The sequence below is a fragment of the Haliotis rufescens genome, unplaced genomic scaffold, assembly GCF_023055435.1.
Source record: "Haliotis rufescens isolate VD_foot unplaced genomic scaffold, xgHalRufe1.0.p SCAF_13, whole genome shotgun sequence".
Classification (NCBI taxonomy): domain Eukaryota; kingdom Metazoa; phylum Mollusca; class Gastropoda; order Lepetellida; family Haliotidae; genus Haliotis; species Haliotis rufescens.
This window is the reverse complement of record NW_025963813.1, coordinates 20,765,970-20,838,058: the sequence shown is the minus strand read 5'-3', so window position 1 is coordinate 20,838,058 and position 72,089 is coordinate 20,765,970. Positions and strand designations below refer to the sequence as shown.

At 43.6% G+C, this 72,089-nt stretch overlaps 7 protein-coding genes across 7 annotated transcripts; all 7 read right to left on the bottom strand.

Moving 5' to 3' along the window:
- Positions 1–19,367: 19,367 nt before the first annotated feature.
- Positions 19,368–19,805, bottom strand: LOC125378876 (uncharacterized PPE family protein PPE21-like). Its single transcript, XM_048394860.1, has one exon. The coding sequence runs from the start codon at positions 19,803–19,805 to the stop codon at positions 19,368–19,370; it is 438 nt and encodes a 145-aa protein (XP_048250817.1).
- Positions 19,802–21,040, bottom strand: LOC125378875 (uncharacterized PPE family protein PPE62-like). Its single transcript, XM_048394859.1, has one exon. It carries the CDS (start codon positions 21,038–21,040, stop codon positions 19,802–19,804), a length of 1,239 nt encoding a protein of 412 aa, XP_048250816.1.
- A 36-nt stretch (positions 21,041–21,076) lies between these two features.
- LOC125378874 (uncharacterized PPE family protein PPE62-like) lies at positions 21,077–21,880 on the bottom strand. Its single transcript, XM_048394858.1, has one exon. The coding sequence runs from the start codon at positions 21,878–21,880 to the stop codon at positions 21,077–21,079; it is 804 nt and encodes a 267-aa protein (XP_048250815.1).
- Positions 21,881–21,906: 26 nt separating this feature from the next.
- Positions 21,907–22,401, bottom strand: LOC125378873 (uncharacterized PPE family protein PPE21-like). Its single transcript, XM_048394857.1, has one exon. It carries the CDS (start codon positions 22,399–22,401, stop codon positions 21,907–21,909), a length of 495 nt encoding a protein of 164 aa, XP_048250814.1.
- A 1,200-nt stretch (positions 22,402–23,601) lies between these two features.
- On the bottom strand, positions 23,602–24,000 carry LOC125378872 (uncharacterized PPE family protein PPE62-like). The gene has a single exon (XM_048394856.1). The coding sequence runs from the start codon at positions 23,998–24,000 to the stop codon at positions 23,602–23,604; it is 399 nt and encodes a 132-aa protein (XP_048250813.1).
- A 157-nt stretch (positions 24,001–24,157) lies between these two features.
- Positions 24,158–25,096, bottom strand: LOC125378871 (uncharacterized PPE family protein PPE16-like). The gene has a single exon (XM_048394855.1). The coding sequence runs from the start codon at positions 25,094–25,096 to the stop codon at positions 24,158–24,160; it is 939 nt and encodes a 312-aa protein (XP_048250812.1).
- Positions 25,097–55,065: 29,969 nt separating this feature from the next.
- LOC124132283 (transcription factor HES-1-like) lies at positions 55,066–58,297 on the bottom strand. Its single transcript, XM_046496135.2, has 4 exons — positions 58,079–58,297; positions 57,750–57,845; positions 56,486–56,573; positions 55,066–56,261 (listed from the first exon to the last, which is right to left on the bottom strand). Exons 1-4 carry the CDS (start codon positions 58,223–58,225, stop codon positions 55,651–55,653), a joined length of 942 nt encoding a protein of 313 aa, XP_046352091.1. The 5' UTR covers positions 58,226–58,297; the 3' UTR covers positions 55,066–55,650.
- Positions 58,298–72,089: the final 13,792 nt, after the last annotated feature.

Here is a 72,089-nt window from a genome sequence, read left to right as displayed (position 1 = left end):
AAAAATTATAAATGTGACTGATTTATTCCGTTTGGGTCAACGCCGTTTTGAACAATATTTCCAATTTATCACGGCGTGTCAGCATAGTTTGGAAAAGAGAGCCGAGAAGGACCAAGCTCGTGCGCGTGTACCACTGTGGTAAAACCCATTAGGTCCGTCTTATAAGGACAAATAAGGAATCGTTTTTATACTGAAGATGGGATTCAAACCCGCTGGCAGCTGTATCTGGCGTGGAAGAAGGAAGAGGAAGAGAGATGCCAGGGTCGAGTTGCGTCAGAAATAGAAAGTACAACCATATTTGTTGTCGGCACACTACAGATAATTTCAAAGCAACAATTATTAATGTTTACACGTTTGTTTACAACTTTACTGAAAATAAATCCAAATGTATTTTGGATCAATTACTAAGAACTACCTGTGTCAATTATTGTTTGTTTGAATGTGGTTCTTGGTGGACAAAGAAAAGATACGACTGGTTAAAATTTCATCGATTTGCATACTGCAATCTAATTTCGTCAAACATTTGCTGAAAATAGTGAGAGTATATATATTTTCTTTTCCTTTGTAAACGAATATAATTTAATATATTTATTCCGATCGAGCTTTATTTTATAGGAGTGATGATAACCACTTGCAGATCTTTCTGTGGTGCTCACAGCAGTATATCTTCCTCCGTTCCGTGGAGAGGAGCAGAGAAATGTGACACGATTCTATGCAGCATGCGCCGGGCATGTGTGACAGGACGGGATAGCTTCCAGGAACCATGACAGAGTCATACGCCTCACAGTACAGTGACATCACAGGGTGGATACGGACAATCAATGTCCAACTTTATTGTTATCGTACAGCCAGTTCTACAACCAAGCCGATGGACAGCCTGATAGGGCACTGAAACGTGTTGTTCCCTGAACAGTATCACACAAATCAGGAACCCCCTACAAGAATGGTCAAGTTTTGATGCCAGGATGTTTTGATGTTTCAGCTAATACCAGCGCAAGAGATATTGGATAATTATGTGTCTGCCATTACCGGCGGTGCAAAATCCCAATCAGATCCCTTTATCTTCCATATGTACCCTGTTGAACGTTGCCAATAACTTTACAACTTGTAGACATCATACATATGGATAGGGTTCTGTCGCCTGTATTTCCAGTTCCGTCATGGTTGCATGCATGTAAGCAATGTATATATACCATGTTCTCGTCTCTGCACCAAAGAAATGTATTATTGTCGTACCAGGGCCCACGTGGGCGTGTTTGTATAATAAAAATTCGTGATTCGTGATTCTAGTCGTGTTCTCTACTCCGGGCTGCAACCTGTGGTCGTGTGTTCGAATCCTAGACTCGCCCTGGTGGTGTGTGTATACCCAGACCCGTACGTGTGGGTTTCAACTATAGTTTGTCGGGTAATGAAGTGCAACACTCGTTTTGAATCCTAATTTTCAAATTAGTCGCTCATATTGTCCACATCTTGACAGGAACATTTTAGCAGCTCACCCAAGTCAGACCTGATTATTTACAGCCCACCGTCATACAGCTGGAATATTGTTGAGTGCGGCGTTAAATAACAAACAAACTGCAAAACATGTCCTTTTTTTGTTCGCTCCGAGAAGATCTCTTGGGTTCTGTTCTCTTAGCTTAATGTTAAGTTTGTAATACAGTTGATTTACGTATTTCATTATCACTCACTCACCCACTCTATCGTTTTTATCGAGAAAAGATGGTTGTATGTTATAATAGCAAATCAGAAGCAGAAGGTTATATATATATATATATATATATATATATATATATATATATATATAACGTCCATCTATGTGTAAACCCATCTGTCATTGTTGTCACAAATGAGTGACTGGAGGTTACGTTCATGTAACTTTGTGTTCGGGGACATGAGACAAGTTTGTGTTCGGGGACATGAGACAAGTTTGTGTTCAAGTACATCAGACAACTTTGTGTTCAAGTACATCAGACAACTCTGTGTTCAAGTACATCAGACAACTTTGTGTTCGGGGACATGAGACAAGTTTGTGTTCGGGGACATGAGACAAGTTTGTGTTCGGGGACATGAGACAAGTTTGTGTTCAAGTACACCAGACAAGTTTGTGTTCGGGGACATGAGACAAGTTTGTGTTCGGGGACATGAGACAAGTTTGTGTTCGGGGACATGAGACAAGTTTGTGTTCAAGTACATCAGACAAGTTTGTGTTCGGGGACATGAGACAAGTTTGTGTTCGGGGACATGAGACAACTTTGTGTTCAAGTACATCAGACAAGTTTGTGTTCAAGTACACCAGACAAGTTTGTGTTCGGGGACATGAGACAAGTTTGTGTTCGGGGACATGAGACAAGTTTGTGTTCGGGGACATGAGACAAGTTTGTGTTCAAGTACATGAGACAAGTTTGTGTTCGGGGACATGAGACAACTTTGTGTTCGGGGACATGAGACAAGTTTGTGTTCGGGGACATGAGACAAGTTTGTGTTCGGGGACATGAGACAAGTTTGTGTTCGGGGACATGAGACAAGTTTGTGTTCAAGTACATGAGACAAGTTTGTGTTCAAGTACATGAGACAAGTTTGTGTTCAAGTACATCAGACAACTTTGTGTTCAAGTACATCAGACAACTCTGTGTTCAAGTACATGAGACAAGTTTGTGTTCGGGGACATGAGACAAGTTTGTGTTCGGGGACATGAGACAAGTTTGTGTTCGGGGACATGAGACATGTTTGTGTTCAAGTACATCAGACAACTTTGTGTTCAAGTACATCAGACAACTTTGTGTTCGGGGACATGAGACAAGTTTGTGTTCGGGGACATGAGACAAGTTTGTGTTCAAGTACATCAGACAACTTTGTGTTCAAGTACATCAGACAACTCTGTGTTCAAGTACATCAGACAACTTTGTGTTCGGGGACATGAGACAAGTTTGTGTTCGGGGACATGAGACAAGTTTGTGTTCGGGGACATGAGACAACTTTGTGTTCAAGTACACCAGACAAGTTTGTGTTCGGGGACATGAGACAAGTTTGTGTTCGGGGACATGAGACAAGTTTGTGTTCGGGGACATGAGACAAGTTTGTGTTCAAGTACATCAGACAAGTTTGTGTTCGGGGACATGAGACAAGTTTGTGTTCGGGGACATGAGACAACTTTGTGTTCAAGTACATCAGACAAGTTTGTGTTCAAGTACACCAGACAAGTTTGTGTTCGGGGACATGAGACAAGTTTGTGTTCGGGGACATGAGACAAGTTTGTGTTCGGGGACATGAGACAAGTTTGTGTTCAAGTACATGAGACAAGTTTGTGTTTGGGGACATGAGACAACTTTGTGTTCGGGGACATGAGACAAGTTTGTGTTCGGGGACATGAGACAAGTTTGTGTTCGGGGACATGAGACAAGTTTGTGTTCGGGGACATGAGACAAGTTTGTGTTCGGGGACATGAGACAAGTTTGTGTTCAAGTACATGAGACAAGTTTGTGTTCAAGTACATGAGACAAGTTTGTGTTCAAGTACATCAGACAACTTTGTGTTCAAGTACATCAGACAACTCTGTGTTCAAGTACATGAGACAAGTTTGTGTTCGGGGACATGAGACAAGTTTGTGTTCGGGGACATGAGACAAGTTTGTGTTCGGGGACATGAGACATGTTTGTGTTCAAGTACATCAGACAACTTTGTGTTCAAGTACATCAGACAACTTTGTGTTCGGGGACATGAGACAAGTTTGTGTTCGGGGACATGAGACAAGTTTGTGTTCAAGTACATCAGACAACTCTGTGTTCAAGTACATGAGACAAGTTTGTGTTCAGGGACATGAGACAAGTTTGTGTTCGGGGACATGAGACAACTTTGTGTTCAAGTACATCAGACAACTTTGTGTACAAGTACAACAGACAACTTTGTGTTCGGGGACATGAGACAACTTTGTGTTCAAGTACATCAGACAACTTTGTGTACAAGTACATCAGACAACTTTGTGTTCAAGTACATTAGACAACTTTGTGTTCGGGGACATGAGACAAGTTTGTGTTCGGGGACATGAGACAACTTTGTGTTCAAGTACATCAGACAACTTTGTGTTCGGGCACATGAGACAAGTTTGTGTTCAAGTACATCAGACAACTTTGTGTTCGGGGACATGAGACAAGTTTGTGTTCGGGGACATGAGACAAGTTTGTGTTCAAGTACATGAGACAACTTTGTGTTCGGGCACATGAGACAACTTTGTGTTCGGGCACATGAGACAACTTTGCGTTCGGGCACATGAGACAACTTTGCGTTCGGGCACATGAGACAACTTTGTGTTCGGGCACATGAGACAACTTTGCGTTCGGGCACACATCTGCCTTCTCCTACAGCATACAGCAGGTTCCTGCAGACAGTGGCGATCAGCTGAAGGCTTTATCGCATGATAGCGACCACTTAGCCACCAATATAAACAACCACCCTCTTATCAGAAATCTCAATGTTTGCCGCAGTGGGGCGCTTTGATACCTGTCAAATAAAATCAAATTGCTGTCGGTGATGACTGCTTTCTGCGTAATCCTGGGCAAATCAGCACTCGTCGATTGCATTTCAAACGCGTCTATTGTCAATATTTATGCACTGTGTTATTCGCATCACTGACTGTTGAAATATAACAAACGATTAAAGGATTAGGGACGGAAATGTCGGCGGCCATGCTTTCATCTCTGCCGGAGGTCCCAGCTGGGATGACGTCACAATGTTTATCTATTACGTCACTCAGCCTGGAGCAATGAAGGGAAAGAGAACAGTAAATATAGAACTAGCCGTGCACTCATTCTGGAGTCGTAAACATAACGGCAATATGCTTGTCTGAGTAGAAAAGAAAATTTAATTTATTGTACAAACGAAAAGGTGATTCAAAACATTGCCAGGCACTCTTTGGTGATGGGTGTTCTAATGGCAGGGCATGTTCATGTTTATCTGGAACACATCTATAACTGTATATAAATACAGCAACCTCTGCATCAGCCAGTGAGACAGTTCCATGTGTGTGTTGTGGTGGCATCTATATACAAATGTACATCCACAGAGCCGACACTGGTTGTGTAATGGCCGCTCTGCAAGCACGTCGGTGTGTTTGATATGCGGCGGCAAGTGTTCCTGTTTTATAACACATACATACTGGAGGACAAACACAAAGAGAACTGCTTTGTACGTGCCTCGTAACTACGTCGGGAACTTTGATGTACAGCGCAGATTCCATGTCTTGTTTTAAGTGTTTTATGTACCCACTGCACATTTACTGCAATATTAAAAGCGACATAAACCATTTATGATATAAATCGTAACTGGCGAATACTTTGATGTTTGATGGGAACACCTGTGTCTGTATATGGACCATGAGTCCCCTAACCTACTCTACAGCCTGCACACTATCTAGTTCCACAGCAGTTGCACGGTGTGCTCAGCACTACACAAGTATAATGTCTTTATCAATATCTCTTGATATGATATTAACAATGTTTAAGAAGACGTGAACCTAAGACTGATAACAGCTTCTGTATTGTCTCTCAGATACAGGGACAAGAAACATCGGCACAAACAATAAAGAAGTTGTTATCCATACAACCTTCATGTCTTCATGTTCTTCCAACTTCTTATTGCTTATCATGAACTTTGTATGTGTACTTAGGTACCTAGGGTTGCTAGCTGCAGTATGCTTAGATCTATGATCTGATTCTAAAAGACGTGTATTTAGACCTTTGAATTGATGCTAATATAAGTGACTTCAGACCTATGAATTGGTGCTATAGATGTGTATTTAGATATACGAATGGATGCTGATACGTGTATATTTAGATCTATGAATTGAAGCTATTAGACTCAGGTATTATCGCTAATAGACATGCATTTACACCTAGGTAATATTGCTAATAGACTGTATTTACACCAAGGTAATATTGCTAATAGACATGCATTTACACCTAGGTAATATTGCTAATAGATGTGTATTTAGACCCAGGTATTATCGCTAATAGACTGTATTTACACCAAGGTAATATTGCTAATAGACATGTATTTAGACCCAGGTATTATCGCTAATGGACTGTATTTACACCTAGGTAATAATGCTAATAGACTGTATTTACACCAAGGTAATATTGCTAATAGACTGTATTTACACCAAGGTAATATTGCTAATAGACTGTATTTACACCAAGGTAATATTGCTAATAGATTGCTAGTAGATATTGCTGCTTAGACTGACAATTCTTAATTTCAGACAGACTATTTGCTGCCCTCTGTGTATACTGACAAATGTTATCAGCTGTGTGGATAAACCAGGTGATCGCCCTGTGAAGGGTTCACTTGTTTTAGGAATCGTCAGGTACATGCTCTCTGGGTTAGTCAGTATTTTGAAAGTTTTCGGGGCACGTGTTGTTTTCGGTAATTGCGGTTGGAATTTAACCAAGGTGAACATAAGGTTTTGAGTCGAGTGATTGCTCTGATTGTCAGACATCATAAACTGTTGACCGTTCTTTTCATGACTGCGCGAAGACTGCCAAGGATACTGGTCTAGTGTGTGATGTACCTGACTTCAGGCATCAGATGAAGGACGGATAAACTTTCCCTCTGGGTATGCTTGTGATCCTTGACCCATGAACAAAAGAGGGCCAAAATACTAAACAACTGAGAAATCAAATCCTTAATTGGCTGAGTGAAGTTATTGAGATATAGCAGATAAACTAAGGCGCGAGACAAGAAGATAAACTTTGCCCTCAGCTATTTGAGCAAACGTCGGAGATGTTTCAAACTTTGGGCCTGGGTATGCGGATTACCAGAAGAGTCAGTTGATAAACTCATGGTTCAGAAATAGCGTGATTACGATACGGTCTTCTTTGTGGGAATGCTACGGAAAAGACGTCAACAAACGACATGAAGACGAGGAGGAGGACTCTCTAATCCTCTCATTACTTTACGCCGCACATCCCTTTGCGAGTTTAATTTTTCCCGGGATGGACTCCACCCGAATAATCCTTTTACGAAAACCTTAAACCCCGTTTTAAATAATCTGCAATTTATGTTGACACCCGTGAATATACAGACAAACACAGAGGCAGCATTATTTCCACAATAATAGCAATATAGGAGGCGTTCCCAATGATTATTGTTTCCGCTACGGGCGAGTTAGGTATTGTATGTTAAAACCCTGACACTGATAAACGAGGTGCTAGTGTCACCAGGAAACTCCCACTACTGTATAGTGTCACCAGGAAACTCCCAGTACTGTATAGTGTCACCGGGAGACTCCCAGTGCTGTATAGTGTCACCGGGAGACTCCCAGTGCTGTATAGTGTCACCGGGAGACTTCCAGTACTGTATAGTATCACCGGGAGACTCCCAGTGCTGTATAGTATCACCGGGAGACTTCCAGTACTGTATAGTATCACCGGGAGACTCCCAGTGCTGTATAGTATCACCGGGAGACTCCCAGTGCTGTATAGTATCACCGGGAGACTTCCAGTACTGTATAGTATCACCGGGAGACTCCCAGTGCTGTATAGTGTCACCGGGAGACTCCCAGTGCTGTATAGTGTCACCGGGAGACTCCCAGTGCTGTATAGTATCACCGGGAGACTTCCAGTACTGTATAGTATCACCGGGAGACTCCCAGTGCTGTATAGTGTCACCGGGAGACTTCCAGTACTGTATAGTATCACCGGGAGACTCCCAGTGCTGTATAGTGTCACCGGGAGACTCCCACAACTGTATAGTGTCACCGGGAGGCTTCCAGTACTGAATAGTGACACCGGGAGACTCCCAGTACTGTATAGTGTCACCGGGAGACTCCCACTACTATATAGTATCACCAGGAGACTCCCAGTACTGTATAGTGTCACCGGGAGACTCCCACTACTATATAGTGTCACCGGGAGACTCCCACTACTATATAGTGTCACCGGGAGACCCCCAGTACTGTATAGTATTATCGGGAGACTCCCACTACTATATAGTGTCACCGGGAGACTCCCACTACTATATAGTGTCACCGGGAGACTCCCACTACTATATAGTGTCACCGGGAGACCCCCAGTACTGTATAGTATTATCGGGAGACTCCCACTACTATATAGTGTCACCGGGAGACTCCCACTACTATATAGTGTCACCGGGAGACCCCCAGTACTGTATAGTATTATCGGGAGACTCCCACTATTGTGTAGTGTCACCGGGAGACTCCCACTACTATATAGTGTCACCGGGAGACCCCCAGTACTGTATAGTATTATCGGGAGACTCCCACTACTGTGTAGTGTCACCGGGAGACTCCCACTACTATATAGTGTCACCGGGAGACCCCCAGTACTGTATAGTGTCACCGGGAGACCCCCAGTACTGTATAGTGTCACCGGGAGACCCCCAGTACTGTATAGTATTATCGGGAGACTCCCACTACTGTGTAGTGTCACCGGGAGACTCCCACTACTATATAGTGTCACCGGGAGACCCCCAGTACTGTATAGTGTCACCGGGAGACCCCCAGTACTGTATAGTGTCACCGGGAGACCCCCAGTACTGTATAGTATTATCGGGAGACTCCCACTACTGTGTAGTGTCACCGGGAGACTCCCACTACTATATAAAGTCACCGGGAGACCCCCAGTACTGTATAGTATTATCGGGAGACTCCCACTACTGTGTAGTGTCACCGGGAGACTCCCACTACTATATAGTGTCACCGGGAGACCCCCAGTACTGTATAGTATTATCGGGAGACTCCCACTACTGTGTAGTGTCACGGGGAGTTCATGGACGACACTTGTGGGGCCTTCTCGCACTACTATTTATCTACAAACCACATACAGCGGGAATATGTTTTGATTGCGTCGTAAAACTACAAACTTGACATGGTAATGATGAGACCAGGTGAGTAATTTAGAAGCACACGCGAACCGTGTACATTGCTCATTGACCCAAGGTTCCGTGCCACTGCATGAATCTATTTTACAAATTTTGCATTCACCACAAAATTCCATTATCATCTTAATGTTGATAAGCATCCTTGCTACCAATTACGGGGTTACAGTCCTGAACAGGTGCTTATCGGGCATTGTCTTTAATCTAGGCGTAGGCCCACGTGGTCGTGGGTGGGAGTGGGGGAATAGGGGGAGAGGCCGACACAGTATGGACCAGAGAAGAACCGCCAATATTCCTCAAGGCCCAGGCTTGTCAACACAGCGTGAACAGTGGGACGGATTCCCAGGAAGTTTATGGAATCACGTAACACGGCACTGCAGAGGACGAGGTCCTCAGCCTATCTTTGCGCACGATTCTCTTTGATCTCAGCACGTCTTGCTGTAATGATGTGTGACAACTGACCGGTGGTCATCCCCCAAGGTGTCACGTGACGAATATCACGCTGTGGACGCTGAGAGCACGTGCAATGATTGCGTAATGTGATTACACCGAGGGCGTCCGTGACTAGCGGTCTTGAGTGATAAAGGGGGACGGTCGTGCTGGTCCGAATGTTGTTGCTTATATTCAAAATAAGTTCAAAAGTTTAACTGCGCTTTTGATGATGAAAAGCTAAGCACTTTAATGGCGCCGTCAGCGGCTGTTCCATAAATATGCTTCCATCCATAGTTCAGTATAATATACACATCGCAACATGTTTCAATTGTCGACATGGAAGCAGTGACATTCGATCAACAAAATCGGTCAGCAACACATAACAAACTTTCCTACATGCTCTGACTAGAATAATTAATTTACTAGTTTCTTTGAAGGTTGTGTTTTTTATCAAGCAGGTTCTTGTGGACATTAGCCTCTGTGACAAATACATACCTCCAGATAACATCGTTCAGAGTTAGGACACGCATCTGTACCCCCGGCTTGCAAATTAACCTAATTACATGTTCTGGTTAATTAATTATCTCTCTCTCATATGTTGAAAAAAACAGCCCGTCTTTATGAGGGGAACACGTGGTGTTAATCAAAGGCATTTCTCTGAGATTCGGGGCACCACCGAGCCTTGTCGACCCGACTCCCTGCCGTCTCCACTAACTTGCACAAGTCTCTAACGCAATAATTATTAGTTTAAATCATAAGTTCTAGATAATGTATATAATAAGAACAATTTGTCCCTATAAGAGACTGGAGTCGCCATACCTAGACTTGCCTATTAGGAGGATAGAATTAATACACACCCATGGACGTTTCTTTCAGTATAACCTTGGAGCAAGGCTAGGTCTCCAGACACGAATGACGGGGAGAGATACGTCGAACGTGTTAATAAATTTCTTGGAAAAATTTCCGCCCTTCATCCCTGCTTTTTAACAAAATTAGCCTGGGCTAGCGCAACCTAACCCAAACCTTACATAAATGATTGTTTGTACTTCTATCCAATGTTTATAATGCTATGATACTTTCTAAACGCAGTGCATTTCTATTGTAGGAAGCGGCAATGGCGCTGACGACAGTCTCGGGTGGTTACGGACAGGTTTGCTGAAGAAGCTGACAGCAACATCATGACAAGTATGCGCTACTCCGTGGTTGGTGACAGCGTTCGTCGCATTAGTTCATGGGTACCCGTGAAGTGCCGGGGTAGAATAGGTCTTCAGCAACCCATGCTTACCGTAAAAAGGCGACTATGCTTGTCGTTAGCGGGGACTAACGGGATCGGGTGGTCTGGCTCGATGACTTGATTGATGCATGTCATCGTGTCCGAATTGCGTGGATCGATGCTCAGGATATCAATCACTAGATTGTCTGGTCCAGACTCGATTATTTACAAACCGCCGTCATATGGCTGGAATCGTGAGCATGATGAGTATCGATGTCCGCTGTTAGATTGGTTGGTTTGTTGTTTAACGCCGCACTCAGCAATAGTCCATCTACGGCGGTCTGTAAATAATCGACATGCATCAACAAGTCACCGAGCCTGACCACCCGATCCCGTTAGTCGCCTCTTACGGCAAGCATAGTCGCCTCTTATAACACGCACGGCTTGCTGAAGACCTATTCTAACACGAATCTTCACGGGTCTAGGAGAGCCCTTGAATGGCGACCGTGTTCGGCAGCTTGGCGCCTGAGAGTTTCCAGGGTTTTCTGGTGTCTCCTACGGGCGATGGTCTTAGGCCGGGTATATTGGAAGTGGTTCACATGGTGCTGGGCGTCCATATAACTTTTACGCCTACTTCTGTTATAGCTCTTGTTGTCTAGATAAGCACCACGCGGAGAATCAGGCACCCTCACCACCCCGTCCCGATGCAGTTCGTGTTCAGTGGTTCCGCCGACCAGATGAAGTAAGTAGAGCTGACAGAGTTACCCCCCTTTATACATTCTCAGTCTCACAGCACCACCGTTTTATGAATTACTGTAGACATGCTGCTGTGAGGAGGTCCCACCAAAATACCTCAAACTAAATCGTATGTGTTGACTATGACAAAATATTCTTTGCATTTCTGATTGATTTATTTGAATAGGATAGAAGTTGCGGTGCAAAATAATACTCAGTGACCGTTAGCTGTGTTTTCCTGTACAAGATACAACACAAGTTTTAAATATGAATGTAATATATCCACTATTATTATACGTATCCAACACAAAGGAAATGAGTAAGTTAATGAACAGCAAAAATAGCCACATTCTTCTCTGACTTGCAGTTTTTATTAGCAAGAGTTCTTTTAAAGAAATATGATACATTAAATATTAATACAACTCAAATGTGCACATCTATACAGTTACAATATACACGACTAATTGTCCTACACCAAAATGTCGTTGTACTATTGGCCTTATGGCCATATATACGAAATAAAACGAAATAAATGGGGAGGGGGGGGGGGGGGGGGGGTGGGGGGGGTGGTGGTGTTGACAACTATACACATCCGTTATGCAGTACGGAGATGAAGATGACACGCTATGTCCTTACTGGCAAACATACGAGTCACCGCGATACAGCTGATATACTTAAACGACGATGGCGGTTCAAATGCACATGCACACAACAATATATATATCAATATCCATTACATAAATTAGTTCCGCCCCACTACTCCAGCAATGGTAGATTGCCTGCCTATGGAAGAAAAGAATTTATCTTACTTCCCACAGTTCCCTGAACGCACACTTCGAGATCCCAGTAACGTGTGTGTTTAATTTCATAGAAAATGTTAAATCGCAGTTGTATCGATCATTTAATTTTGTCAACTGTCACGTTACTACGAATGAAATGTTTCATAAATATTACAGTTATTCGGCAAAATGTTCACGTTTTTTCAGGGTCGGTAGGGCAGCCAGGCTGGGCTGGACCCAACACATGGGTACAATATGTGAAGCCGTTATATCGCTAAAAGCGGCGTAAAACCAATCTCACTCATGGTTTTCATGTTTCCTCCTGCAATACTCATAGTTCAAGCAGTGGTTGAAGTCACATGTTTCCTCCTGCAATACTCATAGTTCAAGCAGTGGTTGAAGTCACATGTTTCCTCCTGCAATACTCATAGTTCAAGCAGTGGTTGAAGTCACATGTTTCCTCCTGCAATACTCATAGTTCAAGCAGTGGTTGAAGTCACATGTTTCATCCTGCAATACTCATAGTTCAAGCAGTGGTTGAAGTCACATTCGTTCACCACGCCATCACTCTCAATAAGGGAGTCCTCGGTGAGCTCGTAGATGCTACAATATGTAAACGTTGGCATCCTTGTCATGCGCCATTACGTTGTACAAATTATGTGGCAACTAAGAAAAACTTAATCGAAACCAAGAACACAAACTTGTATTCGTGAAAACTCCTTGAATGTGAGAACGAGAAATAATTGACCCTGGTTACCTCGACCACATGACAGAACTTTGTGAAATTAAATATTTAACAATTTCAAATATTCGCATGGTCCCTAAAAGCTTGGAAATAATCTATATGTTGTGTTTTATTATGTTACGTATGACGATGTTCATATTGAAGTAATGAGATAACCTTTTGGTGAGAAAAACTGAAATCTGGAGAGGCATGTGTGTCCTTGTTCGGGGCTCTATGCGTCTTGTTATTCCCATGTTATAAGCATGTACTAAAAACGCACACGCGACTGCTGTACTCGTTTAAGACCTACGTCACTGCTGTACCACAACACAGATAGATGTTCAGTTTTACGCTCAGGGATTTATTTTACTCAATTTACTAGTAAGCGATTCATGTGAAAATCTGATGTAAAACTTCGTAGACAGCAGGTTGATAAAACTGAAGGAAGAAAGACACCCATGCAGTTCCCACATGCCACTGGTCACCTTATCAAATCTGGACAATAACTTGTGGTTAATTAATTCAATGTGAAAGTATTGCCAAAACTATTGTTTTATATGTTTCTTCTATGTTATATTATAAATATAATATATCCGTGACTTTCATTACGTGTTAAGGTTTTATTTATCTCACAAGTGTTTCCCATTGCGCCTGCACTGTTTCGTTGTCACAGTATGGACCAGTTTATCGCCTATCACAGGTGAAACAGGTAACAGTCATGTTCACTCATCCATCACTTTCTGAGCATCAGACCGTATCATTTCATTATTATACTGTAGGCAGAATGCAGGCAGGTGCTGTATACATGACATATTGCAGTGTATCTGTGAGGTGCTGTATACATCACATATTGCAGCGTGTCTGTGAGGTGCTATATACATCACATATTGCAGTGTGTATCTGTGAGGTGCTGTATACATGACATATTGCAGTGTATCTGTGAGGTGCTGTATACATGACATATTGCAGTGTATCTGTGAGGTGCTATATACATCACATATTGCAGCGTGTCTGTGAGGTGCTGTATACATGACATATTGCAGTGTGTATCTGTGAGGTGCTGTATACATGACATATTGCAGTGTGTATCTGGAGGTGCTGTATACATGACATATTGCAGTGTATCTGTGAGGTGCTGTATACATGACATATTGCAGTGTATCTGTGAGGTGCTATATACATCACATATTGCAGCGTGTCTGTGAGGTGCTGTATACATGACATATTGCAGTGTATCTGTGAGGTGCTGTATACATGACATATTGCAGTGTATCTGTGAGGTGCTATATACATGACATATTGCAGTGTGTCTATGAGGTGCTGTATACATGACATATTGCAGTGTGTATCTGTGAGGTGCTGTATACATGACATATTGCAGTGCGTATCTGTGAGGTGCTGTATACATGACATATTGCAGTGTGTATCTGTGAGGTGCTGTATACATGACATATTGCAGTGTATCTGTGAGGTGCTATATACATCACATATTGCAGCGTGTCTGTGAGGTGCTGTATACATGACATATTGCAGTGTGTCTGTGAGGTGTTATATACATCACATATTGCAGCGTGTCTGTGAGGTGCTGTATACATGACTAATTGCAGTGTATCTGTGAGGTGCTGTATACATGACATATTGCAGTGTATCTGTGAGGTGCTATATACATCACATATTACAGCGTGTCTGTGAGGTGCTGTATACATGACATATTGCAGTGTGTCTCTGAGGTGCTATATACATCACATATTGCAGCGTGTCTGTGAGGTGCTGTATACATGACATATTGCAGTGTATCTGTGAGGTGCTATATACATCACATATTGCAGCGTGTCTGTGAGGTGCTGTATACATGAATAATTGCAGTGTATCTGTGAGGTGCTGTATACATCACATATTGCAGTGTATCTCTGAGGTGCTATATAGATCACACATTGCAGTGTGTCTGTGAGGTTCTATATACATGACATATTGCACTCTGTATCTGTGAGGTGCTATATACATGACATATTGCAGTGTGTATCTGTGAGGTGCTATATACATGACATATTGCAGTGTGTATCTGTGAGGTGCTATATATATTTTACATATTGCAGTGTGTGTATGTGAGGTGCTATATATATCACATATTGAAGTGTGTATCTGTGAGGTGCAATATACATGACATATTGCAGTGTGTATCTGTGAGGTGCTATATACATGACATATTGCAGTGTGTATCTGTGAGGTGCTATATACATGAAATACTGCAGTGTGTATCTGTGAGGTGCTATATACATGGCATATTGCAGTGTGTATCTGTGAGGTGCTATATACATGACATATTGCAGTGTGTATCTGTGAGGTGCTATATACATGACATATTGCAGTGTGTATCTGTGAGGTGCTATATATATTTTACATATTGCAGTGTGTGTATGTGAGGTGCTATATATATCACATATTGCAGTGTGTATCTGTGAGGTGCTATATATATCACATATTGCAGTGTGTATCTGTGAGGTGCTTTATATATCACATTTTGCAGTGTGTATCTGTGAGATGCTATATACATGACATATTGCAGTGTGTATCTGTGAGGTGCTATATATATTTTACATATTGCAGTGTGTGTATGTGAGGTGCTATATATATCACATATTGCAGTGTGTATCTGTGAGGTGCTGTATACATGACATATTGCAGTGTGTATCTGTGAGGTGCTGTATACATGACATATTGCAGTGTGTATCTGTGAGGTGCTGTATACATGACATATTGCAGTGTATCTGTGAGGTGCTATATACATCACATATTGCAGCGTGTCTGTGAGGTGCTGTATACATGACATATTGCAGTGTGTCTGTGAGGTGTTATATACATCACATATTGCAGCGTGTCTGTGAGGTGCTGTATACATGACTAATTGCAGTGTATCTGTGAGGTGCTGTATACATGACATATTGCAGTGTATCTGTGAGGTGCTATATACATCACATATTACAGCGTGTCTGTGAGGTGCTGTATACATGACATATTGCAGTGTGTCTCTGAGGTGCTATATACATGACATATTGCAGCGTGTCTGTGAGGTGCTGTATACATGACATATTGCAGTGTATCTGTGAGGTGCTATATACATCACATATTGCAGCGTGTCTGTGAGGTGCTGTATACATGAATAATTGCAGTGTATCTGTGAGGTGCTGTATACATCACATATTGCAGTGTATCTCTGAGGTGCTATATAGATCACACATTGCAGTGTGTCTGTGAGGTTCTATATACATGACATATTGCACTCTGTATCTGTGAGGTGCTATATACATGACATATTGCAGTGTGTATCTGTGAGGTGCTATATACATGACATATTGCAGTGTGTATCTGTGAGGTGCTATATATATTTTACATATTGCAGTGTGTGTATGTGAGGTGCTATATATATCACATATTGAAGTGTGTATCTGTGAGGTGCAATATACATGACATATTGCAGTGTGTATCTGTGAGGTGCTATATACATGACATATTGCAGTGTGTATCTGTGAGGTGCTATATACATGAAATACTGCAGTGTGTATCTGTGAGGTGCTATATACATGGCATATTGCAGTGTGTATCTGTGAGGTGCTATATACATGACATATTGCAGTGTGTATCTGTGAGGTGCTATATACATGACATATTGCAGTGTGTATCTGTGAGGTGCTATATATATTTTACATATTGCAGTGTGTGTATGTGAGGTGCTATATATATCACATATTGCAGTGTGTATCTGTGAGGTGCTATATATATCACATATTGCAGTGTGTATCTGTGAGGTGCTTTATATATCACATTTTGCAGTGTGTATCTGTGAGATGCTATATACATGACATATTGCAGTGTGTATCTGTGAGGTGCTATATATATTTTACATATTGCAGTGTGTGTATGTGAGGTGCTATATATATCACATATTGCAGTGTGTATCTGTGAGGTGCTTTATATATCACATTTTGCAGTGTGTCTATGTGAGGTGCTATATACATTACATATTGCAGTGTGTATCTGTGAGGTGCTATAAATATCACATATTGCAGTGTGTATCTGTGAGGTGCTACTTATATCACACATTGCAGTGTGTCTGTGAGGTGCTATATACATGGCATATTGCAGTGTATCTGTGAGGTGCTATGTAGATCACACATTGCAGTGTGTCTGTGAGGTGCTATATACATGACATATTGCAGTGTGTATCTGTGAGGTGCTATATATATTTTACATATTGCAGTGTGTGTATGTGAGGTGCTATATATATCACATATTGCAGTGTGTATCTGTGAGGTGCAATATACATGACATATTGCAGTGTGTATCTGTGAGGTGCTATATACATGAGATATTGCAGTGTGTATCTGTGAGGTGCTATATATATTTTACATATTGCAGTGTGTGTATGTGAGGTGCAATATACATTACATATTGCAGTGTGTATCTGTGAGGTGCAATATACATTACATATTGCAGTGTGTATCTGTGAGGTGCAATATACATGACATATTGCAGTGTGTATCTGTGAGGTGCTATATACATGACATATTGCAGTGTGTCTGTGAGGTTCTATATACATGACATATTGCACTCTGTATCTGTGAGGTGCTATATACATGACATATTGCAGTGTGTATCTGTGAGGTGCTATATACATGACATATTGCAGTGTGTATCTGTGAGGTGCTATATATATTTTACATATTGCAGTGTGTGTATGTGAGGTGCTATATATATCACATATTGCAGTGTGTATCTGTGAGGTGCAATATACATGACATATTGCAGTGTGTATCTGTGAGGTGCTATATACATGACATATTGCAGTGTGTATCTGTGAGGTGCTATATACATGAAATACTGCAGTGTGTATCTGTGAGGTGCTATATACATGGCATATTGCAGTGTGTATCTGTGAGGTGCTATATACATGACATATTGCAGTGTGTATCTGTGAGGTGCTATATACATGACATATTGCAGTGTGTATCTGTGAGGTGCTATATATATTTTACATATTGCAGTGTGTGTATGTGAGGTGCTATATATATCACATATTGCAGTGTGTATCTGTGAGGTGCTATATATATCACATATTGCAGTGTGTATCTGTGAGGTGCTTTATATATCACATTTTGCAGTGTGTATCTGTGAGATGCTATATACATGACATATTGCAGTGTGTATCTGTGAGGTGCTATATATATTTTACATATTGCAGTGTGTGTATGTGAGGTGCTATATATATCACATATTGCAGTGTGTATCTGTGAGGTGCTTTATATATCACATTTTGCAGTGTGTCTATGTGAGGTGCTATATACATTACATATTGCAGTGTGTATCTGTGAGGTGCTATAAATATCACATATTGCAGTGTGTATCTGTGAGGTGCTACTTATATCACACATTGCAGTGTGTCTGTGAGGTGCTATATACATGGCATATTGCAGTGTATCTGTGAGGTGCTATGTAGATCACACATTGCAGTGTGTCTGTGAGGTGCTATATACATGACATATTGCAGTGTGTATCTGTGAGGTGCTATATATATTTTACATATTGCAGTGTGTGTATGTGAGGTGCTATATATATCACATATTGCAGTGTGTATCTGTGAGGTGCAATATACATGACATATTGCAGTGTGTATCTGTGAGGTGCTATATACATGAGATATTGCAGTGTGTATCTGTGAGGTGCTATATATATTTTACATATTGCAGTGTGTGTATGTGAGGTGCTATATACATGACATATTGCAGTGTGTATCTGTGAGGTGCAATATACATTACATATTGCAGTGTGTATCTGTGAGGTGCAATATACATGACATATTGCAGTGTGTATCTGTGAGGTGCTATATACATGACATATTGCAGTGTGTATCTGTGAGGTGCTATATACATGACATACTGCAGTGTATCTGTGAGGTGCTATATACATGACATATTGCAGTGTGTATCTGTGAGGTGCTATATACATGACATATTGCAGTGTGTATCTGTGAGGTGCTATATACATGACATATTGCAGTGTGTATCTGTGAGGTGCTATATATATTTTACATATTGCAGTGTGTGTATGTGAGGTGCTATATATATCACATATTGCAGTGTGTATCTGTGAGGTGCTTTATATATCACATTTTGCAGTGTGTATCTGTGAGGTGCTATATACATCACATATTGCTGTGTGTATCTGTGAGGTGCTATAAATATCACATATTGCAGTGTGTATCTGTGAGGTGCTATTTATATCACATATTGCAGTGTGTATCTGTGAGGTGCTATATATATCACATATTGCAGTGTGTATCTGTGAGGTGCTTTATATATCACATTTTGCAGTGTGTATCTGTGAGGTGCTATATACATGACATATTGCAGTGTGTATCTGTGAGGTGCTATATACATGACATATTGCAGTGTGTATCTGTGAGGTGCTATATATATCACCTATTGCAGTGTGTATCTGTGAGGTGCTATATACATCACATACCGCAGTGTGTATCTGTGAGGTGCTATATATATATCACATATTGCAGTGTGTATCTGTGAGGTGCTATATGTATACATCACATACTGCAGTGTGTATCTGTGTCGTGCCATATATATATCCCCATTTCGGTGTTCCCCAAGTCTGTACTCCCAATGCCGATGTTCCCCATGTCGGTGTTCCCCATGTCTGTACTCCCAATGTTGATGTTCCCCATGTCTGTACTCCCCATGTCTGTGTTTCCCATGTCTGTACACAACATGTCGATGTTCCCCATGTCTGTACTCCCCATGTCGGTGTTCCTCATGTCTGTACTCCCCATGTCGGTGTTCCTCATGTCTGTACTCCCCATGTCGGTGTTCCTCATGTCAGTGTTCCCCATGTCTGTACTCCCCATGTCGGTGTTCCCCATTTCTGTACTCCCCATGTCGGTGTTCCTCATGTCAGTGTTCCCCATGTCTGTACTCCCCATGTCGGTGTTACCCATGTCTGTACTCCCCATGTCGGTGTTCCTCATGTCATAGTTCCCCATGTTTTTTCTTCCCATGTCGATGTTCCCAATGTCTGTACTCCCCATGTCAGTGTTCCCATATCTGTACTCCCCATGCCGATGTTCCCCATGTCGGTGTTCCCCATACCTGTCCTCCCCATGTCTGTGTTCCCCATGTCTGTACTCCCAATGTCGATGTTCCCCATGTCTGTACACCCCATGTCGATGTTCCCTATGTATGTACTCCCGATTACGGTGTTCCTCATGTCGGTGTTCCCCATGTCTGTGCTCCCAATGTCGATGTTCCCCATGTCTGTACACCCCATGTCGTTGTTCCCCATTTCTGTACACCCCATGACGGCGGTGTTCCCCATGTCTGTGCTCCCAATGTCGATGTTCCCCATGTCTGTACACCCCATGTCGTTGTTCCCCATTTCTGTACACCCCATGACGGCGGTGTTCCCCATGTCTGTACTCCCAATGTTGATGTTCCCCATGTCTGTACTCCCAATGTCGATGTTCCCCATGTCTGTACACCACATGTCGGTGTTACCCATGTCTGTATTCCCCATGTCGGTGTTTCCCATGTCTGTACTCCCAATGTTGATGTTCCCCATGTCCGTGTTCCCCATATCTGTACTCCCAATATCCGTGTTTTCGATGTCTGTACCAACAATGTCGATGTTCCCCATGTCTGTACTCCCAATGTTGATGTTCCCCATGTCTGTACACCCCATGTCGGTGTTCCCCATGTCTGTACACCCCATGTCGGTGTTCCCGATTTCTGTACTCCCCATGTCAGTATTCTCCATGTCTGCACTCCCAATGGCGATGTTCCCCATGTCTGCACTCCCAATGCCGATGTTCCCTATGTCGGTATTCCCAATATCTGTACTCCCCATGTCTGTGCTGCCCATGTCGATGTTCCCCATGTCTGTACACCCCATGTCGCTGTTCCCCATGTCTGTACACCACATGTCGGTGTTCCCCATGTGTGTACTGCCCATGTCGGTGTTGCCCATTTCTGTATTCCCGATGTTGATGTTCCCCATGTCGGTGTTCCCCATGTCTGTACACCCCATGTCGGTGTTCCCCATGTCTCTACACCCCATGTCGGTGTTCCCCATGTCTGTATTCCCCATGTCGGTGTTCCCCATTTCTGTACTCCCCATGTCGGTATTCCCCATGTCTGCACTCCCAATGCCGATGTTCCCTATGTCGGTGTTCCCCATGTCTGTACTCCCCATGTCTGTGCTCCCCATGTCTGTACTCCCAATGTCGATCTTCCCTATGTCTGTTCACTCCATCTCGGTGTTCCCCATGTCTGTACTCCCCATGTCGGTATTCCCCATGTCTGTACTCCCAATGTCGATGTTCCCCATGTCGGTGTTCCCCATGTCTGTACTCCAAATGTTGATGTTCCCCATGTCGGTGTTCCCCGTATCTGTACTCCCAATGCCGATGTTCCCCATGTCTGTATTCCCCATATCTGTACTCCCAATGCCGATGTTCCCCATGTCTGTACTCCCAATGTCGCTGTTCCCCATGTCGGTGTTCCCCATGTCTGTACTCCAAATGTTGATGTTCCCCCTGTCGGTGTTCCCCATATCTGTACTCCCAATGTCGATGTTCCCCATGTCGGTGTTCCCCATGTCTGTACTCCCAATGTCGATGTTCCCCATGTCGATGTTCCTCATGTCTGTACTCACCATGTCGGTGTTCCTCATGCCGATGTTCCCAATAGCGGTGTTCCCCATGTCTGTACTCCCCATGTCGGTGTTCCTCATGTCTGTACTCCCCATGTCGGTGTTCCTCATGTCTGTACGCCCAATATCGGTGTTCCCCATGTCTGTTCTCCCCATGTCGGTGTTCCTCATGCAGATGTTCCCAATGTCGATGTTCCTCATGCAGATGTTCCCAATGTCAGTGTTCCCCATGTCTGTAATCCAAATGTTGATGTTCCCTATGTCTGTACTCCAAATGTTGATGTTCCCCATGTCGGTGTTACCCATGTCTGTATTCCCCATGTCGGTGTTTCCCATATCTGTACTCCCAATGTCGGTGTTCCCCATGTCTGTACTCCCCATGTCGATGTTCCCCATGTCTGTAATCCCAATGTCGATGTTCCCTATGTCAGTGTTCCCATGTCTGTTCTCCCAATGTCGGTGTTCCGCATATATGTACTCCCCATGTCGGTGTTCCTCATGTCATAGTTCCCCATGTCTGTACTCCCCATGTCTGTGTTCCCCATGTCTGTACTCCGAATGTCAGTGTTCCCCATGTCTGTACTCCCCATGTCGATGTTCCCCATGTCTGTACACCCCATGTCTGTGTTCCCCATGTCTGTATTCCCCATGTCGGAGTTCCTCATGTCATAGTTCCCCATGTCTGTACTCCCAATGTCAGTGTTCCCATATCTGTACTCCCCATGCCGATGTTCCCCATGTCGGTGTCCCCATATCTGTACTCCCCATGTCTGTGTTTCCATGTATGTACTCCCAATGTCGATGTTACCCATGTCTGTACACCCCATGTCGGTGTTCCCTATGTTTGTACTCCCCATGTCGGTGTTCCTCATGTCTGTACTCCCAATGTCTGTACTCCCCATGTCTGTGTTCCCCATGTCTGTACTCCCAATGTCGATGTTCCCTATGTCAGTGTTCCCATGTATGTTCTCCCAATGTCGGTGTTCCCCATGTCTCTACTCCCCATGTCGGTGTTCCTCATGTCTGTACTCCCCATGTCTGTACTTCCCATGTCTGTACTCCCTATGTACGTGTTCCCCATATCTGTACTCCCCATGTCGATGTTCCCCATGTCTGTACTCCGAATGTCGATGTTCCCCATGTCGGTGTTCCCCATGTCTGTTCACTCAATGTCGGTGTTATCAATGCCTGCACTCCCTACGTCGGTGTTACCCATGTCTGTACTCCTCATGTCTGTGTTCCCCATGTCTGTACTCCCAATGTCTGTGTTCCCCATGTCTGTACTCCCAATGTCGATGTTCCCCATGTCGGTGTTCCCCATGTCTGTACTCCCCATGTCTGTGTTCCCCATGTCTGTACTCCAAATGTCAGTGTTCCCCATGTCTGTACTCCCCATGTCGATGTTCCCCATGTCTGTACACCCCATGTCTGTGTTCCCCATGTCTGTATTCCCCATGTCGGAGTTCCTCATGTCATAGTTCCCCATGTCTGTACTCCCAATGTCAGTGTTCCCATATCTGTACTCCCCATGCCGATGTTCCCCATGTCGGTGTCCCCATATCTGTACTCCCCATGTCTGTGTTTCCATGTATGTACTCCCAATGTCGATGTTACCCATGTCTGTTCACCCCATGTCGGTGTTCCCTATGTTTGTACTCCCCATGTCGGTGTTCCTCATGTCTGTACTCCAAATGTCTGTACTCCCCATGTCTGTGTTCCCCATGTCTGTACTCCCAATGTCGATGTTCCCTATGTCAGTGTTCCCATGTATGTTCTCCCAATGTCGGTGTTCCCCATATATGTACTCCCCATGTCGGTGTTCCTCATGTCTGTACTCCCCATGTCTGTACTCCCCATGTCTGTACTCCCCATGTCTGTGTTCCCCATGTCTGTACTCCCAATGTCGATGTTCCCTATGTCAGTGTTCCCATGTATGTTCTCCCAATGTCGGTGTTCCCCATGTCTCTACTCCCCATGTCGGTGTTCCTCATGTCTGTACTCCCCATGTCTGTACTTCCCATGTCTGTGTTCCCCATATCTGTACTCCCCATGTCGATGTTCCCCATGTCTGTACTCCGAATGTCGATGTTCCCCATGTCGGTGTTCCCCATGTCTGTTCACTCAATGTCGGTGTTATCAATGCCTGCACTCCCTACGTCGGTGTTACCCATGTCTGTACTCCTCATGTCGGTGTTCCCCATGTCTGTACTCCCAATGTCTGTGTTCCCCATGTCTGTACTCCCAATGTCGATGTTCCCCATGTCGGTGTTCCCCATGTCTGTACTCCCCATGTTTGTGTTCCCCATGTCTGTACTCCCAATGTCGATTTTCCCCATGTCTGCACTCCCAATGCCGATGTTCCCAATGTCGGTGTTCCTCATGTCGGTGTTCGCAATGTCTGTACTCCCAACGTTGATATTCCCCATGTCTGTACACCCCATGTCGGTGTTCCCCATGTCTGTACTCCCAATGCCGATGTTCCCCATGTCTGCACTGCCAATGCCGATGTTCCCCATGTCGGTGTTCCCCTATATCTGTACTCCCCATGTCGGTGTTCCCAATGTCTGCACTCCCAATCCCGATGTTCCCTGTCTCGGTGTTCCCCATATCTGTACTCCCCATGTCTGTGCTGCCCATGTCTGTACTCCCAATGTCGATGTTCCCTATGTCTGTTCACTCCATCTCGGTGTTCCCCATGTCTGTACTCCCCATGTTGATGTTCCCCATGTCGGTGTTCCCCATATCTGTACTCCCTATGTCGGTGTTCCACATGTCTGTACTCCCCATGTCGTTGTTCCCCATGTCTGTACTCCCAATGTCGATGTTCCCCATGTCTGTACTCCCAATGCCGATGTTCCCCATGTCGGTGTTCCCCATATCTGTACTCCCCATGTCGGTGTTCCCCATGTCGGTGTTCCCCATGTCTGTACTCCAAATGTCGATGTTCCCCAAGTCGGTGTTCCCCATGTCTGTACTGCCAATGCCGATGTTCCCGATGTCGGTGTTCCCCATATCTGTACTCCCCATGTCGGTGTTCCCCATATCTGTACTCCGCATGTCGGTGTTCCCCATGTCTGTACTCCCAATGTCGATGTTCCCCATGTCTGCACACCCCATGTCGGTGTTCCCCATATCTGTACTCCCCATGTCTGTGTTCCCCATGTCTGTACTCCCAATGTCGATGTTCCCCATGTCTGCACACCCCATGTCGGTGTTCCCTATGTCTGTACACCCCATGTCGGTGTTCCCCATGTCGGTGTTCCTCATGTCGGTGTTCCCCATGTCGGTGTTACCCATATCTGTACTCCAAATGTCGGTGTTCCCCATGTCTGTACTCCAAATGTTGATGTTCCCCATGTCGGTGTTCCCCATGTCTGTACTCCCAATGTCGGTGTTCCCCATGTCTGTACTCCAAATGTTGATGTTCCCCATGTCGATGTTCCCCATGTCTGTACTCCCCATGTCGGTGTTCTCCATGTCTGTACACTCCATGTCTGTGTTCCCCATGTCGGTGTTCCTCATGTCGGTGTTCCCCATGTCGGTGTTCCCGATGTCTGTACTCCCAATGTCGGTGTTACTGATGTCTGTACTCCAAATGTTGATGTTCCCCATGTCGGTGTTACCCATGTCTGTACTTCCAATGTCGGTGTTCCCTATGTCTGTACTCCCCATGTCGGTGTCCCCATGTCTGTACTCCCCATGTCGATGTTCCCCATGTCTGTACTCCAAATGTTGATGTTCCCCATGTCGGTGTTCCCCATATCTGTACTCCCCATGTCCGTGTTTTCCAAGTCTGTACTCCCAATGTCGATGTTGCCCATGTCTGTGTTCCCCATGTCTGTACTCCCCATGTCGGTGTTCCCCATATCTGTACTCCCCATGTCGATGTTCCTTATGTCGCTGTCCCCATGTCTGCACTCCCAATGTTGATGTCCCCCATGTTTGTCTTCCCCATGTCTGTACTCCCAATGTCGATGTTCCCGATGTCTGTTCACGCCATCTCGGTGTTCCCCATGTCTGTACTCCCCATGTCGGTGTTCCCCATGTCTGTACTCCCCATGTCGGTGTTCCCCATATCTGTACTCCCCATGTCGGTGTTCCTTATGTCGCTGTTCCCCATGTCTGCACTCCCAATGTTGATGTTCCCCATGTTGGTGTTCCCCATGTCTGTACTACCAATGTCGATGTTCCCGATGTCTGTTCACGCCATCTCGGTGTTCCCCATGTCTGTACTCCCCATGTCGGTGTTCCCCATGTCTGTACTCCCCATGTCGGTGTTGCCCATGGTATTGCTGCCCTATGTATGTCCACACTTGACCTACTGAGATGTAACACTCAGTATGAGTTATTAAAGATCCCAACGTGACCCTGGTGTGTGTTGTGGCGTGAGAACCACGGGGGCCATGTGACCTCCCCAGGAGCTTTGAAGTGGAGGGTAAACCGCACGCTTTGCTCAAGTGCTCGACGGGCCTAACGCAGTGCACGCGCATGTAGGCGACGGACTGTGGTGTAGGAGGTCACGGGGTACGGCCTCACGTAATACACGTTTGTCACTTGCAGCAGGAGATCTATGTCCAACGTAGTACGGTTCTATGTGGTTGGTCAGTGTGACACGTTATCAGTGTGCTGTAGGGCTGGACTGTGTAACATGTTATCAGTATTCTATAGGGCTGGTCAGTGTAACACGTTATCAGTGTTCTATAGGACTGGTCTGTGTAACACGTTATCAGTTATCTATAGGGCTGGTCTGTGTAACACGTTATCAGTGTTCTATAGGACTGGTCAGTGTAACACGTTATCAGTGTTCTATAGGGCTGGTCTGTGTAACACGTTATCGGTGTTCTATAGGACTGGTCAGTGTAACACGTTATCAGTGTTCTATAGGACTGGTCAGTGTAACACGTTATCAGTGTTCTATAGGACTGGTCAGTGTAACACGTTATCGGTGTTCTATAGGACTGGTCAGTGTAACACATTATCAATGTTCTATAGGACTGGTCAGTGTAACACGTTATCGGTGTACTATAGGGCTGGTCAGTGTAACACATTATCAATGTTCTATAGGACTGGTCAGTGTAACACGTTATCGGTGTTCTATAGGACTGGTCAGTGTAACACATTATCAATGTTCTATAGGACTGGTCAGTGTAACACATTATCAATGTTCTATAGGACTGGTCAGTGTAACACATTATCGGTGTACTATAGGGCTGCTCTGTGTAACACATTATCAGTGTTCTATAGGGCTGGTCTGTGTAACACATTATCAATGTTCTATAGGACTGGTCAGTGTAACACATTATCAATGTTCTATAGGACTGGTCAGTGTAACACATTATCGGTGTACTATAGGGCTGGTCTGTGTAACACATTATCAGTGTTCTATAGGGCTGGTCTGTGTAACACATTATCAGTGTTCTATAGGGCTGGTCTGTGTAACACATTATCAGTGTTCTATAAGGCTGGTCTGTGTAACACATTATCAGTGTTCTATAGGGCGGGTCAGTGTAACACGTTACCAGTATGCTATAGGGCTGGTCAGTGTAACACGTTATCGGTGTTCTATAGGGCTGGTCAGTGTAACACGTTATCGGTGTTCTATAGGGCTGGTCAGTGTAACACATTATCAGTGTTCTATAAGGCTGGTCTGTGTAACACATTATCAGTATTCTATGGGGCTGGTCAGTGTAACACGTTACCAGTATGCTATAGGGCTGGTCAGTGTAACACGTTATCGGTGTTCTATAGGGCTGGTCAGTGTAACACGTTATCGGTGTTCTATAGGGCTGGTCAGTGTAACGCGTTATCAGTGTTCTAGAGGGCTGGTCAATGTGACACGTTATCAGTGTTCTATAGGGCTGGTCAGTGTAACACGTTACCAGTATGCTATAGGGCTGGTCAGTGTAACACGTTATCAGTGTGCTATAGGGCTGGTCAGTGTAACACGTTATCAGTGTGCTATAGAGCTGGTCAGTGTAACACGTTATCGGTGTGCTATAGGGCTGGTCAATGTAACGTTATCGGTGTTCTATAGGGCTGGTCAATGTAACGTTATCAGTGTTCTATAGGGCTGGTCAGTGTAACACGTTATCAGTGTTCTATAGGGCTGGTCAGTGTAACACGTTATCGGTGTGCTATAGGGCTGGTCAGTGTAACGTTATCGGTGTTCTATAGGGCTGGTCAGTGTCACACGTTACGAGTATGCTATAGGGCTGTATCCTATATTTGGAGGATGTTTCAGGAGTAATTTAATTATTATTAATATTTCGCGATCACACACTGCATTCATCCTTTTCCAAACGGTTTTATCATGCTCGGTTTGAGCTCTGGCGTCTACATTCACACCCGCGTTCTGTCACGCAGATACTGTGGACACCAGAAGGATTCCTTGTTTTATGAATTTCATCGACAGTGTACATACATACATACATAACTAGGTGTTAATGGGACGTTTTCTAAAAGATTCAGCATTACAGCTGGGGGAACGTGAACATCGCTACGTGTTGTGGAGCACACACCTCCTTCACATCAATAGCTCCGTCATGGCGAGTATGTCGTTCACATTCGCCACAACGGCCATTGTGTCACGGAGGCTAAATGAAGAGACTTGGTGAAAGTTGGCAGCATTAACAACGCCTCGCCTTATGAATCGCTCTATAAAAAAGTCTCTTAGTTTCGCGAATTTAAAAAAAGTTGCTTTCCTTCTGCTTACAAATCGGTGATGGCTATCAACGCATCCTTCCTTCACTACAGTGATCTGTTGCATATTCTGTGATTCATGCTGAGAAAAGGCGAAATTACTGTGCCTATGAAACTTATTTGGTAGAAAATTACTTTTGAATGGTACACAATTTAAAAATCTTCATCACTTTTGTAGTTCGCTGTCACGGCCTTAGGTCAGTAGGTTGACCCTGCACGTGTTGCCATAGATGAGAAAAGCAAACATCCAACACTCTCACAACACTCACTCAATATCCGTCCTCCAGACCAGATTCACAGTCAACAGTCGCACCATAATTCACATCTCATACAATGTTTCTGCTCGTAGGCTGACCACAGTGAATCAAACAATGGCCATACGATAATGACAGTCGCCGATCTCTCTCTCAGACAACACTGCCCAAGGTCACGTGAATATCCGCCATCACGGATGCGATGTCACGTTCTTGGAGACTTTGATGAACAAAATAAAATAAAATCACCGGCTTGACCACGGCTTAAATAAACAGATCCTTTATTCCCGTGCTGTAAACCCAGGTCGGGGGAGTGTGGTTTGTGACCATACTTACATCCCAACATTGACGTTACTGGAACAAGATGGCGCGTGGCCCTTGTCTCTTTGATGGTGTCTCGGATATCATTGTTGCCTTCTGGTGAGCCCGGGTTGCGTGAAAAGCGACTGCCATTTGTGAATTAAGACACTCTACACCGCATTTCGAGCCTGACGTCAATTATCCCCGTCATGATCAACTGTCATTTGCCATTTAGACTCGGTCGCCGTACCACTGAAACACAATCTAACACACACACCATCATAAGACTCTCACAAATTGAATATATCCCCTCAACAACGAATTTTACTTTGATCACAATATTTGTAAGTTTTGTCGCCTCCATTTTGTGCCGGCTGGGTTTGGAGTCACTATGGACAGCTAGTATATCAATATCCCACCCAAACCTATGGCAGCGCTGTAGTGCTGATAGTCCCATATCTAAGTTAACTGGGATTCAAACCAACGAGTGAGTGAGTATTCTTTGAACAGCATTCCAGTTAAGTCACGAGTGTCAGCTTAATGAGTGATGCAGGTCTCAGACGCTTACGATTTTGGTGAAACCCACGAGCACGGACATGGTGCTGATCTTCACGGGTTTGGACATAGTTGTATGAATATAGTTGTAAGCATAGTTGTTTGAATAGTTGTATGAATATAGTTGTAAGCATAGTTGTTTGAATAGTTGTATGAAACTGTTATCAACGACAAGTACGAGTTAGGTAAATAGAAATAATTACCAATGTAAAATACAAAACCAGGTCTTTTTTAACTTTAGAGTGGCGCTGGGTTTGTCCTTCGTTTGGATGGGGCGACGCGACGCGGTGCGTTTATCGCGGCCATGCCTCACTGTCTGGCATGCATACCAAACAAACACACGACTGATTACTTGTGAAACTCTGTTATCTATCTTCTCAACGACTGTGCCATCTTTCCGTCTACGCCATCGCCTCTAGCGCTCCTTCTACACCGTCACAACCAACACTCCGTCTACATCGTCACCTCTAGCGTTCCTTCTACACCATCACAACCAGCACTCCGTCTAAATCGTCACCTCTAGCGTTCCTTCTACACCATCACAACCAGCACTCCGTCTACATCGTCACCTCTAGCGTTCCTTCTACACCGTCACAACCAGCACTCCGTCTACATCGTCACCTCTAGCGTTCCGTCTACACCATCACAACCAGCACTCCGTCTACATCGTCACCTCTAGCGTTCCTTCTACGCCGTCACCTCTTGCGTTCCTTCTACACCGTCACAACCAACACTCCGTCTACATCGTCACCCCTAGCGTTCCGTCTACACCGTCATAACCAACACTCCGTCTACACCGTCAGAACCAACACTCCGTCTACGCCGTCACCTCCAGCGTTCCTTCTACGCCGTCACCTCCAGCGTTCCGTCTACATCGTCACAACCAACACTCCATCTACGCCGTCACCTTTAGCGTTCCTTCTACACCGTCACCTCTAGCGTCCCGTCTACATCGTCACAACCAACACTCCATCTACGCCGTCACCTTTAGCGTTCCTTCTACACCGTCACCTCTAGCGTCCCGTCTACATCGTCACAACCAACACTCCTTCAACGCCGTCACCTCCAGCGTTCCTTCTACACCGTCACCTCCAGCGTTCCGTCTACATCGTCAAAACCAACACTCCTTCTACGCCGTCACCTCCAGCGTTCCTTCTACACCGTCACCTCTAGCGTCCCATCTACATCGTCACAACCAACACTCCGTCTACGCCGTCACCTCCAGCGTTCCTTCTACACCGTCACCTCTAGCGTCCCGTCTACATCGTCACAACCAACGCTCCTTCTACGCCGTCACCTCCAGCGTTCCTTCTACACCGTCACCTCCAGCGTTCCGTCTACATCGTCACAACCAACACTCCTTCTACGCCGTCACCTCCAGCGTTCCTTCTACACCGTCACCTCTAGCGTCCCGTCTGCATCGTCACAACCAACACTCCTTCTACGCCGTCACCTCCAGCGTTCCGTCTACATCGTTACAACCAACACTCCATCTACGCCGTCACCTCCAGCGTTCCTTCTACGCCATCACCTTCAGCGTTCCGTCTACATCGTCACAACCAACACTCCGTCTACGCCGTCACCTCCAGCGTTCCTTCTACGCCATCACCTTCAGCGTTCCGTCTACATCGTCACAACCAACACTCCATCTACGCCGTCACCTTTAGCGTTCCTTCTACACCGTCACCTCTAGCGTTCCGTCTACATCGTCACAACCAACACTCCATCTACGCCGTCACCTTTAGCGTTCCTTCTACAACGTCACCTCCAGCGTTTCGTCTACATCGTCACCTCTATCGTTCCGTCCACATCGTCCCCTCTAGCGTTCCGTCTACACCGTCACAACCAACACTCCATCTACGCCGTTACCTTTAGCGTTCCTTCTACGCCGTCACCTCCAGCGTTCCGTCTACATCGTCACAACCAACACTCCCTCTACGCCGTCACGTTTAGCGTTCGTTCTACACCGTCACCTCTAGCGTCCCGTCTACATCGTCACAACCAACACTCCTTCTACGCCGTCACCTCCAGCGTTCCTTCTACACCGTCACCTCCAGCGTTCCGTCTACATCGTCACAACCAACACTCCGTCTACGCCCGCACCTCCAGCGTTCCGTCTACATCGTCACAACCAACACTCCATCTACGCCGTCACCTTTAGCGTTCCTTCTACACCGTCACCTCTAGCGTCTCGTCTACATCGTCACAACCAACACTCCTTCTACGCCGTCACCTCCAGCGTTCCTTCTACACCGTCACCTCCAGCGTTCCGTCTATATCGTCACAACCTACACTCCATCTTCACCGTCACCTCCAGCGTTCCATCTACATCGTCACAACCAACACTCCGTCTACGCCGTCACCTCCAGCGTTCCTTCTACGCCGTCACCTCCAGCGTTCCTTCTACACCGTCACCTCTAGCGTCCCGTCTACATCGTCACAACCAACACTCCGTCTACGCCGTCACCTCCAGCGTTCCTTCTACGCCATCACCTTCAGCGTTCCGTCTACATCGTCACAACCAACACTCCATCTACGCCGTCACCTTTAGCGTTCCTTCTACACCGTCACCTCTAGCGTTCCGTCTACATCGTTACAACCAACACTCCATCTACGCCGTCACCTTTAGCGTTCCTTCTACACCGTCACCTCCAGCGTTCCGTCTACATCGTCACCTCTAGCGTTCCGTCTACATCGTCCCCTCTTGCGTTCCGTCTACACCGTCACAACCAACACTCCGTCTACGCCGTCACCTCCAGCGTTCCTTCTACGCCATCACCTTCAGCGTTCCGTCTACATCGTCACAACCAACACTCCATCTACGCCGTCACCTTTAGCGTTCCTTCTACACCGTCACCTCTAGCGTTCCGTCTACATCGTTACAACCAACACTCCATCTACGCCGTCACCTTTAGCGTTCCTTCTACACCGTCACCTCCAGCGTTCCGTCTACATCGTCACCTCTAGCGTTCCGTCTACATCGTCACAACCAACACTCCATCTACGCCGTTACCTTTAGCGTTCCTTCTACGCCGTCACCTCTAGCGTCCCGTCTACATCGTCACAACCAACACTCCGTCTACGCCGTCACCTCCAGCGTTCCTTCTACACCGTCACCTCTAGCGTTCCGTCTACACCGTCACAACCAGCACTCTGTCTACATCGTCACCTCTAGCGTTCCTTCTCCACCGTTAGAACCAGCGTCTACTATGTGTCCGCATTTCGCTTCATGACTTTTGAGGTGTTTGTTTGTTGTTTAACTCCATACTCTGCAATATTACAATTTTCACGGCGGACTGTAAATAAGAGAATCTGGTCCAGACGATCCAGTGATTCACTTCATGAACATTGATCTACGCAATTGGGATAGGATGATAGGATGATATGCTTCAACCAAATAAGCGAGCCAGTCCATCCGATCCCGTTAGTAGTTGATGAAGACCAATTCTAACCTGGAATTTCACTTCTGAGGTGTGTTTAATTACAACGAAACCTACGACTCCTTCTCAGATAAGTTTCGTGTGCACTGAGGGACTAGAAGAGGACAATGCAATATTAACTGCGCATGCATGTGCAATGTGAAAAAACACACTATAAAACTGATGCGTCGCTTACGTAAGTATGGATATGGTCGTATTGGGAAGGTTTGGCGTATTTGGAAGGTTTGGCGTATTTGGCGGTAAATCTGCGAGAACAACAGAGATTCATGTGTTCATGGTAAATGTTGCTTATGCGGAACTTGGCCTATCACGGAATGGCTGCCTGTGTATCCATTCAAACTTCCCTCTGAAAACACGCGTAGTGTGGCCCGCGAAGCCTGTTATCTTTAGCTGCAATCTAACAAAAGCCTATTACAAATCCAATTTTCTTTGAGTGCCCACTTTCCCATTCACACACGTGGAAGAAGGTTACTGAACTCATTAAACGTTGTGTGATGACATCCAATCAATAGTATGAACAATGTCCGGCAGTAGTCTCATTGAGAGGCCATGTTGGGTTTCATCCAGTTGGTAAACTGCAGTTCCGGGCACAGTAGCCGGAGGACATGTTTCCCGTCACACCTTACGTCACTGTCCAGTGAATGGTCAGTCTGTTGTGCATGTCCGGTCAGGCTGAACTGTTGCTATAACGTGCAGGCTAATTGTGTGACCATTTGCTCCAAATTGCACAAGTTTGATGAGACGTGGCAGGACGTATTTTTCCACGGATTAAAAATTGGGGGGGGGGGGGGGGGGGGTCGAATGGAATTGGATGTCTGGTTTACAGAGTCATGGCCGGTGCAAGTAGAGATTTCTTGGTTGAAGCTTCCAGCAAAATGGTTTACCGCTGCTGCACATGATGCACACAGTGAAGAAACAGTGCACCTTGCAACTCGTTACCATGTAAACATATATTAATTGTGACAGTTGTTATGCATCATATGGTGTAGGCTAGGTTGCTATGTAGGAATCAGTCACTAATCATTCACAGAGAGTACACACAGCAGCTGGGCAACTGTACAAGACGACGACACTTGCTGAACTGAAGTATTCCGTTAGTACCCAATGATGTCACCAGTATACGGCCTTTCACATAAAATGTATGTCATATACCTGCTAACAATTTACACTTGACTTAACAACCTTGTTTTCGTGCGTCATGACTAGACGGAGAGTTACAAGGTGTGCATATCTTGGTCTTTCTGGTAGTACGTCATGACTGGACGGAGAGGTACAAGGTGTGCATATCTTAGTCTTTCTGGTAGTACGTCATGACTGGACGGAGAGGTACAAGGTGTGCATATCTTCGTCTTTCTGGTAGTACGTCATGACTGGACGGAGAGTTACAGGGTGTGCATATCTTGGTCTTTCTGGTAGTACGTCATGACTGGACGGAGAGGTACAAGGTGTGCATATCTTGGTCTTTCTGGTAGTACGTCATGACTGGACGGAGAGGTACAAGGTGTGCATATCTTGGTCTTTCTGGTAGTACGTCATGACTGGACGGAGAGTTACAGGGTGTGCATATCTTGGTCTCTCTGGTAGTACGTCATGACTGGTCGGAGAGTTACAGGGTGTGCATATCTTGGTCTTTCTGGTAGTACGTCATGACTGGACGGAGAGTTACAGGGTGTGCATATCTTGGTCTCTCTGGTAGTACGTCATGACTGGTCGGAGAGTTACAGGGTGTGCATATCTTGGTCTTTCTGGTAGTACGTCATGACTGGACAGAGAGTTAGAGGGTGTGCATATCTTGGTCTTTCTGGTAGTACGTCATGACTGGACGGAGAGGTACAGGGTGTGCATATCTTGGTCTTTCTGGTAGTACGTCATGACTAGACGGAGAGTTACAGGGTGTGCATATCTTGGTCTCTCTGGTTGTACGTCATGACTGGTCGGAGAGTTACAGGGTGTGCATATCTTGGTCTTTCTGGTAGTACGTCATGACTGGTCGGAGAGTTACAAGGTGTGCATATCTTGGTCTCTCTGGTAGTACGTCAGGACTGGCTGTGGAGTGTGTATATCACGGCTTCAATGGTAATACGTCTAAACTTATTTACAGTGTGTGTATATCCTGGTCTATCTGACAATACGTCATTGCTAGTACAGTTTATGCAAACTATCAGACTGTCTTAATCACAAAACGTTTTTACAAGTTCTGAATTTAAGAACGTAATAATTAAGAAACGTATGCGATGAAACATGTTGTTTGTCCATCTTGGAAGTATAAGACCAGACCTCGCACTGAGTTCATAATGCGATCTACTGCATCGATCTGTCTATCTTTCTACGACCAGCCAAAACAATGCATAATGAAAATGACGATATATTTCAGTTGTAAGTGAAGGGTATCTTGGAGCCGAGGAAGCTTCCCCTGCATCCATAACACCATGCCACACCCGATTATCCAATATCAACTGTTTTATTTCTGTACTTAGGAGGAGGCGGACTTATAGAACAATGCATAAAAAATATAATATCAGTCCAATAATATGGCGCTGTACTCCATGCATAAGCATGTTCTAAGTGTTTAGACATTTATTACCCTGTCAAAGGATCAGTGTGCACTCAACAATCATTTTCAGCTCCCCGGGGAATATACATCCAAAGCTCTCCGCCAGGCGCTAGAAGGTTAACAACCACGTTGCCTTCTCATCCTACCGGGTACCCATTCACTGCTGGATGAACAGAGGTACATTTCCAACAAAGTCACTTGCCCAAGGAGACACCAGATGTGTGTATATACGATGAGAAAAACACTTATCTTACATGCATTCTGTACAGTTAGCGTAGGGTACAAATACATGGTCATGTATTTGTTTATATTCTATAAATTGTATATATATATTTGGATGTACAAGGTATTCATATGGTGTATACTTAATTCTAAACTGAGAAAAGAATGGACTTTAAAGCAGAAAATGATATCAATCTTCAGCTCTATTAAGGCGGCACAGTGAACATATTCTCGTATTCCTTGACATATTACTATATCACCAAACTCTAAAGCACGTCCATGTCCCCTAATAGCGAGACCCGATAACGATGTATATGTTCTCTGTCTGCATATACCACATGCCGCGTTATCCCCCTAACATCATCTTTACTCCCCATCCACATGTGCATCTCCTTTCAACCTCTTGGGTACCGATACAGACCACTACCCCCACTCAACCACCCACCCCTGCACCTCCTACCCATTTCTCCCCACCCATGACGAATATTGCCCCTCCCACGAGTGTACTTCTCAAACTGAAATCGAGGAAATCCGTTTACAGCGCCAAATGCAATCGACCACGTGCAACACAAAGGCGTGATTATCAATCTCGCGCGGCATTGTGTTGCACTGACCCACACTGGTTTCAATTTGTAGAGACCCGAGTGCGATCATTTGCTCAGGTACACAAACAAACCAGTCTCGGACTCGCTACAGTGGTGCTGTATGGAGCGGGGCAGGCATTGCTCAAGCCACACACCTTTCCCACGACCAGTTGAAGAGCTAGTTACGTAATGACTACCTCCCATGGCGGTTTAGTCCGGACCTTTAACGCAATTTGTACGCCTGTTATCTTTGGCAAATGATCTTTGCCACACCTGCCTTTTGACTAGTTGTGGGGATAATATGACATGGTGACAAAAGACGCGCATGAGCGTTACACAAGGACGATGGTGTCACATGACGGTAACAGTAGCCAAATGTGTGTACGGTTCCGGAAGAGTTATGCTACTTGAATGCTGGGTGTTCTTGAAACGTTTTCAATAGTTAAGTTATTTGATGAATATTTCCGTTTTGTGATCAAGAGTTGACACGTCTTGTAGAGATGTCACGTGCTCGGTGCTACACGGTCAGATTAGAACAGTGGCGAGTATTTGCGACATGTACAGTTATTGGTAAAACCAAGTTATTCACCACAGGTCTTATGAACCAAACTTTGGACAGCGAGATGATAAATTACAGAATGTAAGCCAGGGTTCGTTTAGGTACTTCAACAATTAGATTCATTTTAACCCAAAAAATTAAATCTTACTGAAGGCAACTGTTTATGATGAGCAAATACTTCCTCAAAATTGTTTTGTTTCATATGTTAAACGCTTTTTACAATACCGTGAATACATATACTAATTTGCTGAACAAAAAACACACAATTATGTCTGTTTTAACCTGTTTTTACTAGATAACAGTAAACGTTTCTTCAAACATGTATTTCGCTATTTGATTGATGGACCTTGCTGTCCGTATATGACGGTGGTCTTCTTCTTATTAATCGAGCTCATCGATTGTATTACATATTTGCAGGTTGTTCAATGTACATCACAGATAAATATGAATATCTGTGAATGCACGTTTGTTTCTTCCTACATTTCCTGATGTATATTTTACATACCGTCACTGAGTACATCATATATTTAACCACACAGACACCCTGTTTACCATCATATGACATATAGGCCTGTACATATTTTGGCCAATTACGGTTTCCAATATATTTATACATGTTCACCGATTACCATCACCCTTTGTCGAGAATACGAGATGTCAATACCTTGAGTTCATTTCATGTCAGTTTCAAATAGTAATATGCGTTGTTCTCGCATTCCAGATCATTGCAACAAATGCTGTGTGACTGAGTGTGCCACGCATCTATTGTGGGAGTCTGATCCCAGCCCAGCTCGTGCCGTCACCGACTGCCGGGCCATCATTACACGCGTGACGGGGATATAGTTCAATAAGTGTGTTCTTTCTCTCCCTGATGTGGTTCTCAAACTACACAACGTCTTACGTGTCGCTTGTCATGCTTGCGCAACCATTTGCAATGGATCACTTGAAGCTGACGTCTCAAGAGAAATGATAATGATTTCTTGAAGGAAACACTAACGAGTTCCACGTCTTTGACAGTGTCGCGACCCTTGACCCCCAACACTGTTATTACGAGCCGCAGTGTTGCGCATGCGCTGGTAATCCTGTCTTCTCTCTTTTGTTATGGAGCTGACATGGGCGGTGGCATCCTTCTGACTGTGTGCCGTCGTGCGTGAATGTTGGGGGATGCCAGGTCAGTACTGTTCAATTAGGACGATGTTACCTATAATTTCTCAGAATTATGGAAAATGTTGTAAATAAATGATTTATGATGGTTTGTCCGAATGTTCAACATCCCCGCCTGGGCTCCAACCTGCCTGGTCACGAGCTGGATCAGTACAATCACGTGTAGGTCGTGCCTTATCATACTACATACATCATCATTATCATCATTGTGTCAATACAACTCTTGAGATGGCCCCATGGATATGGTGTTGTAAGTGCATGATTTGAAGAACGACGTACCCGGGAAGAAGGCCGGGAACACTGTAGTGTGCAGCAGTTGCCGTTCTTCCAACAATAACCAGACATATTGCAGATAACAAGCATCTTGAACTTAATCATTTCACCACATCCAGACATCACCAATGAACGTATGTAAGGTGTATGTCTGTCTGTGAATACACGTTGTGTGCATGAACTCACTCCAGAGTAGAGACTGCATACAGCCACGTGTGTCATGTCAACACCATGCGTTCCTTGGGTGGGAACTGTGTGGACGTCATGCTTTCGCAGCGCAAGGCTTGTCCTTGTTTCATCTGTTTCATCTGTTTCGGTTTTCACATGTGAGAATTAAATAACCTTAATGCAAAACAATGGGCAGATGAATCCTTAATCGTGTTCTAAAACAAATGTCAGATATGTTGGTAGTACAACATCCGTACAGTCCGCATTCTCTCACACTAAGTTCTCGCGAGATTCATGTCATTCCCCGTTCAGAGGCACGTGCTAAATGATGACATGATGACTTTTACTTTATTCTAAAGGGCGGTATGAACGTAGGCACGTATACTTCTTCAAGAAGACAGAGAGGAATTGTAACGTATTTCGTCATGTCGCGGTTTGACATTGTAAATGCCCAAACGCCATCGCGAGTGACACGTAAAGCATTGCTTGCTGGTGCAGTTACAGACGGACAGAATCAGTCAACACGTATAGAGCTTGCTGGTGCAGTTACAGACGGACAGAATCAGTCAACTCGTATAGAGCTTGCTGGTGCAGTTACAGACGGACAGAATCAGTCAACACGTATTGAGCTTTCTGGTGCAGTTACAGACGGGGAGAATCAGTCAACACGTATAGAGCTTGCTGGTGCAGTTACAGACGGACAGCATCAGTCAACTCGTATAGAGCTTGCTGGTGCAGTTACAGACGGACAGAATCAGTCAACACGTATAGAGCTTGCTGGTGCAGTTACAGATGGACAACATCAGTCAACACGTATAGAGCTTGCTGGTGCTACAGACGGATAGCACCACTCAACACGTATAGAGCTTGCTGGTGCAGTTACAGACGGACCGAATCAGTCAACTCGTATAGAGCTTGCTGTTGCAGTCACAGACGGACAGAATCAGTCAACACGTATAGAGCTTGCTGGTGCAGTTACAGACGGACAGAATCAATCAACTCGTATAGAGCTTGCTGGTGCAGTTACATACGGACAGCATCAGTCAACTCGTATAGAGCTTGCTGGTGCAGTTACAGATGGACAGCATCAGTCAACTCGTATAGAGCTTGCTGGTGTAGTTACAAAACAGACAGAATCAGTCAACACGTATAGAGCTTGCTGGTGCAGTTACAGACGGACAGCATCAGTCAACTCGTATAGAGCTTGCTGGTGCAGTTACAGACGGACAGAATCAGTCAACACGTATAGAGCTTGCTGGTGCAGTTACAGATGGACAACATCAGTCAACACGTATAGAGCTTGCTGGTGCTACAGACGGATAGCACCAGTCAACACGTATAGAGCTTGCTGGTGCAGTTACAGACGGACCGAATCAGTCAACACGTATAGAGCTTGCTGTTGCAGTCACAGACGGACAGAATCAGTCAATACGTATAGAGCTTGCTGGTGCAGTTACAGACGGACAGAATCAGTCAACTCGTATAGAGCTTACTGGTGCAGTTACAGACGGACAGCATCAGTCAACTCGTATAGAGCTTGCTGGTGCAGTTACAGACGGACAGAATCAGTCAACACGTATAGAGCTTGCTGGTGCAGTTACAGACGGACAGAATCAGTCAACTCGTATAGAGCTTACTGGTGCAGTTACAGACGGACAGAATCAGTCAACTCGTATAGAGCTTACTGGTGCAGTTACAGACGGACAGCATCAGTCAACTCGTATAGAGCTTGCTGGTGCAGTTACAGACGGACAGCATCAGTCAACTCGTATAGAGCTTGCTGTTGCAGTCACAGACGGACAGAATCAGTCAACACGTATAGAGCTTGCTGGTGCAGTTACAGACGGACAGAATCAGTCAACTCGTATAGAGCTTACTGGTGCAGTTACAGACGGACAGCATCAGTCAACTCGTATAGAGCTTGCTGGTGCAGTTACAGACGGACAGAATCAGTCAACACGTATAGAGCTTGCTGGTGCAGTTACAGACGGACAGAATCAGTCAACTCGTATAGAGCTTGCTGGTGCAGTTACAGATGGACAGCATCAGTCAACACGTATAGAGCTTGCTGGTGCAGTTACAGACGGACAGAATCAGTCAACTCGTATAGAGCTTACTGGTGCAGTTACAGACGGACAGCATCAGTCAACTCGTATAGAGCTTGCTGGTGCAGTTACAGACGGACAGAATCAGTCAACACGTATAGAGCTTGCTGGTGCAGTTACAGACGGACAGAATCAGTCAACTCGTATAGAGCTTGCTGGTGCAGTTACAGACGGACAGAATCAGTCAACACGTATAGAGCTTGCTGGTGCAGTTACAGACGGACAGAATCAGTCAACTCGTATAGAGCTTGCTGGTGCAGTTACAGACGGGGAGAATCAGTCAACACGTATAGAGCTTGCTGGTGCAGTTACAGACGGACAGAATCAGTCAACACGTATAGAGCTTGCTGGTGCAGTTACAGACGGACAGAATCAGTCAACTCGTATAGAGCTTGCTGGTGCAGTTACAGACGGACAGAATCAGTCAACACGTATAGAGCTTGCTGGTGCAGTTACAGACGGACAGAATCAGTCAACACGTATAGAGCTTGCTGGTGCAGTTACAGACGGACAGAATCAGTCAACTCGTATAGAGCTTGCTGGTGCAGTTACAGACGTGGAGAATCAGTCAACACGTATAGAGCTTGCTGGTGCAGTTACAGACTGACAGAATCAGTCAACACGTATAGAGCTTGCTGGTGCAGTTACAGACGGACAGAATCAGTCAACTCGTATAGAGCTTGCTGGTGCAGTTACAGACGTGGAGAATCAGTCAACACGTATAGAGCTTGCTGGTGCAGTTACAGACGGACAGAATCAGTCAACACGTATAGAGCTTGCTGGTGCAGTTACAGACGGGGAGAATCAGTCAACACGTATAGAGCTTGCTGGTGCAGTTACAGACGGACAGAATCAGTCAACTCGTATAGAGCTTGCTGGTGCAGTTACAGACTGACAGAATCAGTCAACACGTATAGAGCTTGCTGGTGCAGTTACAGACGGACAGAATCAGTCAACACGTATAGAGTTTGCTGGTGCAGTTACAGACGGGGAGAATTAGTCAACACGTATAGAGCTTGCTGGTGCAGTTACAGACGGACAGCATCAGTCAACTCGTATAGAGCTTGCTGGTGCAGTTACAGACGGGGAGAATTAGTCAACACGTATAGAGCTTGCTGGTGCAGTTACAGACTGACAGAATCAGTCAACACGTATAGAGCTTGCTGGTGCAGTTACAGACGGACAGAATCAGTCAACTCGTATAGAGCTTGCTGGTGCAGTTACAGACGTGGAGAATCAGTCAACTCGTATAGAGCTTGCTGGTGCAGTTACAGACGGGGAGAATTAGTCAACACGTATAGAGCTTGCTGGTGCAGTTACAGATGGACAGCCTCAGTCAACTCGTATAGAGCTTGCTGGTGCAGTTACAGACGGGGAGAATCAGTCAACACGTATAGAGCTTGCTGGTGCAGTTACAGACGGGGAGAATTAGTCAACACGTATAGAGCTTGCTGGTGCAGTTACAGATGGACAGCATCAGTCAACACGTATAGAGCTGGCTGGTGCAGTTACAGATGGACAGAATCAGTCAACACGTGAAGTTCTTGATGGTGCAGTTACAGACGGACATAATCAGTTGAGAATATGTCCCCCAGTACATTTTGTTCTGCCTGATGACTGACTTATCTGGATTAATGTAGGTGTGCCTTCAAATGGGCGTAACATACCCGTTACTGTTAGGAGCTTCATCAGCTTCAGAATCAACTCATTCATGTGTCGGCGTATTTCACAAAATCTGAGCATCCGCCCCGCCCCCAAACTGAACCCTGGTATTATCTCCCCTTGTCGTCGCTGCTTGGTCAGGGGGAAAGGGGTGTCGGGTATTTGGAGCAAGGGCCACGCCCACTTCCTAGTGTCCGAGATTACAGGTTAGGTCCTGGACTAGCCACTTAGCCAGCACTTCTGTGCCTTCTTGTGACAGCCGAGCAAATAATGATGATACTATCTCCCAGTATACAGCGTAAATACTTTCTCAATAAAGCAGACCTTTTGGTGGTTGGTTAGTCACAATATAATGTTGCCCGTAGAGACGACACAATAGGACGACAACATCAAAGTGTGAGCCCCAGGGGACGCACGTGCACGAGACAGCTCGGGCATGGGTTCACATCTTCAACAGGTCAAGTCGTACTCCAGAGACACTCCGATATATGTGAACCCACTTCAGGAACATGCCGTCTTTGGGACTCATGACCTTGTAGAAAATCACGCCTTTAGTAAACATTCGAGTTACTTTACTTAAAAATATATTTGTAAAAACTCAAATGTTAAATCTAAATGGAGCAAAGGACAATGACGACTGTCCTTGATCTGGGGCAATCTAGACTTGTTTTCAGAGGGAGTTAAATCCCTTTTTCAATTATTCTCTGGGAGTCGGGGAGACCAACTTGTGGCATATACTTCTAACGAGTTAATAATTACATCTTTCTGAAGGTCAAAACTGATTTTACGTCACTCCTCGGTCGCTCCTCTGAAAACCTTTGTTGTAAACCACTACTTGATGTGCATAACGTTGTATTGCCATGTCTGCAGCTCTATAGAGTATGTTTATATAGAACATGCCACCAATATATCAAAGTTACAAACAATAGCTTGCTGTCAAAAATGTTTTAGTCTGGTATATAGTCTCTAGTTTGAGAACATACACTGAATAGTCACAGTAACCTGTGTCGAAGACCATAGAACGGTTCCACACCAGTTGTGTACTGAAAACGTTACATATCTATCAACACTTTGTTTTGTGATGACAGAGACCATATAAAAGTCTATTATATGGTCTCTGGTGATGGGTACAGTATGTCCCCCTAGAATATGGTTTGAACACCGTGTCCACCGGACCTGGTGTCCCCCGGACGGGCGTCCCTGTCGGGGTGCGCTCCAACATATACACTGCGCTACATGGCACCAGACTGCTGGGATTGAAGGAACGTGTGCAAGAAGTATATGGCGTTGTACACCAGTGTCCACTTGAACAAAACGATCTTAGCGCTTAGATTATCGTAACTCCCATACTTTAACATAGGCTTACGATAGTCACAGAGCTAAGATCGCTTTGTGCTAGTAGACCCTGATGTGCAGATGAGTCTGTGTGTGTTGTACAACAAGAATACATCAATGGTTGGACATGTCTGGTTATCATATTCATCAGTTGGTGGCAACTCCAGTATGAAGCAAGGAAGGTTCATCTCCGAGTTTAATGAGGCGCTGATTACAGCCGCTGGTGATCAGGGCGGACCTCACCGCCAGGGGGCGCCTACTATCAGGTGAAATCATCCCCGTATCCATATTGTGTCGCTCAGATCAAAGTTAAACTAGCCATGTTAATTATCTTCTTTCGTCAGACAACGTGATAACATCGTGCAGTACCGTGGGGGCAAATCAGAGGTGCAAAACGTTTATTACAGGGAATTAAGCTGGCTAATCAGAGGCCACAGTAACTAGTCGTTGCTTTCATGCTAACTAAGCCCTTAACACAGCGACACGTGTATTTGGCGTTTAGGGTTAACTGGATAATTGACCCTCAGACCCCCGAGGCTGTACAAAGCAATGCCTCAACATTTTGTTTAACAATTCGGAGATTTGAAGGTCATGCAATGGTGTGCTTAGTTTTGTGGCAGGGCCTACATTATATTGTTACAGTTAATATACGTATTTAACTTATTTATCTATATACTAACTACATTAGAACTTTGCAGCAGCAGCAGCAGCAGCATCAACACGTAAACGTCAACCACTCCAACCAGCCATGTACACAATATACAACGAAATGAAAGACTGTTTTAGCATGGCAGATACGTTTAGTTGAGGGTTATCAATCCAGCGTGAGCTAAGGAGTCTAGTGATTTATTATTAAACATAATATAACATCACCACCAGGTAAATAGCATCCAGGATAAAGTTCAACAGTTTTTATTTGTCCTGTCTGAGATAAGATGCTGACCAGCCTTTTCTATTTCATTGTTTGTCATTTACACGGTCATACACATCTAGAAGCGGTCTTCACTCATGTGGCATATTAAGCTATTTGTGTATGTCCGTTGACCCAGTAACACGGTGGCTGGTGTAGGCCTACACAGGTGTGTGTTCGTCGTTATTTCCGATGTCAACATGGCTGACAGCGTCATCTATCACGCAAAAGAGCTGTTTATTACATTCACATTAAGATTTAGTATCAGAAACACAAACCTATCCTGACGCATTGTGTTGTTTTGAGAGGTGGGGTGAAATTGGGTTTAACGTGAGAAACAGAAACTACATGATCCGTTAATCTCTTTTTCTAAAATGCGACATTTTAACTGGTTTCATTAACAACTATAGGGGAAAATTGATCTGATCGTGGTTAGTGGAATGTGAAAACATGGCGCTAATACACGAGTATGTGACCGTCTCTCCTTCGTGACAGTGGAGATAAGACATGCACATGCATGTTTGGTGGGGAAATGAGAAGAGGTGGTATAGGTGTTTATATCATTCATAAGTTCATACTTGTTTACTTGTGACAGCATGTGGAACACGGGTGACATTTTACATTCATCGTCTTTTTCTAATTGTATCGAGTCTGTGCTGTCATAGTCTTTTAAATACAAAGTTAATGTCACGATCACATAGTCTTCCAATGTACGCCTGGAGAGAAATTAAACCAAGACAGTCTCTGGTAACGGCGGAAGGAGTGCGTCTGGACAATCCTTGAATAATGACGTTGAATAATTTGAAACATTTCGTATTCCTTTGATGACAGTTTACACCATAATTCATAAGCAAATAATCCACATAGTAATGTTACCCTTTCCCATATATACTGAACAACCAAAGTTCCTGTGACATTGAATAAGATTTAATGCAAAGTTATGTTTTTTACCAAATCTGAAACAATTTCGGTTTGCAACAGATAAAAGACTCCTGTAAGTGTTCAAATAGTTTAATTTGCCATACTGACTTCAGAAAAAGCATGATTTCATAAAAAAAACCATGAACATGCCAAAATGTCAATTTACAAATCAGTAGCGTGTGTGTCCACCTCTGGTTGCGATGCAAGCAACACATCTTTGTCTCATGGAATGGACCAGGTGTCGCATAAAGTCCCTTGGGATATCCGTCCATATCTGCTGGAGCATGTTTCGAAGTTCCTGGAGTGTCTGTGGAACACGTGGTTGACATTCACGTTGTTTTGTTGAAGGAAATCCTGAACAAGTCGAGCAATATGAGGCCGGGCGTAATCATGTTGAAAGGTAATGCCTGGGCCATGAAGACGCGAAAACGGTAGAACAACAGGGTCGATGATCTCGTCGCGGTAGCGCTGTCCATTGAGATTTCCCTCTACCACTATCAAACGGGTCCTCTGTCTTGATGTAATCCCACCCCATACCATAACGCTGCCGCCCCCGAACCAATCTTATTCCATGAAACAATGATTGACGTAACGTTCACCTCGACGTCGGTACACTCGAATCCGTCCATCGTTGTGGCTGAGGTGAAACCGAGACTCGTCAGTGAATAGAACTTGTCCCCACTGCATGGCCGTCCAGCGTAGACGCTGTCTGCACCACTGTAGACTTGCTTGACGGTGATTTCCAGTCAAAATGGGACGTCTGGCGGGTCTTCTAGCAACAATCCCTGCACATCTGAGGCGACGACGTAAGGTTTTCGTCGAAGGCCAGGGATGCTTCTTGCAGTCACTGTTGCTAGCTGGAATCGATTTCGTAGGTGTGTTGTTCGAATCCAGTTATCTTGTCGATTATTGGTTACGCGTGGCCTTCCACTCCGCGGATGGTCTCTGACTGCATTAGTCTGTTGCCAAAGTTGCCATTAACACCAAATGGTGTTTCTGTGGACGTTAAATTGTCTTGCAACATCACGTTGACTCGATCCTGCTTTAAGCATACCAATGGCTCGCAGACGCTCATTTTCGGACAGGCGTGGCATTCCGTAATGTTGTATTAATTGCGTAGTTTTGTTGTTTTTCAGAGTGGTTGCTGTCAGCACGATGCTAAACAATGCATAACGAAATCCCATTAACGCACATTTTTTTATACCCATTCTTGGGTAGTGAAATGCATGGGACTTGCATAAAAGTCAACTTTTGCATGGAATGCATGCTTTTCTGTAGCAGAACTTTGCGTTTTTGTGGCATGATTCCATTCATGTACTACAATATTGAAAACCAAACTATACTTGTTTGAAAAATACACTAAAATATTGGTGTCACAGGAACTTTTGTTGTTGAGTATAAGAACAGCTGGGATGGGATTTAAACCACCAAAATATAGACTATGATTATTATTTACATTGACTAACATTCTGAGTTTCAACATTCACGTATTAAATTAGTACGTTCTGAGGTTTTCTTTGGTGGGTTTAAAAACAATCCAGCATAAGTTACATTTTCCTTCTCAGGAAGTACTTGCGCACCAATGTAAACATGTTGACCGACAGGTTTAAGTAGACATTGCAGTTTTTTCCTTTTTAAAACTGTAATATACTTTCGTGTGATGTTATAACTTATTACAACAAAACATTTAGTTCGAACATCTGTAGGTTGGTTATACATGATTGTATATTTCGAGCGATATGTGATACCTTAAATATATTTATATCTAGCAGCTTGAATCTATAATTATCTGTCCTACGATCACATGCAGTATTCATATATCTGTCTTTCCCAAACTTACCCACGGAAATAAGTAAAAAGGAGACGCGTCAATGTAGTCACTGACATTGTGTATAATCGACTCCACTTTACTTCGACCATCACGGGCATGGCAACTTGTGAGTCAATTATAGGTGACAGTTGAACGGAGTATCATATTTAAGTGCGTCTACAAGCTGATTAAGTTAGCAGGTTTGTGAGCCGATTAGGTGGCAGTATCTCACCAACCGTGTAGACCACAGACACAGTGGCTGCAGAACGGCGCAAATTCATCAATAGTTGAAGATACCGCTCATTATGACGAGGGACACTTCCTTATTGCCAACACGCGGTACCATTCATCATTTAACGTTAGACAAAAACGGACATTTCAGAAAGTCAGTAACTAATTATGCTCTGTTAGGATCGTTGATTGGTTGCACTAAATATAGTTGTGATATGACACATGAACGTTCTCCAACATTTAATGCGGAAGTTGTATAGACTATAAGTGATGACAATAGCTTTACTAAAAAAAACATTGGTTTGTATGGAGTTAAACAGCGACCAATGGGATGTCAGTGTCAGCAATCGATCACCGACACGAGGAAATGTCTCAAGCCACGAGACTAACGGAGCAATAGGCGACATCAGCCACCAGTCGAGCGTGACAGTATCTACACTTGTCAATAATTATTCTTGTTTTATTGTCTGTAATTGTCAGTCATGATCATTTAAAACTCTCGGTAGTCTGTTGAAAACACTCCCAACAACGAGTTCCGTCATATTTCTGATTTCTTTTTGACAGGCACGTTGTAAATCACTCTGGTTTAGACACAGGCAGCGGGGGAGGTTATGTCACATGAGTGTCACGTGCTTTGCAAAGACAATTAATAAACGTGTTCTGCAGTACTGTCCTTTGGTCGCTTCTTGTACATTTCAATCTTCAATGACAGAATAGCTAACGCCCGCAAGTGACGCCATCACAAGTATAATGAATTGGCCCGAGATAGGTTTTATTTTTATTTTTTTCTCGGTTATAAAAAAAGGATGTCAAACACGACATGAGACGTGAAGCGGTTTTTAACAAGAAGAAACAGATAACTGTGTTTTCGAGTGGGCTATTATTTTATTATCTCCGACAGTTTTCGCATATTCTGATAAATCTAAATGTCTCGTAAATATGCAGTTTTTAAAGTATCTACTTTTTTAAAGTATATAAACAGAAATGTGTGCTTTGTGTCAAGTTTATTATAACTGGTTCCTGTGGCGATCTTTTCGGAATAAATTATTTTTAGGCGACGGCGTTGTTGTTAGCATAACACTAATTTAACAACTGTTTTTATCCGTTAAACATGTTCATTTCAGAGACTAGATGTAAGTCTAGACTTGATTGGGGACCAGGTATTGAGAAACTGATCTTATATAAAGCAATAGTTATTAGTTTAAATCATAATTTCTAGATTATCTAAATATTAAGTTGTCCCTATAAGAGACTGGCGCACACCCGTGGACTTTCCATCCACTACAGCCTTGGACCAAGGCTAGAAATATCCATATAATATGGAATACCCCGATTGTACCCACGTGGTCAAAACTCAATGATGATGTTTATCGCTAATAAAATGGATAGTTCTTGAAAAGCGCACTTTGCAAGGTTTTTTTAAAAATGGTAAGTAATATTTCTTATCGCCGAAATGGCTTGGTTCCATATTATAAGTATTAGAGCAGATGCAGTTATCTGTGTTAATTAATAGTCGCAATATTTCGTAATTATATTTCAAGTGGCGAGGACTATATATATTACGCTTCACTCGTTTACTCTCCCCTTTATGAAGAGATCAATTACATGAACATAATATTCTCTTGTCAACGGCTTGAAGTGAAATGTTGCTGTACCTGTCAGGTACAGTTAGGTCGTTCGCCACTCTGCTGCTGCTGACTGAACAAAGGCATCCAGTAAATAAGAATGCGGTAATATTGAATAAACACTACGTCAGCCTGTCTTTGCTGCATGCCACACTCCTGCGAAGAAGCATATTTTGGCGTTTCCTGTTTTAATCTGGGCAATAAGTTTTTAGTGTGTGTATAACACATAATACTAAACGATACAGTATAATTATTTGAGAAGAACTTAATATGTGGATGATACAGGTGATACTTAGTTACTTATTTTTTGGAAGATCTGTATCACTATAAAATATATCATAAATATTCTTACCTCCAGGCAAATGTGAAGGGTTGGCCATTTAGCAATGTTAAAACATAAACAAACAACAAACACGCTTAACCTGCCCAGTGTTGACATTGAGTAAATGAGTCGATATGTAAACCGCATGCACTTAACATGACGTTATTATGGGTGAGACTGCATGGCGTGGAGAAATCTGCTCGTATCTTGACACGTTTGTATGGGTGTATGACATGGACGGCGTTTGTACTTTTCATAGGGCAATCACTAATTACGGAGAGACGACTGCGTGGTAACAGACAGATCCACTACAGAGATGTACACTTAATACATCGCTCTCAAATTGATTCATAGGCGGATATACACTCGGGATTTTGTCAAAAAAGGAGGAAGAATAAGAATATTTGCTTATAGTGTCACAATTAAAAAAAGTTGTGGACATCCAGTCAATGTGGCTTAGGCACAACTGTGTGAAGTGTTGGTGCTGACAACGGCGCGAGTCGTGTGTCGGGCGACTACTAGTCACAAACTATATTCGTTGCCGCTGATGTGACCTGTTCTAAGGGCGTCGGCACCTACTAAATTTACCTTTCATAGAAGGGAAGTGGAATAAAATTCGAATTGATACCAAGCTGTGAAAATAATTGTACTTTATTAACGGATAAAATATCTTTGATAACTTTATCACAAGGGTGATGTCTTCCTCGTAAAGCTATAATCTGAGGGTTTGAAATACGCGACGCACATACTTGGCATGCAATCTACAGGGTGTCACATAACACTGCTATGGTGATTGTCAGTAGCCAGCACCACGCCACAGTCTCGCCGCCATCACACCTGTGTGTGGAGAGATATGTATATACGACCTCCATAAACGGAGATTTCAAAGGGTAAAAACAGAACCTCGTAAATACATCATAGAGAGTGAATTATATTGCCACTAAGATGACAATGACTTTGATTAGATGAGGATTCTAGGTAGTCATCCTACAAACGCGTTCCTCGTTAAGCTGCTGTTGAACAGTTTCGAGTAGATGGAATGGGATTCCATGTTCGGAAACAATTGCCTCCCATGGTAACCACGCGCCAGAGAAGATCCGTTACAACACGCTGACACTCGCCTGTCCCCCTGCCGACTCCCGGACCCATGCAGTACTTAACTAGTGGAAGTTGTCTTACGCAAATGAACAAGATGAAAACACTGGTAGCTAAAATGACAGTGAGCACATGCAGAAGAATGCAGAATGTCTTATCTTCGTTTCCCAGTAAAATAAGATAAGATATTTATTGCGTAACATTCGATTGTGAACCATTGGCAATATTCTACAAACTACAAATATATGAACAGTAAATACAAAACATACCTGTGTATTCTGGTGTTAAAGAAGGTGGTGTTTTGTCGCCGACTCTCTTTTCAGTGTTTATTAATGATTTAGATCTAATAACTGAGGTTAATAACTTAAACGGTGGTACTTCGATGATGACATGTTCAGCATTGTCATGTATGCTGATGATATCGCTCTTACTGCGCTATGAAACTCTTTAAAGCCAATATTAGATAGTGTAGCCCGCTGGTTTTCACAGTGGTGTCTACTTGTCAATATTAAGAAAAATAAGGTTGTATATTTTTTGCCCTTCTACAGTTAATATATCTTAACTTACTATGGTATTGGTTGAAAGTACTCACGCTTATAAATATTTGGCTGTCTGGTCAATGAAAAGCTCGATATGACTTTCACCGGTCAAGAAATGGCTAAATCTGCAGTTAGCGCTTGGTGTTTTAATATGTAAATATAAATCAGTTGGTGGCTTGGCTTATAACTTATACAATTCTTTGTATGATAATCTAGTGCAACCTATCTTATATGATGGGTCAGCTATCTGGGGTACAAGGGAAGTCAGCTGTATGGATGCTGGCCAGAGCCGAGCACGAAGGTTTGTCTCAGCAGTCGGCAGTACAACCCCAAACTAAGGTGTTCGTGGTGAATGGGCGGCTGGTGGGGACCTTCAGTAACCAGACGCAGAACTGAAATAGCACGGTTTTGTCACAGGCTTTATGCTGCCGATCAATCACGAATGCTAAGCGCTATTTGCAGATAGTCCGTTAATATCCGTATATCCGTGAATAACAAAGTGTTTGCCTTGCTAAACAGTCTTCAGTTACCAGTGTTTGATTTGTACGATGTTTCTTGTTCAGATTTTCATCTTGCTAAAAACGCTTTTTTTTCTTTAGATGGCCATGGCTGGTTTACTGGTCTTTACATGGTAATGGCCAAGCAAAAGGTAATATATTACGTACATGAAGATTATTTAAATCACAGCAGTAACTGTTGAATCATATTTTCGTTTTGTTTGAGATCTCAGTGTAGCATTATGGGCAAGTTTCACTGTAGCACTCTGTCTTTGCAAATAGAACTATATGTGTAAGGTAGATTTACTCGCCCAAAAATCCACTTCAAGACAGAACATGTAAATTTAGTAACAGGAACGTTGTGGAAGAGAAGCACAAACTCCAGCTGGCTGTAGTTTCTACTCAGAGCTCAGCTAAGACCTTTGCAACATTACCCTACATATTTGCAGATGTGCTCTTAATGTGGAACTCACGCCGAAGACCCGGGTTCGATTCCCGACATGGGTACAATGTGTGAAGCCCATTTCTGGTGTCCCCCGCCGTGATATTTCTGGAATATTGCTAAAAGCGGCGTAAAACCATACTCACTCACTCACTTAATGTGGAACGATTGGTCTATTAAACCCCTTGCCGCATTGTTATATCGAATGTCTCGACGACGAAAACAAAAACTTACTCTATAACTTCACCTTTTCCTAAGTAAAGTTAAAACACATGAATCTATAGTTTGATCTATATATGAAACTTGTTTTTTATCCGTATTTGTATAGATGTTGTGTTGAGTCTCATAGGCCATAAACCCTGACATTGTTTGCTTTTTATGAATATTTTGTTGTTGTCATACATGCATGTTACAATGCGTGACACGTTAATAAAATAATTTTCTAGTTCTACATCTAACTTACAGATGTCCGGGCACTGAGTCTAGTATTTAGACAACTGGTGGTAATTAGGTCATTTGTTATGCTTGGTTGGGTCCACAGAAGTAGGTGAAATAGTCCACTGTTCGTGTTATAGGGAGTTTGAGTAATGGATGATCGGGGTATATAATCCCAAAGCTCCACAGCTCTTAATTCACTGTGTCTAGTAAATAAAACCCATCCCTCCCTTCGCAGCTATTACACCACGCCAAGTAAACAACATACCCAAGCTAACCGAGTTTATAACATCTGCCACCCTTCTACAAAACACACTGTTTAGAACTTTTTCTAGCATGTTTAACTGACTTTTCGCTTACTTTTCCCCCATTCTGTCAAAATTACCCAAAGAAATCTGTTGTGCATTATTTAGGAATTAATCATGGAGAGTGGGTGTTGATGCCTGCCTCACCACCACACACTCCTACTTGGTGACGTGGCCGGCTTCGGTGACCACAAGGTGTGAGGAAGTCAGGGTTCTGTGTTACTTGGTGACGTGGCCGGCTTCGGTAACCACAAGGTGTGAGGAAGTCAGGGTTCTGTGTTACTTGGTGACGTGGCCGGCTTCGGTGACCACAAGGTGTGAGGAAGTCAGGGTTCTGTGTTACTTGGTGACGTGGCCGGCTTCGGTGACCACAAGGTGTGAGGAAGTCAGGGTTCTGTGTTACTTGGTGACGTGGCCGGCTTCGGTGACCACAAGGTGTGAGGAAGTCAGGGTTCTGTGTTACTTGGTGACGTGGCCGGCTTCGGTGACCACAAGGTGTGAGGAAGTCAGGGTTCTGTGTTACTTGGTGACGTGGCCGGCTTCGGTGACCACAAGGTGTGAGGAAGTCAGGGTTCTGTGTTACTTGGTGACGTGGCCGGCTTCGGTGACCACAAGGTGTGAGGAAGTCAGGGTTCTGTGTTACTTGGTGACGTGGCCGGCTTCGGTGACCACAAGGTGTGAGGAAGTCAGGGTTCTGTGTTACTTGGTGACGTGGCCGGCTTCGGTGACCACAAGGTGTGAGGAAGTCAGGGTTCTGTGTTACTTGGTGACGTGGCCGGCTCCGGTGACCACAAGGTGTGAGGAAGTCAGGGTTCTGTGTTACTTGGATGATGGGCGACGTTTAAAGGTAGTTAAATTAGGCCAACACAGATTATCAAATAATATTATGAAACTTGTATGTGAAGGCAATGGACATCAAATAAACATACATGTATTTCAGGAACACCCTTCAAACACGTTATTCTGATACAGGAGCGCGTATAATAGCGAGAGTGAATCAGATACCATGACGACATCTTGCAGTCACGGCGCCTCAGGGAACGTAACATGACCACACTGTAGACACGACAACACAGTTGGGGAACTAAGCACCTTGACAATACTGTGGATAATTGTAATTTAAGCTGACGCCATCGCTGCTAACTGCATCACTACAATACAGCTAACTGAGGCCCGACGCTGGTGTCACACGCTACAATACTGCTAACTGAGGCCTGACGCTAGTGTCACTCGCTACAATACTGCTCACTGTGGCCCGACGCTAGTGTCACTCGCTACAATACTGCTAACTGAGGCCTGACGCTAGTGTCACTCGCTACAATACTGCTAACTGAGGCCCGACGCAAGTGTCACTCACTACAACACTGCTAACTGAGGCCTGCCGCTAGTGTCACTCAGTACAACACTGCTCACTGTGGCCCGACGCTAGTGTCACTCGCTACAATACTGCTAACTGAGGCCTGACGCTAGTGTCACTCACTACAATACTTCTAACTGAGGCCCGACGCTAGTGTCACTAACTACAACACTGCTAACTGAGGCCTGACGCTAGTGTCACTCAGTACAACACTGCTCACTGTAGCCCGACGCTAGTGTCACTCACTACAATACTGCTAACTGAGGCCCGAGGCTAGTGTCACTCGCTACAATACTGCTGAGGCCTGACGCTAGTGTCACTCGCTACAATACTTCTAACTGAGGCCCGACGCTAGTGTCACTCACTACAATACTGCTAACTGAGGCCTGACGCTAGTGTCACTCACTACAATACTGGTAACTGAGGCCTGACGCTAGTGTCACTCAGTACAACACTGCTCACTGTAGCCCGACGCTAGTGTCACTCACTACAATACTGCTAACTGAGGCCCGAGGCTAGTGTCACTCGCTACAATACTGCTGAGGCCCGACGCTAGTGTCACTCGCTACAATACTTCTAACTGAGGCCCGACGCTAGTGTCACTCGCTACAATACTGCTAACTGTGGCCCGACGCTAGTGTCACTCACTACAATACTGCTAACTGAGGCCTGACGCTAGTGTCACTCACTACAATACTGGTAACTGAGGCCTGACGCTAGTGTCACTCATTACAATACTGCTAACTGAGGCCTGACGCAAGTGTCACTCACTACAACACGGCTTACTGTGGCCCGAGGCTAGTGTGGTTCAGGCGACAGGTAGCAGTGTTGTAGCGACTGTGTCATTCGCTATAATACTGCTAACTGAGGCCCGACACCCCTTGACATATTCCAGTCAGGTCTTTGCGATGTATACTTGTTAAACACTTATATATACAAGCATCACTTTAACTGATCTGCATTATCCTTACATGTGGTGTATTACGCAGACATAATATAACAATTACTCTCTTCTATCTCATATACTGTGTATAGTAAAGCAATACTGCCTTGTGTTCATGATGTATTCGTTATTCTTCGAGTTTCGTTAACGCACCAACTTACGAATTTACATCTTAGTACTGCGATTACCTGGTGTGAAGAGACAGGACCGGTGCGTGACTGGTGCAGCACCGACTTCTCACACACTTGTCTATACAGAGGACAACAACACAGATGCATTTCAAATGGTGGTTTAATTTGACACAATTATCTGAGCTTACACTCAGAGAGCACTTGGAATATTCCCTTTCCATAAAGTCAACAGCCAACCAACCCCCTCTGGCGGCAGACACGTGGGTAAGTGGAAAAAGTGACGTCACCAATATTTACGAAGCACGTGAATTTGTGGAAGTGACAGATATCGCGGATAATCAAGGCACGTGTGTGTGACACAAAGATATCACGGATATACGTGGCACAAAATGTCCCTGACACAGTGATATCACGGATATTGAAGGCACGTGTGTGACACAAAGATATCACGGATATACCTGGCACAAAATGTCCGTGACACAGTGATATCACGGATATAAAAGGCACGTGTGTGTGACACAATGATATCACGGATATACATGGAACGTGTGTGTAGAACAATATCGCGGATATACAAGGCACTTGTGTGTGACACAATGATATCACTATTATATACACGTGTGTGTCGGTGTGACAATGATATTACTGAAGTGAAAGACGTGCAACCTCCCTGCTGTGATAAAACCTGCATATTAAGTCAGTGATCTTGTTTTATAGAAACTGTTTTCATCACCAGGGTCGCCACATTTTATCACCCTCGACTTCCAACTGTTGTTCAAGTTCTTGTCGGGGCGGAGTTGTCTCCCTTTCTCTTTTCACGGAAATCAAAGATGGCGACGCAGATACGTGTGGAGGTGTATACATTTCACACTGACGTCTTGAGGAAAGGTCTATGTCACTCTTTGAGTCCGGGGAAGACACAGGTGATGAATCTGGGGAGGAACGGCTCTCAGGGAGAGACCTACTCTCTGGAGACGGTGTAAACCTGGGCCGGTCCATTTTGGAATATGGGGAAACGTTTATACGAGCATGTTGACTGTGGACCTGGTGAGTGACGGACGAGGGGACGATGTTCCACACCGGCGTGCACGGGCCAAGGCTGTTGACGGGGAACGCAGGCTGGCTGGCTTGAGGGATGACGTGGAGGGCTTGTAGGTGGGCCGGGTGGATTTGGGCCTCGGGTGGGATCTGAGACACACAGTTGGCAAGGTGGTTGAGAACGCGTGACTTGACGTCATGATTGACGCTAACAGCATCGAGGTATCTGGCGACTTCACCTGCACATTCGTTGAATCCAGCTCGATATTTTCCCATCAGGAACGGATCGGAGGACATGGCCGCTGAAGCAAGAAAGATAATACATTAGTTCACGACTTGAACGGCGCCATACTCAATCCTGACTCATCTTGAATGTTGTCTTCTTACATAAACCAAATACCATATCAAAACAACATGATCTCAAACGCATACATTGACTGATCGTGCTACATATAAGTATCGTTCTAGCTTGCATTAGTATCTGGTGTTGCGTTTCTACGATTTGTCATATAGCGTTTATCATTACCTGCTATCTGTTGTCGCTGGAGTAGCTTCAGGTGTTTCACGGTCATCTCCAGGATGTCGGCCTTTTCCAGTTTAGAATATTGCGTGCTCTGAAATACACAATGGCGAATTAGACGGATGTGTCTGTAGAATAATCTGCTTTATCTACCTGAGAATATCAACACTGTAATACACTAAAAGCAAGTTCTTACATATTCTGTAAAAGCAATGTCCAAACAATCTGAGAAAATCCAATCACGATCGCCCTGATTGACCCCATAAGCCACCATCAATATGAAATCAAATGTTATATGGCTCTGCACTTATTTGAATGTGAGTGTATGCGTGCGTACGTGCGTGTGCGTGTGTGTTATCATTTCATATTGATTCTGATTTCATGGCCAATAATCGAAGGCCAAACAGGACGAATTCCGTCGAGGTTGTTTTTTTCCGATTCCGTTTACTTTCTTGTCCGAAAGTATTTCGCAAAGTTTCACGACTTTTTCGCTCCCACGCTTTTGCTGAAGGCAATGTTGGCCGAAGTTCAGAATTGTTAGCTCTGTACAAATCTCTCAGTTTGCGAGCCGGCGTAATGTATTTGCAATGCTTCGGTCGCTCACTTTGTCGCGAGCCACGCTTATCAACAGCGAGTTGAAAACACCGTGAGAAAGTGATAACCTGTGTAACCTTGCGACATTATTGTTGGTGTATTTCAACAGTAAACCTGTCTAAGGGAGGGAACTCCCTGCATTCGTACTCATCACGGTGAATGATTGGGGTTTTGGACCTGTGTAAACATTCATGCAGATTATAGACTGGGGTTATGGGATCTACAATCAAAGGGAGATAACTAGTGTCTAACTGAAAGAATTACTGTTAGCTCAATTGTAAATATCTCCAAGCTTGAAATAAAGAAGTGGAGACTCGCTGACCCATGAGAAAGAAACTACTCCAAACTAAATGACCCATTAACTATCTTCTGCATACGATATAATCGTCCTCCATGAACATATAGTGTTGACATATCTGTCATTGAAATTTGTAATCAAATATTGTGATTGTACTTGAGATATTGCCTACGAGCGTGAGAGTTTTACATATGACCGAACTTTATACATATATATAATGTCACTACACATGATTGGTACCGTAAAGTATCCACGGCAATACAAGACAGTGCGTTGACTGACTTGATGATCTCACAGCCACAGGTGTCGGTCAACACAGCTAGAGTATAGCAGTATCAGTGCCGGACGTCACCTGTGGGATCAGCTGTTTTCACTTACGTCTTTCTTCAGAGCCTGTAGGACAAGAGATTTCAGCTGCCCGAGACACTCATTTATCCGAGCTCGCCGTCTTTTTTCCATGAGCGGTTTGTTACTCTGCAATAAATATCCACGCGCATGTAGTAGGGCACTTTGTAAATACATTAGTAGAATGACCACGTACATGTGCGTGAGTCGTGAAACACACGAAACACGAACATCAAGTTGAAATGCCATCGATGTCAACGTTTATAACGACAAAAGTTACTAAAATGATGCATTAAAAAACCTATCACTATAAAAATAATAAATTAAGAAAATGAAAATAAACCTTTAAATTATAAACTCACCCTTCTAGAGGAGGCGCCTGATCGCTTGTCATCACTGCAGGTATCCGACATGGTTTCTGAAGAACACATCCACACGACTGTTGAAATGAGCAACTTTCCCAGTGAAATGTCTACCAATGCAACAGGTAGCCGAGTGAGCGTCGGCATGTAATGTATCGGAATTTAGATGTCGATTACCGTCCTTATACATCAAGCTCACTGTGAAGGCACGAAGTCTTGGTTTCCCACGCTGAGAAGACCCACTGGCTGTCAATCAAGCTTTGCGGGGGGTGGTGGTCGTGCGCGACACCAGATTTCATTGGCTAGTGGGAGCGCGCGCAGTGGAATGAGCACTCCCAGGCGTCAATCAGTGGCGAAATTTACGAGATAAACTCTCCGCACGCGCCGAAACTTACACCACCCTCAGATTTCGTCTGTGGGAATTTCCCGCCCTCTTTGCCCCAAAAGTGATTAGAAACCAACCATACCACGCAGTACATGATGGTCTAAATAATACAATTCAAAGCCCAACTTAGTGTTTGTTTTCGGTTTACAGAGAGAGTGCGCCCCGCGAGTGTGTTTCGCTTCAAATGCTTTCATCGCAAATCGTGGGAAAGTACTGTACATCGATGAACGCCTCTGATTGTGCTGCCTCGGTTGATTGCCCTACAATACAGATTAGGAACTTTGCCGATTTTCACACATTGATAATCTTTTGTTTTCAATTTTTTGCGCCTCACACTTTACAGTTTTAAAGTTTGAACCCCACATCGCACCACTAAATAGTGTTTAGTCGACAAGCGACGTTAATTTATAATACTCTTTGGTGCTGTATGAAGTATTGATATAATCATCAGTGCAAACTGAAAGTTCTGACACTGGGAGCCTCGTAATGCATATAATATATTTTCTATCATTGTAACTGTGGTATGATTTCAAGCTTTCATAAATTTATGTGTCAGCCTGTTTTGTTATGTCTTGCGAGGACGCTACTCTCAGATGACACAGTGCTGTAAATAGTCTCCGGCATTAAATAAAAAGAGGGGACAATATGTTGTTGATGGATTATCACAACATTCAACGACATACTTTCGAAACTAAATCGACAAGACTAAAGTTCCCGTACGACGTGACCCAAAGGAATGTGGCATTAACAGGAATGGCCACAATATATAGGATTCATGTTTCATCCTCACTGATTCAGTTCAATAATGATCAGTCTGCATTGTCTTAAATCCACAAGGAGCCAGTGTCTGGACTGGGTGGAACGCCAGCTGAACAACGATCCTTGCTTCCTTGCGGCTCCGTGCACACTCGACACACCTGTTGATGAAGGAACGGAAGCGAGCAGTCCCTGCTTGTCAATGTCCATTTGCGACCAGTCACAAATGGTCAGCGATACGACTGGACACACGTGACGCCAGTTGACGAGACGGACACCTCTGTGACGTCATCAATTCTTTTCGGAGGTTTCTCATATTCGTATAATCACCTTTAATAATACATATGTGGGTTCCTCTCTGCCCGTAACCTATTCTGTGTTTGTTTGTTTTTTAAAAGAATATTTATGATAGATATAACCTGATATGGTGTTTTGAAACTTTGTAGTCATCTGTTCCTTTTCATGGGTAAGGGTACCTGTATGCCGCATTGCATGTCGTTACTGATTCGACGGTCACCACTGGTGCGGCCATTGACGCCTTGGAAGGAAACGTTTTGAAGTTAAGCTTTGGAATCGTTTAGCATTGTTATCTTGAATACATAACAAAATGAGTTAAATCTTTTAATGCTTTAAAAAAACAAAATTAATCATGAAAGTTGACAAGGTACCGGTCGAGTCCACTTTTGTGTAAGGGATAAACAATGCAATTATTTTTATTAATATGTTCGGGCACACTTGTTGGTACCGGAACTAGATACAAAACTGTTGCTCGGTTATGGCTGGGACTGTAAAACACTCGAGTTGCAGGGATAGTAAAACTGAGCTTCGCTCTCGGTCTTACTGACCAAGACTACGCGTTTTATCCTTTACAACCTAATCAAGAAGATGATTGGTTGGTTTGTTGTTTAACGCCGCACTCAACAATATTCCAGCTATATGACGTCGGTCTGTAAATAATCGAGTCTAGACCAGACAATCCAGTGATTAATGTCATGAACATCGATCCACGCAATTGGGATCGATGACATGCATCAACCAAGTCAGCGAGCCTGACCACCCGATCCCGTTAGTCGCCTCTTACCACAAGCATAGTCGCCTTTTACGGCAAGCATGGATGCATGGGTTGCTGAAGATGACGACTCAGACTATCATATGTGTTTGTTTTAGCTAAGTACATGTCAAATGATAGTGTGGTTTTGTTTGAATACGAATATCTTACATAACAATATTTTTGGGAAATGTTTTGTTGTCAAATGTTAGATTATTTTATCAAAACCAATTTAACACACGCGCACCAACAGTGAATTTCGAGGAAATTGACATAATTTCAGAAATATAAGTAATAAGTAATAAGTATCAATTGTTTAATATTCCACATGTGAATCTGGCAGAATGAAGACACAAAACGAGACATGACTTGAAATTGACACGTTTATATACTCTTGAATTTAAATGTGTTATGAAGAATGTTTAGACTTCATGCTTAAAACTTAGTCGTTTTTAAAGCAGCTACAAAACTGAACAGACAAACAAATCTTATTCTAGATAACTCAAAAAGTTAACTAACAGAGAGAAAACGACCAGAAAAATGGCAATAAATCGCCGTGTCCTGTCCAATTAACCAACCGTGGGAATTACGGACGTCAGGCGACGAAAGTCTATGAGAGCACGTGCGGCGCGTGACCCAAATAGCCGCCAAACAGGCCTCCCTCGCCCTTGCGTCTCGCTCCCCCACGGATCTCGACGACGCACGGGCGACAAGCTTTGCATAGGGATGGTCAAAAGTAACCGAATATCTGAACGGTGTGGTTTGTTCTGTACCAGGACGATAAGTCTTCATATTTTCTCTGTGCGGAAATTCACTATCAGCAGGGTTTAGTAATTGCGATGAACACATTTGATAGCCAATCGTGTCGCACAGTGGTGATCAAATGTGATCGGCAGTTTGTGTCTTTGTGTAGATGAGTGCCACAACGGTTGTTATTGTGTGCGCATGTCGATAACAATGGTTCAGTGAGCATTCGTCACGTGGCGGTATGTGTGTGGTCAACCTTCTGTCTCATATAACCCCCGCTAACACACGAAGTATTTCCTATGTAGAGCAGCTTTACTCAGATAGATACATCTACCAACACACGCGAACATCCGGGTAGAATAGGTCTTCAGCAACCCATGCCAGCCGTAAAAGGCGACTGTGCATGTCTTAAGAGGCGAATACCGGGTGGTCAGGCTCGCTGATTTGGTTAATACATGTCATCCTATCCCAATTGCATAGATCGATGCTCATGACGTCAATGACTGGTCCAGACTCGATTATGTACAGACAGCCGTCATATAGCTGGTACCTACAAACAAGCCAACATACGCAGTGTATTACCCATATACGACAGCTTCACTTACACGGGTACCGCTATCAACACAGACAGTATTTTCTGTATACCGCAGATTTAATACCATGGCGATCTCGACATACAGCAGCTTTATTAAAACCTACCCTACAGTTATTCAATGTTCAGAACAATCTTTCTGGTCAGACAAAAAACTATCAGGTGTATTGCAGTAATATTAGATGTATTAGTCTGGTAGGTGAAGTGATATATTGGTGAGGTACATGATATAGTGATGTATTAGTGAGGTAGATGATCCAGTGATGTATTAGTGAGGTAGATGATCCAGTGATGTATTAGTGAGGAAGATGATCCAGTGATGTATTAGTGAGGAAGATGGTCGAGTGATGTATTAGTGAGGTAGATGATCGAGTGATGTATTAGTGAGGTAGATGATCCAGTGATGTATTAGTGAGGTAGATGATCCAGTGATGTATTAGTGAGGTAGATGATCCAGTGATGTATTAGTGAGGTAGATGATCCAGTGATGTATTAGTGAGGAAGATGATCCAGTGATGTATTCGTGAGATAGATGATCTAGTGATGTATTAGTGAGGTAGATGATCCAGTGATGTATTATTGAGGTAGATGATCGAGTGATGTATTAGTGAGGTAGATGATCCAGTGATGTATTAGTGAGGAAGATGATCCAGTGATGTATTAGTGAGGAAGATGATCCAGTGATGTATTAGTGAGGAAGATGATCCAGTGATGTATTAGTGAGGTAGATGATCCAGTGATGTATTAGTGAGGTAGATGATTTCGTGATGTATCAGTGATGTAGATGATCTAGTGATGTATTAGTGTGAAAGATGATGAAGTGATGTATTTTGGATTTAGATGATGAAGTGGTGTATTAGTGAGGTAGATAATAAAGTGATGTATTAGTGAGGTAGATGATCTGGTGAAGTATTAGTGAGGTAGATGATTTCGTGATGTATTAGTGAGGTAGATGATAAAGGGATGTATAAGTGAGGTAGATAGTTTCGTGATGTATTAGTGAGGTAGATGATATAGTGATATATTCGTGAGATAGATGAAGTGATGTATTAGTGAGGTAGATGATCTAGTGATGTATTAGCGAGGTAGATGATCTAGTGGTGTATTCGTGAGATAGATGAAGTGGTGTATTAGTGAGGTACATGATGAACTGATGTATTAGTGAGGTAGAGGATAAAGAGATGTATTAGTGAGGTAGAGGATGAAGAGATGTATTTGTGAGGTAGACAATCGAGTGATAAATTAGTGAGGTAGATGATCTAGTTATGTATTAGTGAGTTAGATGATCTTGTGATGTATTCGTGAGATAGATGAAGTGGTGTATTAGTGAGGTACATGATCTAGTGATGTATCAGTGTCGCAGATGATTTCGTTATGTATTAGTGAGGTAGATGATCCAGTGATGTATTAGTGAGGTTGATGATCTAGTGATGTATTAGTAAGGTACTGGATGAAGTGATGCATTCGTGTGGTAGAGGATGAAGTGATGCATTAGTGAGGTAGATGATGAAGTGATGTATTTGTAAGGTAGACAGACCATCGAGTGATAAATTAGTGAGATTGACGATAAAGTGATGTTTTATTGAGGTAGATGATGAAGTGACGAATTCGTGAGGTTGATGATCCAGTGATGTATTCGTGAGATAGTTGATCGAGTGATGTATTAGTGAGGTAGATGTTCCAGTGATGTATTTGTGAGGTAGATGATATAGTGATGTATTAGTGAGGTAGATGATCGAGTGATGTATTAGTGAGGTAGATGATCCAGTGATGTATTAGTGAGGTAGATGATGTAGTGAAGTATTAGTGAGGTAGATGATCTTGTGATGTATTCGTGAGACAGATGAAGTGCCGTATTAGTGAGGCAGATGATCCAGTGATGTATTAGTGAGGTAGATGATCCAGTGATGTATTAGTGAGGTAGATGATCTTGTGATGTATTCGTGAGATAGATGAAGAGATGTATTAGTGAGGTAGATGATCTAGTGATGTATTAGTGAGGTAGATCATCCAGTGATGTTTTAGTGAGGTGGATGATCTTCTGATGTATTCGTGAGCTAGATGAAGTGATGTATTTGTGAGGTAGATCATCTAGTGATGTATTAGTGAGGTAGGTGATGTATTAGTGAGGAACATGATCTAGTGATGTATTCGTGAGTTAGATGAAGTGATGTATTAGTGAGGTAGATGATCTAGTGATGTATTTATGAGGTAGATGATTTCGTGATGTATTAGTGAGGTAGATGATCCAGTGATGTATTAGTGAGGTGGATGATCTTCTGATGTATTTGTGAGCTAGATGAAGTGATGTATTTGTGAGGTAGATCATCTAGTGATGTATTAGTGAGGTAGGTGATGTATTAGTGAGGTACATGATCTAGTGATGTATTCGTGAGTTAGATGAAGTGATGTATTAGTGAGGTAGATTATTTCGTGATGTATTAGTGAAGTAGATGATTTCGTGATATATTAGTGAGGTAGATGATTTCGTTATGTATTAGTGAGGTAGATGATCCAGTGATGTATTAGTGAGGTAGATGATCTAGTGATGTATTTATGAGGTAGATGATTTCGTGATGTATTAGTGAGGTAGATGATTTCGTGATGTTTTTGTGAGGTAGATGATAAAGGGATGTATACGTGAGGCAGATGTATTAGTGATGTACTAGTGAGGTAGATATAGTAGTGTATTAGTTAGGTAGATGGTTTCGTGATGTATTAGTGAGTTAGATGATAAAGTGATGTATTATTGAGGTAGATGATGAAGTGATTTATTAGTGAGTTTGATGATGAAGTGATGTATTAGAGCAGTAGATGATCCAGTGATGTATTAGTGAGGTAGACGATATAGTGATGTGTTAGTGAGATAGATGACGAAGTGATGTATTAGTGAGGTAGATGATCCAGTGATGTATTAATGAGGTAGACGATGAAGTGATGCATTAGTGAGGTAGAAGATCCAGTGAAGTATTAGTGAGGTAGATGATGAATTGATTTATTAGTGAGGTAGACGATGAATTGATGTATTAGTGAGGTAGATGATCCAGTGATGTATTAATGAGGTAGACGATGAAGTGATGTATTAGTGAGGTAGAATATCCAGTGATGTATTAGTGAGGTAGATGATGAATTGATTTATTAGTGAGATAGACGTTATAGTGAAGCATTGGTGGGGTAGACTATATAGTTTTGTATTAGTGAGGAAGAAGATTTCGTGATGTATTAGTGAGGTAGATGATGAAGTGATGAATTAGTGAGGTAGACGATGAAGTGATGTATTAGTGAGGAAGATGATCCACTGATGTATTAGTGAGGAATATGATCCAGTGATGTATTAGCGAGGAAGATGATCCACTGATGTATTAGTGAGGAAGATGATCCACTGATGTATTAGCGAGGAAGATGATCCAGTGATGTATTATTGAGGTAGATGATGAAGTGATTTATTAGTGAGTTTGATGATGAAGTGATGTATTAGAGCAGTAGATGATCCAGTGATGTATTAGTGAGGTAGACGATATAGTGATGTGTTAGTGAGATAGATGACGAAGTGATGTATTAGTGAGGTAGATGATCGAATGATGTATTAATGAGGTAGACGATGAAGTGATGCATTAATGAGGTAGAAGATCCAGTGAAGTATTAGTGAGGTAGATGATGAATTGATTTATTAGTGAGGTAGACGATGAATTGATGTATTAGTGAGGTAGATGATCCAGTGATGTATTAATGAGGTAGACGATGAAGTGATGTATTAGTGAGGTAGAATATCCAGTGATGTATTAGTGAGGTAGATGATGAATTGATTTATTAGTGAGATAGACGTTATAGTGAAGCATTGGTGGGGTAGACTATATAGTTTTGTATTAGTGAGGAAGAAGATTTCGTGATGTATTAGTGAGGTAGATGATGAAGTGATGAATTAGTGAGGTAGACGATGAAGTGATGTATTAGTGAGGAAGATGATCCACTGATGTATTAGTGAGGAATATGATCCAGTGATGTATTAGCGAGGAAGATGATCCACTGATGTATTAGTGAGGAAGATGATCCACTGATGTATTAGCGAGGAAGATGATCCAGTGATGTATTAGTGAGGTAGACGATGAAGTGATGTATTACTGAGGTAGATGATGTAATGTTGTATTTTGAGGTAGATGATTTCGTGATGTATTAGTGAGGTAGATGTATTAGTGATGTATTAGTGAGGTAGCTCACCTAATGATGTTTTAGTGACGTAGATCATCTAGTGATGTATTAGTGACGTAGATCATCTAGTGATGTATTAGTGACGTAGATCATCTAGTGATTTATTAGTGAGGTAGATGATCCAGTGATAAATTAGTGAGGTAGATTTTGAAATGATGTGTTAGTGAGGTAGATGTATTTGTGATGTATTAGCGAAGTATATGATCTAGTTATGTTTTAGTGACGTGGATCATCTAGTGATGTATAAGTGACGTGGATCATCTGGTGATTTATTAGTGACTTGGATCATCTGGTGATGTATTAGTGAGGTAGATCATCTAGTGATGTGTTAGTGAGGTAGATCATCTAGTGATGTATTAGTGAGGTAGATCATCTAGCTATGTAGTACTGAGGTAGATGATCCTGTGATAAATTAGCGAGGTAGATGTTGAAATGATTTGTTAGTGACGTAGATGTTGTAGTGATGTATTACTGAGGTAGATGTTGGTGCGATGTATAAATGAGGTAGATTACGACAGTGTGATGTATTAGTGACAGTGACGACACATACGGTATGCTTATACTTGCTCTTGTGTCTCTGACATATTGTGCAGTATAGTACACGCCACTAGAGACAGGTTCAGTGATTCGTGGACTGGGAGTGTGACATCATGTCCGTCATGATCGTATGCGTTTCTGTCATCAGAATCTTAGGGCTAACACACAAGTGGCCCAACTTTTATAAACATATTTCAGTGGCCACAGGATCTCCGAGCTACCAGGATGAACTACATGTATGCAGTGTGCACATCGCTCGTGGCATTAAAACCTCCATACACGCAAAACATATCGTTAAATAAACCTTTTGAATATACAGAAAGTATATAAACGCCTTCGAAAGATCGAACTAATCGGTAGAATGTATTCCTAGTATACCGTAAATTGGACTACAAATGGGAGCTTTGTAATACCTTAATATATTTTAACCTCCTAAGCGCCATTTCCAAAAAAGAGGAATGAATTATCTAAACGGAGCTTTCACCGGGGGAGTTATTGCACACGGATCATATTAAAGTACATATCTGAAGCTGGACACGCCGGGACAAACCACAGCGCCGCCCTATCCATGTTTCAATCTCATAGATAAGCTGCCAACAAATGGGTTCATTGTAGAAACGTAAATAAAAAGAACGCTACATTTCCAAAAACAAAATTCTTCCAATCCTTAAACTTCGCAATGTCTTTAGAAAGCAAAAAAAAAAACCCACACGCGCCGAGCAACCCAGGCTTATGCAGGATTAACCAATAGGAACAGAGGGTTCATGTCTTGAATAGAGCTACATAGAAGATGTCAGATTGTACCTTAAAGAATAATACCCAGGGGTATTTTTTAACCGATATTAGTCAAGGTCACTCGCACCCACCCAACCCTCCCACCGCACACCTGGCGTAGAAAAGAATTCCCCGTATAAGGAAGCAACCCCCCCCCCCCCCCCATGTCCCCCGCGAGGAGGATGAATTACCTGATATCCCACACCTGACCCTGCGCCAACCGGAACTCCCTGTGTTACAGCACCTCGGTGATAATCAACAACGTGTGGGGACGTTAACACATTTTTGGTTATTTTCTATTCACTTTTTAGGGAGTGTGCCTTTGTCAACTGGGATGTGTATGCGTGGGTGGTGATGAAAATGACTGGTAATAGATGATCGCCTTAAATTGCTTCATCCTTGAAAATGAATTCTGTTGTAAAAAGTGCGCACTCGTGTTTGTAGGTGGACTTTATTCAGTTATTTTTTAATGGACTGCGTAACCTATCGAGGTTTTTCTGGGTTTCAGTGTTCTGTAAAAGAAACAAGAATATATTGTACAAATTATACCAACGCGGGGGCAGATAGTCCTGCACCAGAACTGTGGAATATGTACGTATTTTATGGAATCAAAACCGATCTAGACTCCCATAACAGCAAAACAAGCCAACTAGCCAATTAATTGTTTTGTGTTAATCTATGGGGTAGAGTACAAATGTCTATCTGTAACAAAATGGTTACAAAGATTAGAGATACTAGCATGGGAACAGGGAGACAAAGTTGTGCTGTGAATGCAATGCTGTCTGTGTAATATATATTTCCGTGTGCGTGCGTGCGTGCGTGCGTGCGTGCGCGCGCGCCTGCCTGTATTGGAGGTTGGCATACATGTACCTAGAGGTGTTTTGGACTTTAACTCATTGCGCATGCATTGGTATATAAGTTAGGCATATGTTTGCCGCGTGTGTTCTGTGTTCTGCATTCGTGTAGGTATAGGGTATAAGTGTGTATTTGGTGTTATTCTTTTAATATTTTAACTTTTATGTTATTTTATTCAGAGTTTTGTGTTGATAAAGTCTCTCATAACCCGTGGTTGGCCTGTACGTGTGATTGTTCCAACAGGACTGTATCTATTTCATATATGTATATGGTGAGAATTAGATAAACAAATTCTCTCTCTGTAACTACAACAAGGTAGGCAGGACACGGGGACTAGTCACAAGGTACTCGGTTACCGACTGCATGAAGTATCGTGCAGCAGACATGCTGTGGGTAAATAGATGGCAGTGCTCCCTTAAACTTTTTCACAGGAACACCCTGGCTATACACTCTCTCTCATTGCTTCTCTTGGATAAAAAAAAATGCCTATTTTTTTTGTCATCAATGATCGTTTATGAAACTCTGAAAAGAGTTTACCAGATACTTTCTCCGTTTTTCCTAGACAGGAGCATATTTGAGTCCTATCAGAGCTCTCGCCGAAGTACCCCAGTAACCGAGTCATTCCTTGTAAAGCTGATGACAGAATAGTACTTGCAGACGTTTTGAACTGTGTCAACTATTTCGAAAGGAGTTGTACAGGAGTCCACAAATTGTACAAGAATGACAATGCCATTTACTGAGCCCAGGAGGAACATGGACAAGTCTGAATCAGTGCTGGATAATCTGAACAAGTTCTTCCCGAGTAATCTAACTCACATCACTCGACCACGTGTAATTGTGAAGACAAATTCCCCTACATGTGTTCGCAAACACCCTTGTCCGTGCTGAGAACTGAAGCCAATGGGCAGACCCATCCCTCACCAGTACGTCCCTGCACACATATGTAGGGGCAAGGCTGTCAAGTGCCGCGTTCAGTGATGTAATTGTACGCAATATGGCGGTGAACCGCGAACCCCCTCGCCACGTCACGTGGATGTTGTATTGGATTCCGACACATGTTCTCGTTGCTGTAAATCCAGGGCGGAGGTTGACATGGTGGGTCAAGGGTTAATTGCCTGCACGTGCCTGTGGAGCGATATGGAGTGCGGGTTCGCGTGGGAAAGTAGTCCTTAGAGAAAACAGCCATCTTTGTTTTGACTCCCGTGATCCCATGAATCAACATGAGGTTACGTCGTCCCACGAAATACCGTTCAGTCGATGCAACCACTTTGCGCCTTGTTCACAAAACCGTCTGTCGCGACAGACAGTGTTTTTGAAACCCTGAGCACTGGCTTTGGCCACTATGTCACAATGTTTTTGCAGGTTTAAAAATCCCCCTCCACATATGTGATTCAGATTTATCAAGGGCTAGATTTAATCACACCGTCACCCAGCAGATTGACAAACCCTTGCAAGCACGCGAAGGGCTTATATCGGTGCACGACACGGTTGATTCTATGTATGTCTCATCAGCCCTCAGCTGAAATACGAATAGAAATCAACTTGTAAACGTTGATTGCTCCAACAAGTGAAACATCATCTATATTTCATAATCTTTAGTCATTGCCGTCACAGTAATTCCTCATGCTGAACTACCGTTAGACCCGTGGGGATTCCGGATACAAATAGTAATTGGTCCCCAGCAACCTATGAGTGTGTCTTTAGAAATAGGCCGGGTGGTCAAGCTCATTGGCATATCATCATATCCCAGTTCGATAGTCAAGCTGTCAATCACAGGATTGTCTGGTCCAGGCTTGATTAATTACGTACTGCTGGAATATTCCTGAGTACGGCGTTGAACAACAAACAACAAACACATATTACGATGACGCCTGATAGATAATTAAAAGTACACACATTTCTATGAGATACTGTCCACACCCCAGCCTGCTCATCCTCCTGACCTGGAGTCATAGCCTTGCTCCAAGGTTGTCCTGAATGATGGGTGTATCGCCCATGGGTGGACAGTAATTCTATCCCTATTATAGGCAAGTCTAGATAAGCGGACCCCAGTCTTTTATAGGGACAGCCAGTTCTTATTATTTATATAATCTAGAAATTACCATTACATAATGAGTGTTGTGTTAAAGACTTGTGTCAGTCTACTTGAGTCACGGCTATTGATAAATACAACTTTTACATACGAACCAGTAGTACCAATTATAAGAAGATATGGATTCTTAATTCCAAAAATGTTGCGAAATGTGGCCACAACTCTACGACGATAGAGTATTACGCAGAGCACGCCGAAGCCTTTAAACAATAACCTGCAACTGAGGAATGTAAATGATGTCCCAGCCCCGACACCATCCTGGCAGCAGATGGACATTTACTGTAGTTCCTCTTTGTTTCAAGGTGCATCACGAGTGACGTTTAATCTCGCCCGCATGTGTTATTGCTATTTCAAAAGATGCGACGTTTCCGCAGATAAAGTTATTAACTGAAAACACTTTGATGAATACTGGGTGAGTTATGTGAAAAATCCTCACGGCAAGTGGTAAGTTTATGGTCCACGCGTGACCAAGCTGCCTCCATGACCCGTGTATATACCGGCAATTGTTCCTTTGATGGGGTCACATCGACATTGGAATACTGTCTGTGGGGATATACATTCTGGTGTAGCCGTCGTATAGCTGAAATACTGCTGAAAGCGGCATAAAACCTCTAACACTCACTCACCCACTTCTGGAACGTGATGTGAGCGACAGTGTTCTCCTTGAATAAAAGCAAACACAACAAATTAAACACTGCGTGCTTGAAAGATACGCGCTTTAGTTTATATGTAACTACCTATGTGACGGTTGTGGTTCTTGTGTTGTCATGACAACGCTAATTCATACTGACACACCTTGAGTAATCATCGAGTAATAGTTGTTGGATGTTGCTTTCTGTGAGCAGCAAAGCGATTTTATTCATCTAGAACACTCACAGACACGATGTTTGCAAGTTCCCGACCAATAAGAATCTGCACACGACAGAAGATATATACAACTTAACAAGTCAGCAAGTCAGAGAAGTGCCCCCCACTTACCCCCCCCCCCCCCCCCCCCCCCCTCCCCCCGCGATGGTCCCAATAAAGGTACTCAAAGTACACGTGTGTGGCCAGTGACATTCAACGATAGGTTACAGGTGACGTTGATTTCTGGACGTAGTACATTCACCAAAAATATTGTTTATTTTTAAAATGCACAGTTAAGAATTTCTGAAGTAATTATTTTTGGATACATCTTTTACTCGTGAATGCGCTTTGATCAGTATTTCAGTTTTAAAGTCGGAAGTAATGTCAATATAATCGTCATTTCAACGATGTATATGCTTTTATGTTATCCCGGGTCATTTCCCCTATTGCGCAAGTTCTTGCCTAACCCAGGCGATTTAATGTTTAAGACAATCTAGGATACTCTGTTGATTGTCATGCTGTGCTGTGTGTGCTTCTGTGACAAGAAGCGATCAACTGTGCCTGTGACAAGCAGCGATCAACTGTTTCTGTTGGTCAAAAAACGATCAACTGTGTCTGTAACAAGAAGCGATCAACTGTGTCTGTGACAAGCAGCGATCAACTGTGTCTGTGCGACAAAAAGCGATCAAATGTGTCTCTGACCAGAAGCGATCAACTGTCTCTGTGACAAGAAACGATCAACTGTGTCTCTGGGACAGGAAACGATCAACTGTGTCTGCGTAACTAGCAGCGATCAACTGTGTCTGTGGGACAGGAAACGATCAACTGTGCCTTCGTAACAAGAAGCGATCAACTGTATGTCTGTGACAAGAAGCGATCAACTGTCTCTCTGACAAGCAGCGATCAACTGTGTCTGTGACAAGAAACGATCAACTGTGTCTGTGCCACAAGAATCGATCAACTGTGTCTGCGTAACAAGAAGCGATCAACCGTCCCTCTGACAAGTAGCGATCAACTGTATCTGTGGCAAGAAGCGATCAACTGTGCCTGTGACAAGCAGCGATCAACTGTATCTGTGCGACAAGAAGCGATCAACTGTGTCTCTGACAAGAATCAATCAACAGCGTCTGTGACAAGAAACGACCAACTGTGTCTTTGACAAGAAACGAT

Coding starts and splice junctions, on each gene's coding strand:
- LOC125378876 (XM_048394860.1), bottom strand. CDS start 19,805: ATGAGGAACACCGACATGGGGAGTACAGACATGGGTAACACCGACATG.
- LOC125378875 (XM_048394859.1), bottom strand. CDS start 21,040: ATGGGGAGCACAGACATGGGGAGTACAGACATGGGGAACACCGACATA.
- LOC125378874 (XM_048394858.1), bottom strand. CDS start 21,880: ATGGGGAACATCGACATGGGGAGTACAGACATGGGGAACACCGACATT.
- LOC125378873 (XM_048394857.1), bottom strand. CDS start 22,401: ATGGGGAACACAGACATGGGGAGTACAGACATTGGGAGTACAGACATG.
- LOC125378872 (XM_048394856.1), bottom strand. CDS start 24,000: ATGGGGAACATCGGCATTGGCAGTGCAGACATGGGGAACATCGGCATT.
- LOC125378871 (XM_048394855.1), bottom strand. CDS start 25,096: ATGGGGAACATCAACATTTGGAGTACAGACATCAGTAACACCGACATT.
- LOC124132283 (XM_046496135.2), bottom strand. CDS start 58,225: ATGCCGACGCTCACTCGGCTACCTGTTGCATTGGTAGACATTTCACTG. Junction 57,846..58,078: donor CAGGCGCCTCCTCTAGAAGG/GTGAGTTTATAA, acceptor TATTTATTGCAG/AGTAACAAACCGCTCATGGA. Junction 56,574..57,749: donor TACAGGCTCTGAAGAAAGAC/GTAAGTGAAAAC, acceptor TGTGTATTTCAG/AGCACGCAATATTCTAAACT.